At 44.2% G+C, this 70,150-nt stretch overlaps 4 protein-coding genes across 6 annotated transcripts in view; 1 reads left to right on the forward strand and 3 right to left on the reverse strand.

Moving 5' to 3' along the window:
• Positions 1-7,598: 7,598 nt before the first annotated feature.
• On the reverse strand, positions 7,599-30,769 carry Ears2 (glutamyl-tRNA synthetase 2, mitochondrial). Of its 2 annotated transcripts, XM_036191145.1 has the most exons (9): positions 30,580-30,769; positions 26,977-27,132; positions 22,052-22,241; positions 16,392-16,864; positions 15,558-15,666; positions 13,032-13,185; positions 12,824-12,954; positions 8,461-8,596; positions 7,599-7,910 (listed from the first exon to the last, which is right to left on the reverse strand). In XM_036191145.1, exons 1-9 carry the CDS (start codon positions 30,716-30,718, stop codon positions 7,827-7,829), a joined length of 1,572 nt encoding a protein of 523 aa, XP_036047038.1. In that variant the 5' UTR covers positions 30,719-30,769; the 3' UTR covers positions 7,599-7,826. The 2 variants fall into 2 exon arrangements, with proteins under 2 accessions (XP_036047038.1, XP_036047046.1); XM_036191153.1 differs by lacking the exon at positions 8,461-8,596 and having other exon boundaries at positions 7,819-7,910.
• Positions 30,770-30,865: 96 nt separating this feature from the next.
• Ubfd1 (ubiquitin family domain containing 1) lies at positions 30,866-42,601 on the forward strand. Of its 2 annotated transcripts, none has more exons than XM_036191174.1 (7): positions 30,866-31,155; positions 31,340-31,654; positions 32,471-32,679; positions 35,549-35,614; positions 35,755-35,860; positions 39,762-39,844; positions 40,132-41,420. In XM_036191174.1, exons 1-7 carry the CDS (start codon positions 30,954-30,956, stop codon positions 40,159-40,161), a joined length of 1,011 nt encoding a protein of 336 aa, XP_036047067.1. In that variant the 5' UTR covers positions 30,866-30,953; the 3' UTR covers positions 40,162-41,420. The 2 variants fall into 2 exon arrangements, with proteins under 2 accessions (XP_036047067.1, XP_036047059.1); XM_036191166.1 differs by lacking the exon at positions 40,132-41,420 and adding an exon at positions 42,214-42,601 and having other exon boundaries at positions 30,869-31,155.
• An 11,204-nt stretch (positions 42,602-53,805) lies between these two features.
• Ndufab1 (NADH:ubiquinone oxidoreductase subunit AB1) lies at positions 53,806-64,949 on the reverse strand. Its single transcript, XM_036176757.1, has 5 exons — positions 64,733-64,949; positions 59,172-59,294; positions 56,287-56,374; positions 54,560-54,659; positions 53,806-53,939 (listed from the first exon to the last, which is right to left on the reverse strand). The coding sequence occupies exons 1-4, from the start codon at positions 64,898-64,900 to the stop codon at positions 54,568-54,570; spliced, it is 471 nt and encodes a 156-aa protein (XP_036032650.1). The 5' UTR covers positions 64,901-64,949; the 3' UTR covers positions 53,806-53,939; positions 54,560-54,567.
• Positions 64,950-67,701: 2,752 nt separating this feature from the next.
• The window catches only part of Palb2 (partner and localizer of BRCA2), a 30,110-nt gene continuing 27,661 nt past the window's right edge, over positions 67,702-70,150 (reverse strand). Inside the window, exon 13 of the mRNA XM_036196505.1 lies at positions 67,702-68,112. Coding sequence (XP_036052398.1) covers positions 67,902-68,112 — 211 coding nt within the window. The 3' untranslated portion in view covers positions 67,702-67,901. The remainder of the gene's footprint in view (positions 68,113-70,150) is intronic.

The raw sequence follows: 70,150 nt of genomic DNA on the forward strand, positions 1-70,150 counted from the left end.
GTGCCCCTGGGCCCTTGCTGATGTCACTAGGTCCACAGTCCCCACAGCCTAGTTTACCACTGGACTTACAGCTGTGTGGGAAAAAGAAATCGTGTTTAAGCAGGTTAGAAACTGGATTGGGCTATCTGAAAGCTAGTACCCAGATATAATTTCCCTGATATACTGGGTCCTAAAGTTAGAGGTTATCACTTAGCTCTCCCTACAGACTGAACCATCCCACCGGACCAAACTTCACTTTGGTCTTCCACAAAGCCATTCCCTTCCAGATATCAGGACTCAATACAATCATGGACAATGGACCAGACAGCTAACTACAACAGCAGATCTTGCAGGGGAGGATTGTTTCCTGGAGCGGAGGAAGTTATGTTGGGAGACTACTGGGATCTAGCAGAGTTAAGCCAGCTGATAATGGCTTCTGAAGAAAACAAACAAACAAAAAAACTGGTCTAATAGATGAAAGTTTCAAACATTTTTTTTTTATTATGAGATTTTAACTTGATTCTCTACTGTGTACCAAGTACTGTGTTTATAACCAAGAATAAAAGACTTCCTGTCTGCCTCAATCTCAAATTTTAAAATAGTAAATGTAAGTTTCACACAAGAATAAGTACTATGAAGAAAACTTTTTTTTTTTTTTTTTTGCCTTTTTGTTTTTGCTTTTGTCTTTTTGGTGCTGGGAATTGAACCCACAGCTTTGTGCACTCTAGGCAACAACCACTGTGCTCCCCAGACACATCTCTAGCTCTAAGACAAGAGTTAAGTTACATGAAGGCAGTGTCTTAGCTATGGTTTTCGTTGCTGTGAAGAGACGCCACAGCCACGGCAACTCTTACAGTTTCAGAGGTTCAGTCCATTATCACCATGGGGAACATGGCAGACGTGGTGCTGGAGCCGAGTGCTACATCTTCCAGGCAACAGCAAGTCAACCGAAACACTGGGCAGTATCCTGGGCACAGGAAACCTCAAAGCCCCAGTCCCAGTGACACACTTCCCTCCAACGAGGCCAAACCTACTCCAATAAAGCCACACCTCCTAATAGTGCCACTCCCTGTGAGATTATGGGGGCCGATTACATTCAAACTACCACAGGAAATATGAGATTGCAAATTTGGTTACCAAAACGTTCTTTTCTGAAACAGACAGTCTCTAAATCCACTGAAGAGAGAATCCCTAAAATGGGAAGCATTCCTCTCTCACTACAGTGGGTACCCTGCAGATGGTGCCATTAGCCGTCTGTCCCACTGACCACAGCTGACAGGACCAGGACAGACAGCTGACTAGGCCGACAAGATGCTCTCCTGGAAGTCTGAACACAGAAGCTCTGGTATTTAATAGGCAGTGTAGAGGAGAGATGATTTAGCATGGCACCAAAGTTTGAGTGCAGAGATGCAGAGAAAGCCAGCCCACAGAGGGAATATGAGCACAGAGACCAATCCAAGAAACTGGCAGTTTCAGAGGAACAAAAAGCAGCTGCCTCAAGTCCCAGTGGGTTTCAGGTAGATTCTCATCACTCCAGAGGTCCAGTTGGAATTCCTGACCTTTGTTTGGGTCTGCGAGTCCTAGAGTTTTCAATGCATTCCCTGGTAGACTGTTACCTAGTCTGCTTTATTCCTTGCAATGAAAATTACTGCTTCTAAGGATAACAATGCTGATGATCAGAATGACTGAGACTTGTAGCTAATATTTATTGTTTTACATTTATTTATTTATTTGTTTATTTATTTATTTGTCTGTTTGTTTGTTTATTTGGTTTTTTCGAGACAGGGTTTCTCCATTTAGTTTTGGTGCCTGTCCTGGATCTCACTCTGTAGACTAGGTTGGCCTCGAACTCACAGAGATCCGCCTGCCTCTGCTTCCTGAGTGCTGGGATTAAAGGTGTGTGCCAACACCGCCCAGGCGCTAATATTTATTTTTTTAAAAAAGAAAAGAAACAATGTAACCATTGGGCGACAGTTCCCTGCTTTCCCTCCCTCAGCCTGACCCCACTGTTGTGCTTTGTCTCCTAGTCATCCTTTCCTGACTTTTGCACAAGGTTCATCAGTGTCATAGCATTTGTCAGAATCAACTTAGCATTTTTTGTTTGTTTTGAGATAGGGTCTTACACAGCTCAAGCTGGTCTCAAACTCGTTATGGAAGCAGGCAAGATAGCTCTGAGGGATTTTTTTGGGGGGAGAGGCAAGGATACAAGGACTCACTATGTTGCCTTGGCTGGCCCTGAATTTGGCTCAGTGAGGAAAAGTACTTGTATTAAAAGTCTGATGACCTGGCCAGGCAGTGGTGGTACATACCTTTAATCCCAGCACTCCAGAGGCAGAGGCAGGCAGATCTCTGTGAGTTCAAGGCCATCCTAGGCTATAGAGAGAGCTCCAGAACATCCTGGGCTACACAGTGAAACCCTGTCTCGAAACAAAGTCTGGTGACCTGAATTCAATCCCTGGAACCTCAGTTGAAGGTGAGAACTGACCCCTGAAAGTTGACCTCTGACCTCACACATACACCTGCATGCTATACAAATAGTCACAAAAATAAATAAAATAATTCTATATGGAGCCGAGGATGGATGACCTTTAATTGTGATCCTCTGGTTTCCACCTCTAAATGCTGGGATTACAGGCCCAACATATCATCAGATCCACTTTGTAGGTGGAGTTTTCCTGTCTCGATCGTCTGCTCCCAAATAACCAACACAGAGACTTAATACTACTTATAAATGCCCAGCTGATAGCTCAGGATTGTTACTAGTGAACTCTTACACTTGAAATAATCCACATTTCTTATCTACGCTTCCCCATGTGGCTCATGGCTTGTTACTTCGTTTTCTACATGCCCTGCTTCCTCGGCACATCTCCCTCTCTCTGTCCCTCTTCATCCAGTATCCCCAGTTTGACTGTCCTGCCTAACTATATCCTGCCTTGCTGTAGGCCAATCAGCTCCTTTATTAACCAGTGAGAGTAATACATATTCACAATGTACAGGATTATTTCACAACACTACTTAGCACTACTATCACTTTGGGAAAACATTCGCATTCCCTGAACACAAGCCTATGTTCTCTCTATCCCCTCACCCTTTCCCCCTCCTTTTGGCTTTTGTGGCCCAGGATGACGTTGAGCTCATCTTCCTTTTGCCTCAGTCCCCATCCCCAAGACAGTTTCCTCTGTATAGCTATGGATGTTCTGGGACTCTCTCTGTAGAACAGGATGGCCTGAACTCAGGAGATCCACCTGTCTCTGCTTCCAAGAGCACTGGAACCAAAGGCAAGCATCACTATGCCCAGCTTACCTCAGCCTTTTGAAGGCTAGGATCACTGGCATGTGCTATCACATCTGAAACAACCACTTTTAATGTTTCAAGAGCAGTAGTTCTGATGTCACTTAAGAGTTGGGAGGGGTGTGGGAGACCAGCCCCCACACTTACTTACCCCAGGAACTCTTGAGGAATGAATGAGGGATAAGAGACTTAGAAATAGAGGGGGAGAGAGAAAGAGATAGACTCGGATGGGGCTGGATCCTTATCCAATGGCCCAGAAACTTTATTCCAAAGGTCTATTTATAACAATGCCAAGGGGTGGAGCAAAAGACTTGCCCCTTGCTAGTTACAGTAACCTGTTACCCAGACCCGTGTGGTCCAATCAACCCCGTATGCAGTCCTGCTGGGTAAAGCTACTAGGAAACCTCGTGGCTCCAACAGAGGGTGGGGCAGCAGTTAAGAGCACTGGCTGTTCTTGTAGTGAACCCAGGTTCTTTTTTTTTTTTTTTTTTTTTTTTTTAATTTGTTTGTTTTTTCAAGACAGGGTTTCCCTGTGTAGTTTTGGTGCCTGTCCTGGATCTCGCTTTATAGATCATGCTGGCCTCGAACTCACAGAGATCTGCCTGCCTCTGCCTTCCGAGTTCTGGGATTAAAGGCGTGTGCCACCAACACCCAGCTGAACCCAGGTTCTATTCATAGCACCCACATGGCTGCTTATAGCTGCCTATAACTCCAGCTCCAGGGGATCAGATGTCCTCTTCTGACCTCAATGGGGGCCAGACATACACATGGCAAACAGACATACATGCAGGCCAACATTCATACAAGAATTTTTTTTTTTTTTTTAATTAAGAGTTGGTCTAGGCATGATGGAATTACCTTTAATTACAGTACTTGGGAGAAAAAGATAGATCTCTCTGAGTTCAAGGCCAGGCTAGTCTACAAAGCTAGTTCCAGGCCAGTCAGGGCTATATATCGAGAACCTGGATCCCAAAAAAAGAGTTGGATTGGACTCTTGAAACTGTCATAGGTCTGAGTTTAAATAAAACTTTTTCTCATGTCATATCCCAAAAGTGTTACTTAACTTTTCATAGCCTCAGTTTCTCCATCTGTAACATAGGAAAATACAACAAAACCAACCCCCTCCCCCCCCAACAGTAATAATACCACCTATCTCCTGGGGTAAGAGTTAATGAGCTACGAGCTGGAGAGCTAGGTCAGCAGTTAAGAGAACTGGCTGCTCTTCCAGAAGACCCAGGTTCAATTCCCAGCACTCATACAGCAGCTCACAACTGTCTGTAACGCCAGTTCCAGGGGATCCAACATGCTCACACAGACATACATGTAGGCAAACCCCAATGCACAGAAAATAAATAAAAATAAATCATTAAAAAAAAAAAAGTTAATGAGACAGGCAGTGGTGTCGCATGCCTTTAATCCCAGCACTTGGGAGGCAGAAGCAGGAGGATCTCTGTGAGTTCAAGGCCAGCCTGGTCTACAGAATGAGTTCTAGGTCAGACTCCAAAGCTACACAGAAACTGTTTCAAAAACTCAAAAAGAGGTTAATGAGCTGGGCTAATGTGCTAATCAGTATCATCTGAAGCCTGTGAGCAGCTGAAGTAGAGCAGCACACACAGTAAACCACTGGTGGTATTATTCTGCCCCACTCAGTAGTCAGCCTCTGGAATTCCTTCCATTTAAGTCCCTTGGGAGGGTTTCTTACATTGAGTATGTCTCTATGGGACTATCTACTCCTAGTGAGGGTTGGCAGCAGCACCTCAGGTAGTCCATCAGGTTCAGAATCTTAATCTTAAGCTCAAAGTCACCCAACACCTAAGGGGAAATATCGAAAAAAACTAAACACTCACTATCACCGGAGTTTACCTGTCCCCACTGCAGACCTCAGCCTAACAGGCCATCAGCTACCATTGCCTGGTTTCCATCTGTCTCAGGGATTCTATTGCTGTGATAAAACACCATGACTAAAAACAACTTGGGGTAAAATGGGTTTATTTCATCTTAGAACTCTCATATTCTAACATGGAGGGAAGTCAAGGGAAGAACTACAGGCAGAAACTGAAAGCAGAGGCCATGGAGGAACACTGCTTACTGACTTGCTCCCTATGGCTTATGTGACCTGCTTTCTTATATCATTCATAACCAACTGCCCAGAGATGGCATGCCCAGTGGGTGGGGCCCTTCCACATCAATCATTACTCAAGAAAATGTCCACAGACCAATTTTATAAAAGCATTTTCTCAATTAAGACCCCCCTCTTCCCAAGCTGGACATGGTGGTGCACCCATGAAAGGAAGAGTCCCCAAAGCAGGCAAGAAAGAGAGACAGGCCCAGCTCCCACTGTTAGGGGTTTCACTAGAACACCAAGCTACACAACTGTCACATTCCATTGGCTCCCAGGAGCCTGTCACACACATATCTGCAGAGGGCCTAGGTCAGACCCATGCAGGGTCCCTGGTTGTCAGTTCAGTCTCTGTGAGTCCCTATGGGCCCAGGTCAGTGGATTCTGTGTTTTCTTGTGGTGTCCCTTACCCTTCTGGCTCCAACAGTCCTTCCACCCCACCCCCTTTCGCAGGATTTCCTGAGCTCTGCCTAATGTTTGGCTGTGGGTCTCTGCATGTTTCCATCGGTTGCTGGATGAAGCCTCTGATGACACTTGGGCTAGGCACCAATCTATGAGTATAGCCGAATACCATTAGAAAGTCATTTTATTGACTTTTTTTTTCTTTTCCTGGTTCCTGGCTTTCCAGGCAGTGTGTCAGGGTTGGAATCTCTCTTGTGGCATGGGTCTCAAGCTGGAGTGGACATTGGTTGGCCACTCTCCCAATTTCTGTGTCACCTTTACTTTGTCTTGTAGGCAGGACAAATTATAGGTCAAAGGTTTTGAAGCTGGGTTGGTGTCCCAAACCCTCCACTGGGAGTCTTCCTGGTTATAGGAGATGGCAAGGTTCTTTATGATCAAGCCTCTATCACTTCTTCAACAGTCAACTGGTTATACGTCTGCCCTCCTCAGGAGAGAGAGTGTGCTGGTGCAGAGGCTGCCCCTAAGGAAATCTAGAAGCCCTGCTGGGGTCTTGTACCTGGTCACCATGCTCCTTAAGCTACTGAGTTAGTTAGGACCTCAAGAATAGAAACTTGATTTCAGGGATCTGAATACAGTGATTTACAAGCAATGGTAGATATGATGAAAGGCACCAAATATAAGGAGACTGAGAGTCTCTAGTTCAAGCATCATGTCTCAGGAACTGGAAGAGAGCAGATGACCTTCAAGGAAAGAAGACACAAGCTACTTTAAATCCAAGGACAAAGAGCAACACCAAACACAAATGCTTACTTTGCTGGAAGAGCAACTTCTCTATTTACAATCAAAAGAAAAGTCTGATGTTTAGTTCAGCCCTGCCGATGTACATTATGGCTCTTAACTCCAAATGGGGTCTCAGAATTGGGATCCATGAATCCAGACCAGCACTGAACTATTGTGGGCTAAACTAGGCCCTGCCTACTATTCTGAACATAGAACCCTAAGCCCTAGTATCATATAATGTTAGGCTGCACTCAGAGGGTGTTATGTTAAAATGAGGCTGTTAGAGTGGGTAGCATTTAGTCTAACTGGTGCCCATGAGAAAGACCAGGATTCACTGAAAGGAACCAGAGACAAATGTGCACAAAGGAAAGATCCTGGGAGGGCACTGTCTGCAATTCAGGAGAGGCTTCCCCAAGAAACCAACCCTATGACACTTACCTTGGACTTCCAGTCTCTAGGACACTAAGCAAATCAATCATTTTGGTTTAAGTCACCATATTCTGTGGTATTTTGTTATGCAGCCTAGTGAACCAAGACCTCAGCCTTCTAGACTGTTTTGGAATGTTGATGTTTTCTATAAACCAGCTCCTAATATCTGTTGTAGAATGTGGCATGAAAGTCAACACAAGGGGCTGGAGAGATGGCTCATCGATTAAACACTGCTATTCTAGAAGACTTGGGCTTAATTCCAAGCACCCAAATGGTAGCTCACAACCCTCTGAAACTTTATTTCGAGGGAATCCAGTGCTCTCTTCTTGCTTTTGCAAGAATCACTGCACATATGCATGTGAATCACATGCATACATGAAGGCAAACACCCATACACATTAAAAAAAGAAGTCTTTAAAAAATTAAGAACCAGGCAGTTGGTGGTACACACCTTTAATCCCAGCACTCAGAAACAGGTGGATCTCTGAGTTTGAGGCCAGCCTGGTCTACAGAGTGAGTTCCAGGACAGTCAGAACGGTTACAGAGAAACCCTGTCTCAAAAAACCAAAAAAAAAAAAAAAGAAAGAAAGAAAAGAAAAAAGAAAATCAAGACATGAGTTCAAGTTCATCCTTCCCAGAGTCAGCGAGGTAAAACAGGCTGGGCTTCCCCAAAGGCCAGCTGATGAGGGTTGTCAGAGAGTCTGTTTCTACTACTGTTCATCCTGAAAGGGTTCAAATGGGCCCCAGGCCTCCTGATCTTCTCAGAATGCAGTTTCCATGGGTAGAGGCCCTTGGAGCCACCTTCACGGTCCTATGCATCTTCTCCTTAGCTAGAAAGCACCTTCTGGATTCGCTCCTGTACCTCCTTTGGGCCCAAGGACACCATCATCTCAGCCACAGGAGGTCCTTGCTAAAAAAAAAGAGAAAAAACAAAAACACTGTCTTTGCCTTGAACTGCAGAAGGAATTCATTCCTAGTTTCAATCTCTCAATTTATAAAGACAACCCCAGTCCAGCTCCAACCCACAGCCTGCAACCCCAGGAGTGGGGCCTGTATTTCTTTTCTTTTCTTTTCTCTAGGTTGTTGTTTTTGTTTTATTTTTGCAGAGCTAAAAGAGCTTCATGAATGCTGGCAAATACTTCAGCACTAAGATATAACCTAGCCCTACTCTGTCCTACTTGTCTGAAATTTTTCCCCCTTCAATTGGCTCCCAGGAGCCCGTTTCTGCCTTTGGCAAATTGGTAATCTGTCTATTATTCCCTTGATCTCCACCGAGGCAGGGATCACATATGTTCTGTTCAAGCTATCTCTGCTGTAACTGTCACAGTGCCTGCACACAGATGATGTTCAGTGGATAAATGAGGGAAGTGATCGTGTTTCATCAGTTTATTATCCCCCAGACTGGCTGGAAGGGTCAATGAGGGGCTGTAGACATCAGTTCAGTTCATGTCCCATCTCACCAGCTGTCCACTGAGGGTCATTCGGAGGAGCTTCATCACGCTGCTATACTTGGTGCCTTCTAGGCCTTCTGACAGCTTCTTTAATTCTCTGTTCACCATATCCTGAGTTAGGCTCAAACCAGATCTTTCTAAAAGCCTAAAAGAGAGCCAGTTTGAGCCAGGTATGACAGTTATGATTGTAATCCCAGAGCTGAGGAGGCAGAGGCAGGCTGGCCTGGTCTACAGAGCAAGTTCCAGGATAGCCAGGGCTATACAGAGAAACCCTGACTTGGAAGAGAGGAGAGAGAGACTAAGACTGTAATGAGCATCCAGGGTGGGAGAGGAAGGGTCAGGAGACTGTTATTCACCTACAGCATACCGTTTTATGAAGGTCAGGAAACTTACTATACAACCTACTATAGGCAATGACGGAACTACATATATAGGTGGCCCATGAAAGCAGTAAGACACAGGTAACGAAAAGGACATCATAAAGCCAGTGAAATGGCTCAGTGGGTAAGAAAGCCTATCACCAAGCATGATGAATTGAGCTCAATCCCCAGATAGTGGAAGGAGAACCAACTCTCCAAAAGTGGTCCCTTGATTTTCATGCACAGAAGGCACAGTGGGGGTGGTGTAAAAAAATTAAGAAGTCACTATAAGAGAAATTATTAACTGCCATATAGTCGCTATGCCTCTATTTTTAACCCATAAAGCAGGGACAACAGCGCCTGTACTGCACAGGGAGGTAACAGAGAGCTAAGATGTGACCAGCAGTAAGTAAAGCCCTGAACTCATGGCAAACACTCAAAAATACTGGATACTATGTTTAAGTAAAAGCTTAGAACTTGCCCAGCAATAGTAGCCCAGGCCTTAAATCCCAGCACTTGGGAGGCAGAGGCAGGCAGATCTCTATGAGTTTGAGGCCAGCCTGGTCTACAGAGTGAGTTCCAGTGTAGCCAAGGCTACATAGAGAAACCCTGACACAAAAACCAGTAACAAATTAAAAAACTTAGCTAGTATTTTCTACACCCCACAAATCAGAGACATTGTAGAACCTCAAAAGAAAACTTAGGAATGGGTTGGACACAGGATGCAAGAATGGGTAATTTCTGAGGAATTACTTGAAATAGCTTTAAGATTTGTCAATAGGAGTATAGCACAGAGGGAGAGAAAGAAAACATTAGGAAACACCAGCTCCAGGAACAGCACTGCTGCCAATATGCTAGGTAGAGCCTCTTTTCCCACAACAGAAACATGAAGAATCTAAACTCCACCGGGAAGCAACCACTCTCACATCCAGGCAGCCATGCCAAGAGCCTTTCCCAAGTTTGAGTTTCGAGTAGTCCCCAACTAGTGAGAGCTGAATTTGTAAACCACCCATTCCAGCTCTGGTTGAGGCAGTAGGTGGGTACATTCCACCACAGTTTCCTGGATCCCTTAGGATTGTATCCCAGGGCTGGAGAGATGGGTTAGCAGTTAGGAGCGCTTACTGCTTCTACAGAACCCAAGTTTGGTTCCCAATACCATGTCAGGTGGCTTACAACCACCCTTCACTTCAGTCCCAAGGAATCAGTGCCTACAAGAGGGCACTGATTCCTTGTAGGGCACTCCATGGACTGACTGACTGACTCTCTCTCTCTCTCTCTCTCTCACACACACACACACACACACACCACCACCACCACCACCACCACCACCACCATCAACAACAACAACAACAACAACAACAACAACAAACCAACTTCTGAAATGATAGGACAGAGGTGCTGTACCAATGCCGCGTGAGCAGAAAACCCCTGCTCCTGGTGAGATCCACACCACAGTGCTCTGAGTGGCAGCTCAGTGTGGAGCAGTACTGACTCAGGAAGTGGTCTTCTAAGTGATCTGGAGAAATAGCCTCTCTGTACACAGCTTTCCTCAACAACTGCCAGACTTCAGCAGTGGAACACATGAAAAAACAAGGAGGACAAGGCCACTGCCTGCCTGAGTCAGCTGGCACCCATCTGGAACTTCCAGCTTCTAGCACTGAGAGAAAAGAGTCTGTTGTTTATAGAAGTCTATAGTCTTTTTTATCATAGCAGTCTTCCTGGACAAAAGGCAATCATTAAATGGGACAGGATCAATGCTATTTATAAAATCAAGGAGATGAAATACTAAAAATATAAAATGCAATATAGGGAGAAAACGGACACTCCCCAATGTCACTGCATTCAAGGAAGGAGGCTGCCAAGGAACAGAAGGACAGGCCCCAGGAAGTTGCTAATGATAACCTAGAACACGTTAGGCCTGGCTGAGAGCTTGGCACTATCACAAAAGTGGTCTGGTGGCTCCTGGGTACTTGGGTGTCAGCTTTCCTGATTTGAGTCGGAGTCCCAGTGTCTCTAAAAGATGACCTATGACAAGGATAAGTTGAGACACCATCTTGGTGAACTGGAATTAACAGCTGGAGAGATGGTTCAGCAGTTAAAAGCATACTGCTCTTTCAGAGGACCTGGGCTTGGTTCACATGGGGTGGCTCAATTTATCGCTAGCCTCCACAGGTACTGCATTCACATGTACATATCCACACAAATTAAAAGAAAAAAAAATGCTGGATTCAGTACTTTAATACCAGAACTTGGATGATGGCAGAAACAGGTGGATCTCTACAAATTTGAGGCCAGCCTGGTCTACACATGAGTTCCAGACCAACCAAGGCTATATAATGAGACCCTGTCTCAAACAACAACAACAAAAATAAACAAGAAATAGAGCTCAGAGGTTAAGAGCACTGACTGTTCTTCCAGAGGTCCTGAGTTCAATTCCCAGCAACCACATGGTGGCTCACAACCATCTATAATGAGATCTGGTGCCCTCTTCTGGCCTGCAGTCATACATGATGTATACATAATAAATAAATAAAATCTTTAAAAAAAAAAAACCAAACCAAAACAAAACAAAAAAAGGATCCCTGACTACTCTGATAGTCCATATCCAGTCCTACTCTACTTGCTCATGATGTATACATAATAAAATAAATAAAATCTTTAAAAAAAAAAACAACAACAAATGAACAAAAGAAAAAAAAGAATTAAAGCCCCTACTATGGAATGTACCAAATTACTGACAATATTAGCTCTTGGGTACAGATTGGGCGTGGATCTGCAAATACCTTGCTTAGTAATATTCATGCAAGGTTAGTCATTGTACAGCTATTTCTTTTCTTTTTTTCTTTCTTTCTTTCTTTCTTTTTTTTTTTTTTTTTTGGTTTTTGGAGACAGGGTTTCTCTGTGTAGCTTTTGGAGCCTATTCCAGAACTCCCTCTGTAGACCAGGCTGGCCTTAAACTCAGAAACCCACCTGCCTCTGTCCCCCGAGTGCTGGGATTAAAGGCATACACCACCGCTCAGCTTTGTATAGTTATTTCTAAAAGTCAAATTTGGAAGCAACCCTAAACATACATAAATAGATGAATTAAGTTCTTGTTGAAGTTGTGTTACAAGTAAAGTTAGCCGTAGAAAGGAATGAGGAGACTTTCAAGGACTGGACAAATCTAGACATATTACTGCTATGTACAGTACTCCATGCCTACAGTCTCAACAATTAGAAAGACAAAGGGCGGGTGGCAGGGGTGCACACCTTTAATCCCAGCACTCGGGAGGCAGAGGCAGGTGGATCTCTGTGAGTTTGAGGCCAGCCTGGACTACAGAGTGAGTTCCAGGAAAGGTGCAAAGATACACAAAGAAACAATGTCTCGAAAAACCAAAAAAAAAAAAAAAAAGACAGAGGGAACTCATTTTTGATCTGTTTGGGACTAGCCTGGGCAACATACAGTACCTATCTCTTAAAAAAAAAAAAAAAAAGTATAAAATACATCTATAAACACCCAAACATCACTGTACTGTACCTTTTGGGCAAAAATGGAAAATAAGAATTACAACTATGAGAAGAACTAGGCAGATAGAAGAATGCACCAAGGCAATCGACACCACCATGTCTGGCTTCCAATACCAGGTTTAAAGTCTAGGTTTAAAAAGTTTCAGTGTATTAATAATGTACTAGACATGAAAATGGTGCACAGGCATATTTTATATGCAGGCAAAACACTCAGATACATAAAATAAAACTATATAAGTATTTAAAAATTGTATCAGACAAAAATCTTGTTATCACTACAGTAAGACAGGTCCTCTCTCACCTACACACAGCTAAGGAAAAGGAGGCTCTAAGAGGGAGCCACCTGACCTTCAGGGTTGCTGTCCTTACCTGAGAAACCAATGAGAAGGCATTTTTTTAGTTTGTCACAGTTTTGTGATGGTTCAAGAGCCAAAGGTCTGGTGTAGAGAAGCTAAGGCAAAGAGTGGGAAGGGTGTGTCTAACAAGCCAGGTGTGTGAACACTTACCCCAGCAAGCGTTTGACAATCACGTCCACCTTTTCCGAATCAACGCCCAGCTGTGCTCGATGGACAGCAGGGCGAGTCCATAAGTAGGAGTACACCGGGGAGACCAGATCCTGCAGACGGCTGATGTGGCCCTGGGGAGAGAGGCAGTCACCACATGCACTGGGAGAGCTTGGGAAACACTGGAGGGAAAGAAGCCCTAAAACCACACCTGTCGCAGCAGGATGATCCTCTCCATGTATTTGGGGTCCAGAACATCCTGGTCGTGCAGTTGGTTCCCAAATGCCTCCTTTACCAGGGCCTGCAGCTTTTCCACCAACTGGGGCCTCTGAGTCTCACTGCTCACCAGCCGTTGGAGGTGCAGCCTGAGAGTAAAAAAAGGGATGCCCTGGTACTGGAACCCCAGGACTATGGCAAACTTCTCCCCTTGTGGCAGCAGTAGGGACTGAAGACTGTCACATCTTCAAAACCCGTAAGTAAAACGTATTTTTTTTTTTTTTTTTGTATATATAAAAGGAGCAGCATTTGATGGAGGTCACAGCCAGCCTAAGTTTATCTAGACAGACATGATTTGTTTTCAGTGTTTTCATCTCTCTCTCTCTCTCTCTCTCTCTCTCTCTCTCTCTCTCTCTCTCTCTCTCTCGACAAGGTTTCCCTATATATCCCTAGCTAACCTGAAACTCACTCCATAGACCCAGATGGCCTCAAAATTACAGAGATCCACCTGCCTCTGCTCCCCAAGTGCAGATTAAAGGTGCATAACATCACACCATGCATTTTCTGTGTCTTAAAAATTAGTAGCTGACTTTTTCCTGTTACTTTTGAGGTTGTAGGAAACAAACTTGGGGCCTTGTGCATGCTAAAGAAGCATTCTAAAACTGAGCCACAACCAGCAAAGAAACCATTTTAAGCTTGATCACAGTAAAGAACATTCTGGCTCTCCCTGTGGAATGAGCAGCTCTGCGTGCACAATGCCCTGGCCATAGCCTTAACTGGCTGGAGTAGGCTGGATCCATGTTGTGGGCTCAGACTCCAGTCTTCCAGCTGCCCTGGCCCTTTCCTCCTTGGTGTCTTGCCAGCCCCTCCCTCCTTACACTGTCACCTGACCACTACAGGCACCTGAATTTACACAGATGGATCCAGGAATGTGCTGATATAAACGGAGAGGTAAGAAAATGTATTCCTAGGTTTTGGAATAGGGGGTTGTTTAAATGAAGCACTCAGCCTCAAAGCTGGGGCTTCCTTGTCAGTTCAAAGTTATCTCTTTTCTGGAATCCTAACTCTCTGACTGTCCCCCTGTGAACAAAGAGTAGAGCCTCCAAGAGTCCAACCCTAATACCAAGCCCTGTCACCTTCAGTCCCCAGTTGTCCTGTCTCTTTCTGACAGGACTGGGAGGGCCAAGAAGACTCAGAGCAGTGCAGAACTGGGGACCATTCGAAGTCCTGTGGCCCCTTGTCTGTGTTACAGAGGACAGCTAGGTAGTAAAGTGGGAAACAGCTGGTGGGGTTGGCACTGGGACAGTCCTGATTCTAAAGCCTGCCTGCCAAGTGTTTGTAGTAACTCACACAGCCGTTGGAAAGCTGGAAAGCCTTGGCACAGACAGGGTAGTAGTGAGGATTAAACAGGAGTCTACATTCAAAGTACGGATGCCAGGGCCTGGAAGCCACCCATTTGCGAGCTGCAGACCTGCAGGAGTTGAGGCTCCTCACAGGATGAAAGACAAGGCATTATGGGAAGCCATCTGGAATGTAGACTGGCAAAAACCTTTTTGCTTTGTTTTTGGTGTTTGAGACAGGTTCTATGTAGGCAGGCTGGCCTAGAACTCTCCATCTTCCCACCTCAACCCCGAGTGCTGGGATTATAGGCATGTGTAATTTAGTTGAAAAAATATTTTTAAATGAGTATTACAGTAAACATCTGACTCTAGTACAGAAACTATAGAATCTCCTTAGCATCAAGGCCAGACAGAAAGAAGGAAAAAAACAACCCAGAAGACCCTCCTGGCCATGCTGAATTGATAGACCACAAGTCCAAGCCTGGAACACAGTCAAGCTAAATGAATCTTAATTACTATTCCCATTTTTCAGATACCACCAGTATTTACTGCTACTGCTGCTGGGACACTAATATGCCTTCATTAGAAGTATTTATTGTGTCTCTGAAGTAAGCATGGCAGCAGCATGATGACAGAAACATCTGAGGATAATTCAGCTTGACTAGATTCAGTCTGTGGGAGTCAGTCCTAATGTACTCCCCCACCCTCTTCTTTTTGCTGACCTCTGGATTTCAAGGAACCTTGGGAGGTATCACAGAGTATCTCTGACTGGACTCTATTCCCCCCTGAAACAGCACTTCTTTGGAAAAAAAAAGTTAGTTGTACTACATCTGACATGCTAGATTACATTCACTCCTGCAGGCCCTATGCAAGAGATGCCTCAATGTCTACTGTGTAAATGTGCTAGTCATTTAAATTCTGTCTTGGACCCCATATAGCTAACACAAAGAAAAATTATAGAACTGACAAAGTCATGTACTTAAACAACTGCAGTTGAATCAGTGTGCTGGCACACTCCTGTAATTTGAGCACTTGGGAGGTGGAGGCAAGATTCAAGGTCATTAATTGGCTACATAGTTTGAGGCCACTTTGTAACCTAATCTGGCCTAGAATTTATAATTCTCCTGTCTCAAGTGCTGGGATTACAGGTATGCACTATAGTGCTTGGCTCTCCCACTTACCTATTGAATTCTGGGAGTTTCTCCAGGTCCAGCAGGGCTGAGTGACAGGTAATCCGAGTCAGGTCAAACTGTGTTATCAGCTCCGGCAGGGTCCTGCCCATTTGGTTTTCTGCAAGTCAGGCCCACTCAGCTGCTCAGCCCCTCCCTCATCTTATTTCTGTCCTTGTGTCTTTCTTTCTGCATTGCTCAGGCTGGCCTACAGATTTTGACCCTCCCGCCTCAGTTTCCCACATAGCTGGAATTCACGTGGTGGTTATACCACCCTGCTTTTCTCCCAGTTTCCCACACAAAGAAGAGCAACTGAGCAAGCTGTACGCTCCCCACATATGATCAAAGCCACAAGAAGTCATCCCATTTGGTACTCGCTTCTTCAAAGTTTGTTCTAAACCTTGAATAAGCTATTCACAGTAATACCAGTAACACTGTTAGGCTCATACTCGTATAATTACAATAATCATAAGGTCTGTGACTTTTATGCTTATGGTGTGGGCAGACAGTGAGCTGGACCCTTATATTTATAAGCTCACTGGCTCCTTCCTAATTAACCCCACTGGGCATATCCTTCGTCTTATCATATGGACAAAGTGAATGAGACTCTAGGTCTCTGCGGGCAAGGAAAGTGCCTACTGTGAGTCCCACTCCAACAACAATAAAGCTGTGTGGGAAAACCAAGGGAGGGAACACATCAGTGTGTGTGACTCAGTAAAAACTCTGCTGACTAGAATACTGAACTTGTCCAAGATCACGTGACCGACAGGTGGCAATGCTGGGACTGACATCTGCCTGTGTTAAAGCTCAAGCTTAGCCACCATGACCACACTGGTGCATATGTACCTGCAAACCCCGAACCACAGTTGGTGATGATGTCAAGCAAGGCTTCAGGCAGAAAACCAGCAGCAGCAAAGTGTTCCAGGAAAATGTCCCCTTGCCTTTTAGACAGCTTGCTACCATCCCTGTTGAGGAGCAGGGGCAGATGAGCAAACTGAGGTGGCTGCCAGCCCAGGGCCTGGTAGAGGAGCAGGTGCTTGGAGGTGGAGACGAGCCACTCAGAGCCTCGCAGCACATGGCTGATGCTCATGTGGTGGTCATCTACCACACAGGCTAGGTGGTAGGTGGGGAAGCCATCACTCTTCAGGATAACTGGATCCCCCTCCACACTGGCCACTTCATGCTGAGTCCAGCCATATACAAGGTCCTGGAAGGCTGGGGCTGCCTCCTCCATGCGGAAGCGGATAGCAGGCTTGGGGTCCATGGCCAGCTTCTGGGCCACCTGTGCCTGACTCAAGTTCCGGCACCGATTGTCATACCTATTGGGAGACAGAGCGACAGAGTAGTTAAGTATCAATGGGCAGATATCCCACTTGTCTCCCAAGTTCTGGTTTTAACTTGCAATGCTGGGGATTTTACTCAAGGCCCCAGGCATGCTAGTAAGTACTCTATCAACTGAACTATAACCCCAACCCTCACCTTTGGTTTCTGGTAGCTTATGACCTTGAGCAACTCATTAACCTCTTGAAGGGGTTCCTTTGATCTAGAATGGATTTTAAAAAAGTTGCGTGGGGTAACACAGTATGGCAGACACTAACGTTTGCTGACCTATTAGTCACTGTCCCTTTTCCTTGGCTAAGGAGGACATGGAAAAATGCTGAGATCAAAAGTAGGCTTACAGTAAGTATAGACCATGTTGCAATCTCATGACCTGGTGCCAGTGATCAGTCCAGGTAGGACTGTAAACCCATTCTATTCACCGAGAGTCAAAGAAAACAACACTTGGTGGGTAAGGAAGGGCTACGGTCCTGGGAAAGATATCTCTCTCCAACGAGGTTCAGACATACCTGTAACAGGGGAAAACCTCCTTTTATACCTCCCAGGAGTACTCTGTGGCTGCCACCCTCTGAGAAGCCATGTTGGAACTGTTAACCCTACATACAATTAAGGGAGAAATGGTGAGGCTGTCAGCAGGCAGGGTAATAGGTCACCACAGAGCTCTGTTATCTCAAGGCTACTTCTCTTAGCGTGGAGTCATCCACCACCAGATTTCCACAAAATATATACATAAGGTCGGGGTGCTCATATCCTCCTTACTCAAAGTAGGTGTGTAGACTACCAGCATCAACTTCACTTGAGAACTCCTGAGAAATTCAGACCTCAACTTTAGACCTGCTAAGCAAAAATCTACAGGGTAACCATAAGCCCAGGTGATTCTTCTACTAGAAAAAGTACAGGGAGCTGTTGTTGCTGTCATTTTAAAAATTTATTTTATCTTTTAACTTTCTTCCTTTTTTTTTTGGTTGATTACTTCTTCAAAAATTATGTGTATGTATGTGCACATGAGCACAGTGCCTGTGGAAGCCAGAACCTGTATGTGCACATGAGCACAGTGCCTGTGGAAGCCAGAACCATTGAATGCCACTGGAGCTGGAGCAACAGGTACTTGTGAGCTGCCTAATATGGGTGGTTGAGAACTAAACTCTGGTCCTGTGCAAAGTAGTATGAGTTCCTAACTACTAAGCCAACTCCCCAGTCCCCTAGTTTGCCACCTAAACAAAAAGAGTTTTAGCTGAACGTCGTGGAACACACCTTTAATGCCAGCACTAAAGAGGCAGAAGCAGGTGGGTCTCTGAGTTCAAGGATAGCCTGGTCTACAGAGCTTGTTCCAGGACAGCCAGAGCTACATAGGGAAACCCTGTCTTGAAAACAAAAACAAAAAGGTTTTAAAAATGTATTATTATTATTATGTGTGTTCATAAAGTGCACATGCCATGGTGCATGGGTGGAAGTCAGAGGACAGCATTATGGAGTCAGTTCTCTCCTTTCACCTTCCACATGAAGTTCTAAGGCTAGAACTCAGGTCTCAAGGCATATGCAGTAAACAACTTCACCCACTGACACAATTCACTGGCCTCTGTCTGTCACTTTTAACTTTTTAAGTTATATCCAATAGCGTCCTAACTAACACAAATGTGAAGATTACTAACTCAGTTTTTTTTTAAAAGATTTATTTATTTATTATATATACAGTGTAATGTATCCTTGCAGGCCAGAAGAGGGCACAAGATCTCATTACAGATGGTTGTGAGCCACCATATGGTTGCTGGGAATTGAACTCAGGACGTCTGGAAGAACAGCCAGTGTTCTTAACCGCTGAGCCATCTCTCCAGCCCGCAAACTCAGTTCTTGATACATCTAATTCTTCAACTGATGTCTCATAGATCCCATGATACCATGTGACCATAACTAAAAACAATTCTTTGTACTAATGGACTATAGTTTGTTTACAGTTAAAAACAAACAGCTGAGGAATTGGGGATTTAGCTCAGTGTTAGAGTGCTTGCCTGGCAAGTACAAGGCCCTGGGTTCGATCCTCAGCTCCACAAAAAAACAAAAACAAAACCAAAAAACCCAACCCCCCCCCCCCCCCCCCCAAAAAAAACCCCAAAAAACCAAACAGCTGGTCATGATGGTGCATGTCTTTAATCTCATCACTCTGTGGGCAAAGACAGAGGATCTCTGAGAGTTTGAGGCCAGCCTGGTGTACAGAGTGAGTTCCAAGACATCCAGGGCTACATAGAGAAACCCTGTCTCAAAAAACAACCAAAACAAAACAAAAAACCAACCCCCTCCCCAAATTAAAAAAAAAAAAAAAAAATGAAGAAAAGGAGCTGAACATCAGCATTAATCATTTTCTTCATGCAGACTATGGACATAATGTGAGCAGATGCTTCAAGTCCCTGCTGCCTTGACTTCCTTACCATGATGGACTGTTCCTTCAACTGAGTCAGAAGAAACCTTTCTTTCTTTCTTTTGTTTTTGTTTTTTCAAGACAGGGTTTCTTTGTGTAGCTTTGCGCCTTTCCTGGAACTCGCTTTGTAGACCAGGCTGGCCTCGAACTCACAGAGATCCACCTGCCTCTGCCTCCCAAGTGCTGGGATTAAAGGCGTGCGCCACCACTGCCCAGCAAAACCTTCCTTTCTTACGTTTCTTTTATCTGAGTATTCTATGACAGCAGATAAACTCTACCTATATGCACATCACAGGTGCAAAGGATGTGTTTCAATGTCCCTCACTGTGTTGGTTGCTTTTCTATTGCTATGACAAGACACCATGACCAAGGCGACTTATAAAAGACAGCATTAAATTAGAGTCATGGTTTCAGAGGGTTAGACTCCATCATGGAGGAGCACAGGCATGGCAGCAGGAACAGCTGAGAGTTCACATCTTAGCAAGCAGGAAGCAGAGCGAGCATACTGAGAATGACTAGAGTCTTTTGAAACCTCAAGGCCCACCCCTAGTGACACAACTCCTCCAGCAAGGTCACACTTCCTAATCCTTCTTTAATAGTTCTACCAACTGGGGACCATATATTCAAACACATGAACCTACGAGCACCATTCACTTTTATTTAAACCACCATACTCATCCTAACTCCCCTTTTAAAGCAAAGTATAAAAGATATAAAGATGCATTAATAGGAAACAGAGTAATACATAGCATTTCCACATAGAATTTTTGTTGTTGTTGTTTTTAAAGGGTCCCACAAAGCCCAGAAAGGCTTCAAAGTTCCAAGGTAGCTAAAGATGACTCTGAACTCCTGATGCTCTTGCCTCTGCCTTCTGAATGATGGGATTACAGGCAAATGTCATCATGCCATGTCGTAAATGGAATATTATAGGAGAAGAAAAAAATTATAGGCTGATACAGAAGCTTCCTCAAGACAGGAGGTGTGTTGTATACTGCAAACTACTATTGCCTAGAAAAGGTACCAGTAATTTCCACCTGTCAGCATAGGCACTGAACAACTGCCTCTTGAGAAGAGAAGTGAGTGGCCAAAGGGAGGGTTGAAAGAGATGTTTAAGTATCATACATGAAGATGGTGAGATAGTTCAGTGGGTAAGGGTGCCTCCTGCCAAGACTAATGACCTGAGTTCAATCTCCATATGGTAGGAGAGCTCCAACTCATGAAAGCTGCCCTTTGACCTCTATATACACACTGTGGGATGTGCTGCCCCTTCATAAAATCACTTTTAAAATGTAAAAAAAAGTTTAAGTATTAAACATGAAAAGATTTTTTAGATTTTTATGTTTTCTTGTTTTTGTTTCCGGTTTTATTTATTTATTTGTTTGTTTATTTCCCGAGACAGGGTTTCTCTGAATAGTTTTGGTGCCTATCCTGGATCTCACTCTGTAGACCAGGCTGGCCTCGAACTCACAGAGATCCTCCTGGCTCTACCTCCCAAGTGCTGAGATTTAAAGGCATGAGCCACCGCCTGGCTTTGTTTACGTTTTAAAATAGGGTCACACTGTGAAGTCCTTACTGTCCTGGAACTTGCTTTGTAGACCAGACTGGGCCTTGAACTCAGAGATATGCGTTGTCTTGTCTCCTGAGTGCTGGGATTAAAGGTATGTGCCACCATACCCAGATACTTTGAGTGTGTGTATGGGGGGGGGGGGGTTGTGCATGTGAATACAGGTATTTATAGAGACCAGAAGAATCAGATTCCTCTGAAATTGGTTACGAATTGTTTCACGTGGGTGTTAAGAACTGAACTTGGGTCCTCTACAAGATCAGTAAGCTTTTGTTTTGTCTTGTTTTGTTTTCTGAGACAGGTTCTCATAAAGCCTAGCTGCCCTGGAACTCACTATGTAGAACTGGCTAGCTTCAAACTCACAGAGATCTACCTGCCTGTGCCTCCCAAGTACTAGGATTAGACATGTGTCACCATACACAGTCAAGTAAGTATTCTTAACTACTGAGCACTGTCTCCAGCCCAGAACAATTTTTATGCATTCTAAGTTATTATTATTACAAATAATATTGCCTGAGGTGTAGTGTAGCCAGCAGCTTCTCCAACAGCCATGACTATATGATCCTGCCCCTTGGCATTCCTGCTCTACAATGTCCTCTCTCTAAGTATGGGCTGAACTCACACTGACATCTTTTTAAGGAACAGAACACAAATGTTAAGATGTCCCTTCCACAGTTAGGTGTATTTAATTGTCAGGTTGTGAGCTGCCCTATGCAGACCTGTGTGGTTTAGAGATAGAGTAGAGTTGGAAGAATGTTTGCCTAGCATGTACCAGGCTATTCATTCAACTTCAAGTACTACCAAAAAGATAAAAAGAAAGGGAAGTTGGGAATTTAGCTCATTTGTAGAGCACTTGCCTAGCAAGCACAAGGCCCTAGGTTCGGTCCTTAGCTCTGGAAAAAAAGAAAAGAAAAAAACAGACCTCGTGTGTATTTTGGCAATTTAGTTGGTTAGAAGAAACCCACCAGACAAGCAACAGACAACCAGTAAGACCCTTGGCCTATCAACAGCCGCTGGGAGAAGCTGAACGTGAATCCTCCTCAGACAAAACTCCACAGAACTGCAGGCTTGACTTCAGCCCAACTGTAGCTTTGAAAGACACCCAGAATCCAAGAACCTAGCTAAGCCCCACCCAGATGCTTGACCTGTAGAAACAGGAAGGCATCCAAAGTGGCCTGTGGCTCTCACCGGGGTGTCTGACGGCTCCTCAGGGCTTCCTTCTTCAGGAGCTCTAGCCGCTGTGGTGAACAGAAACAGGGATAGGCAGCTCCAGATTTCAGCAATGCTTCTGTGGCCTGGGTATACAGTGCCAGCCGCTGTGACTGATTGTAGGGCCCTGCAGGACCACCCCGACGAGGACTTTCATCAGGTGGGATGCCTGGAGCACAGGTGGAGAACTGTTATCATGCAGTAACACCAGAAGTGCACACTGCTCTTTTTTCCCCTAAGTATTCATCTGGGTGCTTTTTCATACACACTGAACTTTTCGTTTCGTTTTGTTTTGTTTTGTTTTGTTTTCCGAGGACGGGTTTCTCTGTGTGTAGCCCTGGCTGTCCTGGAACTTGCTTTGTAGACCAGGCTGGCCTCAAACTCACAGATTTCCACCTGCCTCTGCTTATGGAGTGCTGGGATTAAAAGCATGTGCCCCCATGCCTGGACACACATTGAATTTTTAAGCCTTATGATAATCCATGAGGGCAGTGCTACCACAATTTCTGAGACTAGGGGCTAAAGGTCATGTAGTCTAGTGAAGGGGGAGGCACAGGGATATGTGTGGTCTGCCTTCTGTGTATCCTTTTCATCCATCTTTTCCCAGGTAAGAGAGAAACTAGCCGAAGCCTGCAGCCATAGACTCAAGAGAAGGCAGTATGGGTAGGCTCCAACCTGTCCTGGTTAGATTGCTGGCTGTTGCTACTCACTGGTCAGGACAGAGATCACAAAGAAGGACAATGGGTAAATACTAGGGTGCTATTCACTCTGCAGTCTGCTTTGACGTTTGTTCTGCAACCTCCCCCAAACCTTTAAGTCTTCCTTCCAAATAAGTGTTGATACAATTACAATCTGGATGGAAAAACCAAGGCATACGGGTACTTCCAGCTCTAAACCCAGGTCAGAGGTCCAAACCCCACATTCTTAACTTTGCATAACTCATCCTTTCTAAGCCTTAGTTTTCTCCTGGAAAATAAAGCTAACAGCCTTTTGTGCAGATTGACTGTGAGAACAAACGCATTGGTGCTTATATGCTTACAGAATATTAGCCTGAAGGCTTGTATGTAAGACAGTCTGAATAAAGATGCATATTATACCCAAACACTTACAGGCTAGACTCCAAACCTAATATCCAGCTTCCTGACTCAGGTGGGAGAGACCAATATCAACACTTCCAGTAGAGAGCAGGGGAGATGCAAGGCCTGCAGAAGGGGGCTTCTGTCCTCTAGGAGCTTCTAGTAAAGTAAGATAAGAAAGACCATAGATCACCTTGTGACCTTTAATGCTAGCACACACCCTCCAGGCAGATGGAACTGGGTTCAAACCCAGTGGCCAGCTCTGAGATTTTGGGGAAATCTACTTTGAATGCTTCCAACTCTTCATTTGTAAAACAAGATGTAAATATTAACTGTCTCATAAGGGTCATAAGAGGCCAAAATAAGATTAAGAGCCAGATATCACCTGGCACTTGCTAAATGCACAATACATCCTGGCTATAATTATTACTAGCATAATTTAGCTACCTCTCTCACAACACCTTCATTTCTTCATTTGATAAAAAAGAAGATAGGGTGGTAGGCATGGTATCTCATACTGGTAATTCTTTAACTTGGGAGGCTGAAATAAGAAGACTGCCGAAGTTCAAATCTAGCCTGTGCTATATAGCAAAATCCTGTCTCAAAACAAAAATGAAAACCACATACATACGGGGCTTGGAGAGATGGCTCAGTAGTTAGAAGTGTTTACTGCTTTTACAGAGGACATAGGTTTGGTTCCCAGCTCCCACATGGAGGCTCACAAGTACCTGTAACTCCAGTTTCAGGGGATCTGATACCTTTTGGCCTCCACAGGCTCCTGTACACATGTGGTACACCTAAACTCATGCAGGTTAATTTAGGGATCATTTCCATATCAAAATTTTTTAGTTTTTAAAGAAGAGATCTCTATCTTCTTTATTAATTTCATTCTCAAGACATTTTCACACATGTATATCGTCTATTTTCATTATACTTCCCTTCACTCTTATTTCCCTCCCATTCCTATTAACATCTCAACACTGCTGGGTTTTAAACCTGGGACAAAGGCTGAGGTGCCTACTTAACTATCAAATTAGACCTGGCAGCCAGGTTCTCCCTACACCCTTCAGTCCCTGCCTGTTACAGGGCCCTCCTGGCTGGCATATCCCGCCCCCTAGCCTGAACTTCTCCAGCACAGGGGCTGGGCTGCCCTTCCCTATATAATCCAGACATTTTGGTTTCCTGGTCTTTGGGGCCTCCTGGCTGCTGCATCTGGTCATCCCCCATGTTGTCGTGTCCCCCCACCCCCATGGCTCAGGGTCACATCCATTCTGGACTCTCCCAGATGTCCTTGCCTCTGACTATGTCTCCCTTTTATCTACATTAAGCTTTTTCCTCCACCATACCTAGGAGCAGTCATCTCCTTTCCTTCTTATTTTTTTTTTTTTTTTCATTCAGTCCTCACCAGACCCTTTCCCAGATTTAGGACTTGGTTTATTTTGTGACCCACTTTGCTAACCAGGGTCATCTGGGTGAGCAATAGATGTTGTCTTAGTGCCTGTTCTATTGCTGTGGTAAGACACCACGACTGACCTAGCACAGCAGGCCCTGTTTACACAACAGTGTGGTAGTGATGCTCAATGAGGGCAGGAGCAGCAGCTTTGCTCAGCTCAGCTTGAGCCTCACACAGTACCTGGTGCAGCGGAGCCCCACCCACCTGGGCCTGCACTTCACTGAGTGAGGAGCGGCCCTCCTACTCCAGTCACTTGGCTTTCTTGTAGTCTTTGGGCCACACTGGCCTCCTTGTCGTTCCTCACCCAACACTACTTCTCTTCTGCAGAACTTCTGCATCTGATTCCATCTACTCTACACAGCCAAGATCAGCCCTTTACTTCATTCAACTCTGTGCCCAGAGAACGACCACATTAAGAAGGACGCACCACATCAGTTTTCCAACCTGTTACTCTCTCTCTGTTACTTTGCAGGTGCACATGTCCATGTAGAGGCCAAAGAGGTCAATGTTGGGTGTCTTCCTCAAGGGCTTTCTACTTCATTTTGTAAGATTTTAAAATAATCTATTCCTGTGTATATGGGTGTTTTGTCTGCATGCATGTATGTGTACCATGTTCATATAGTACCTACAGAGTGTTGGAACCTAGACCAGTAAGTGTTCTTAACCACTGAGACATCTCTTCCTGCCCCTCTCACTGAACCTAGAGTTCACTGGTGTGAACCCCAGGGGATCTGGTCTCAAGTCCTCACACCTGCACACTGCAGGAACTTTACCCAACGAATCATCTCTCCAGTCCTTTCTCTATAATTCCTTTTTTTAAAAAAGATTTATTTATTTATTATGTATCTAGTGTTCTTCCTCCATGGATGCCTGCCATCCAGAAGAGGGCACCAGATCTCATTACAGATGGTTTGGAAGTCACCATGTGGTTGCTGGGAATTGAACTCAGGTCCTCTAGAAGAACAACCAGTTCTCTTAACCTCTGAGCCATCTCTCCAGCCCCTCTTTATAATTCTTATCTCAATATCAGGTTAATGATGAATTACAGGGCCAGAACACGGCTCAGTGGTAGAGCACTTGCTTAATATGCACAGGCTCTGGGTTGGAACCCCAAAACTGTTTTAAAAAATATTCTGGGTGGGTGTACAATCCTAGCATTTTTAAGGCTGAGGCAAGCAGCTGGAACAAAGTGATCATAATTACATTCCTTTATTCAATGAACCTCAACTAAACACATATATACTAAAATTTCACTAATAAAAGCTAGAAATAAATGGGTTTCTGCTACTTAGGAACTTAGAGCCTAGTGAATAATTATCCAAGGTGAGAGTGTATGTCTTCAAGTAGTCTTGGTATTTTTCCTTAAAGTGTTAACTTTCTCTAGTGCCTGCCTTTAGTAGGAGCCCACAGGAGTTCAGGGTGATCCAGGAAACTCAAACACACTCTTTCTTTTCAACAAGCCTAGTTATACTCAGAATTAAATTACCCACAAGAAGATCAACTTCTAAGACTGCACTCATTTTGTCTGGCTCACAATGATGTGGTTTAAAAATAAAATAAAATAAATTCAAGCCTAGGTTTAACAATAGACAGTGTTCACTTAAAAAAAAAAAAAAAAAAGATCAGTCATTGAAGTGGTTCAGGGGTCAAGAATCTTGTGATAAAGCTTGATAATTGGAGTTCAAGCCCTAGAACCCACATTGTAGGGAACCAACTCCTGCATGTTGTCCTCTGATGGACACACAAGTGCACACACACAAATAAATGAAGACAAAAATTAAGATAAAAAAAGACACCTAAAAAAAAAAAAAGAAAAAGAAAAAGAAAAAAAAATCGAGTGTTCAGCTGGGCATGGTGGCACAAGTCAACTTCAATCCTAGCACTCAGGAGGCAGAGGCCAGCCTGGTCTACATAGTGAGTTCCAGGACATCTAAGACTACCTAGAGGGACCCTATATCAATACGTACATACTACGTATTTTGGCTGGCTGGTTTTTCTTGGAACTACAAAGCTGGACAATTTGAGGTCACATTCTCAGGGGAGCAGGAGCTGGTGCTCATAGGCACTGCCTCCTTTGCAGGATTCTTCACGTTCACCACAGGCATAGTCATTTATTTCCCATGAGCCTGTTTCCTGCCCTGGCCTCTCAGAAAATGGACTTAAGCTACTGAGATAAGAGCAGGTATTCCACAACAGTCTTAGAGTTTGGCTTTAGGAAGCCTTGTCATTTATACAGGCAGTACCTGCCACCCCAGACTGTGCAGATTTATCTATTTCCCTGGGAATTCTTGTTCTCCACCTTGAACCCAGAGAAGATTCACAGCCTCCTTCTGTTTCCTGTTCCTCCTCAGAGACTCTTTCTTTGCCAGCCTCACCTGCCCACTCCAGCATGTCCTCAATGTTCTCTGCTGCCCTTGGTACCAGTCGGCTCTGATCAGTGTCCTCCAGCCTCAGAATGAAGCTCCCTTGGTGCTTCTTGGCAAAGATGTAGTTGTAGAGGGCTGTACGGAGGCCACCCAGGTGCAAGAAGCCTGGTAGAAGAGAACAGGTTGAACAGGACAGGGAAAAAGCTGCCAGCTGAAGTGCAAATAAGAATGTTCCAACAAAGTTTTAAGACCAAAAAATGGCGTGACTGTTCTATTTCTTTGGTGACACCCAGACAAGACTGTCACTGAAAAGGACACAGTGGGGATGGGGAGATGGCCCAGCGGTTACAAACACTGGATGCTCTTCCCGAGGACCCAGGTTTAGTACCCAGCATCCACATGGTGGCTTATAACTATCTGTAACTCCTATTCCAGGAGCCCCATCACCATTTTCTGAACTCAGCAGGTACCACACATAGATGTGGTGCACATACACACATGCAGACAAATGACTCATAACAAAATAAATCTCAAAAACAACAAAAAAAGAAAAGGTAAGGACAGGGTGGCTGACTCCATTCAGTCCTTCATCTTGGGAATAGAAGGACACCCAGGTGTCAGGTCTAGGAGTTTGTCATCACAGAAAAATGCTCCAACTCTTTCCAAGTCCCCTTAGCACTCAATTTTGACATTTGTCTCAAGGCCAAGTTTCACCAGAAGGAGAAATAGCATTTATTCTCTGTTTGAAAATTTCTGTCTAAAAATTATTCATAAAGGCCAGATCATACAAGCATTTACATTATATAAAGCTACTGATATATTCCAGGGAGGAAGGTGGCTAATTACATGTTAATAACACATCTAAATCCTATTAAAAATCACATTTTTCATATATATTCTACATATGATACTTAGCCACATCATGCAATTTGGAGTTTTTCCCACTTGAGACTTTCACCATAAGTGCTAGTTTTAAGTAATTATAATTAAAACTAACATTTGATGTCACTATATTTCCCTTCTCTGGGGTTTAAACTCCAAAACCATTACTACTGACTGAAAACCTAAAAATTTCCCAGGTCTGTCATTTCCCTTTCCTCTACTTTTTAGTCCAGCCCAAGGCCCTGGATCTCCAGTCAGGCCATTTACATTTATAATGGCCTCATCTGTATTTCCAGGTACCTAAGGCAGCATGGGACAAGAAATATTTTTCTGGATACGGGGCAGACGTGGCTCAACACTGATTCTATGTGAGACCTTCAGCAAATTATTTCAAAACCACAAAACAAGTAGTTCTCAGTGGAACTGAGCTTCAGGAATTTCAAGACATGAAAACAACACCCTTCACATCATATATACTTGGATTCTACATTCAGGGGCTGGATAAATGGTTCAATCCAATAAAGTACCCGCTGCACAAGCATGATAACAGGAGTTTGGGTCCCCAGCACCCACATAAAAGCCAAACATCCAGCTGTTAAGTCCAGTGCTGGCAGAGGGAAAGCAAGTAGATCCTCATAGTTCACTGGCCAGCCAGTGAGGGGAATCAATGAGCGCCAGGTTCAGCAACTCTTTTTCATACCTACATGAAAACATACATGCACCACACATGAAATTTAAAAAAGAATTCTCCATCCAGCATTAAGAATTTGCTAACTGTTGGGAATTCATTTAGCTTTCACAAGTTTTAATTTAATGATGTTAGTAGGCTTAAACAAAAAATCATGCTTGGATCTGGTGGCATGAGCCTTTAATTGCCACTCTGAAGGCAGAAGCAGATGATCTGTGTGAGTCTGAGCTAATAGCCTGTTCTATGCAGCAAGTTCCAGGCCAGCCAAGGATACAGTAAGGTCCTGTCTCAACAAAACAAAACACCTGGATCCTTCTTTATCATGAGGTTGCTGTGATACCTAAATGTTGACCAAAGCAGAACTTTAAGACAGATCTTGTGACTCATGTCAGTAACTCCAGTATCTGGAAGGCAGAGACTGGAAGATCATACAAGTTCAATGACATTATGGTCTTTATAGTTACTTCCAGGCCAATCAGGGTGATACAGTAAACTGTTGCCAAATGAAAACAAACCAAACCAAACCAAAACAAAAAAATAAAATTTAAACCTTCAATTAATTTTAGCTGTCACAGTGAGCTACACTGATTGAGAGCTTCTTCCCGTTTGGGTTTCCTGCCAGTCGGCAACGAACTGAAAATGATAATCGCAGTAGCGGCTACTGCACACAGCAGATCTTGCTGAGTGGCTCAGCCGCACTGGCTCAAAACCGTCAGTCAGGTACTATTATTAGCCCTGCTTAACAAATGGCAAAAGTAGGACATAAACAGAGCAGGTAACGTTGCCAAAACGACACATCTAGGAATGGACAAGAGCAGAAAATGCCAGGCCCTGGTGCCCTACACAAGTGCTTCTTCAAACAAGGTGAGCCTCCCAGTGCATGTTCACAACAGGGAAGCATAGCAATGGAGAGCTGAGGTTTGGAAACTTAGAGCCATCTGATGTCCCCTGAGATTAACAAAAAGAAAGGAGCTTTTGTATGTTTTCCAGATACTTATTTTTCCCCCTAGTAATTTCATTTATATTAGTCTTAAATACAGAATCACAACTGGTAATTAAGAACCAGGGTTTCCACCACATAGAGTTTAAAAAGTTCCACCATTTGTATTGCCTGCCAGGAGTAATGTGTCATTCCTGGGCAGCTGGACTGTCACAAAGATCTTTTTCTGCTGACCTTGGACCTGGAATGAAGGGTTGCTCAGTGTCCAGAGGGCAGAAGGTGACTTGAGCTCAAGGAAGGCTGGGAACTTGTGGTGAGGAGGGTAGATGATGACAGTCTTTCTTTCTTTCTTTTTTTTTTTTTGAGCTTAGTGCTAGGCAAGCGCTCTACCACTGAGCTAAATCCCCAGCCCCTCTTTTTGTTTTTTTGAGACACTTTCTCTGTGTAGCCGTGGCTGTCCTGGAACTCTCTCGGTAGACCAACCGAGCTGGCCTGGAGATCCGCCTGTCTCCGCCTCCCTAGTGCTGGGATTAAAGGCGTGCGCCCCACCACCCAGCAAGATGGCAGTATTTCCAACAGAGGAAATACTGGGCCTCTTTTCCTTTGACTTGCTAAACTTTCAGCAATAATAAATCCGGGCCATTGTGCCATTTCCTCTTAGCTGTCAAGCAGGTCTCCTTTACCACTTGGTTCTCAACTCAAATGTTAACTCTTCATGCCTTCTAGGGTACCCTATCCCGCTTCATTTCTAAAATGGCAAATATAACTCTAAATTACTCTTGTAAGTGTTTGACGTGGCCAGTGGAACGCCGATGTCTACAAAGCAGGAACCCTAACTTTTCAATGACCACGGCACTCTAGTGCATAGGACTTGACACAATTTATACGCACTACACGCTGAGTATGTACTAATGAAAGAAGAACAGAGACAATACAACAAAGAAACTTCCAAGAACCTGAATCACTTCAGGTCTTAAGTCCTCCACTTCCGTCTCTGTAAAATGGGGTCGCGCTGACACCGGAAGGGACGGTTTCTGGACCGTTCGGGGGGCGGGGACGCGACGGTGGGATGCGGCGCGCGCGTCACGTCCACCAGGATTACCTGTGGGGCTGGGAGCGAAGCGCACTCGCACCGTGGCCCCGGGATCTGGGCCCAGACTGGCCTCCCGCCGTCCCACTCGGTGGCCCAGGGCCACCGCGCGAGGCCCGGCCCGCAGAAGCCTCTCGAGGACCGCCGCCATGTGAACTAGAAACACACACGTGGGCTTCTTCGCGCGTCACTTCCGCGCGGCGGGGGAGACTCATTCCGACCAATCAACTTCCGCCACCGCGAGAGCGGCCCCGCCTCTTAAAGGCGCAGGCTGCCTATCTGTGCCGCTCACTCCACCTCTGGACCGCTGGGACAGTGCACTACCGCTAGGGGACAGCGTGCAGGGAGCAGGCCATTTCCCAGACCCGCCCCCCTCGGCTGCGGGAATGCTAAAGCGTGGCAGGGGCCGGCCCGGGAAGCGGAGGAGGCGGGTCTCCATAGAAACCTCCACCTGTTTCCGGCCAGGCTGTGTGAAATTAGGGGCTGTTGCGGGGGCCAATCTCAGCCAGCTCGCTTCTTCCCGGCGGCCCCTGCGGGCGCGGTGGGTGTTGTACACAATCATCATGGCGGCGGCCGGAGCCCCGGATGGTGAGTGCGGAGGGAAAGGCGGTCGGTAGGTGGCTGAAGAGCTGCGGGCGCTGCGGGGGTCGGGGGACTGGGACTAGCCCTAGAGGGAGGAGGTGGCGCAGCAGCGGCCGTGCGGTGGCGCCCGGGCCTATTCTCGACGCAGGCCGGGCCCGCGGCGAGCGCCCACCCCCTAACCCCTTTGCAGGCATGGACACGGAGGCCGAGGCTGTGGCCACCGAGGCGCCCGCACGGCCCCTCAACTGCGTAGAGGACGAAGCAGCGGCGGGGGCGGCGGCCGAGGACTCCTGCGACGCGCGAGGCAGCCTGCAGCCGGCCCCGGCCCAGCCCCCTGGGGACCCTGTGGCTCAGGCCTCGGTCAGCAATGGTGAGGACGCGGGCGGCGGTGCGAGCAGGGAGCTGGTGGATCTGAAGATAATTTGGAACAAGACTAAGCATGACGTGAAGGTCCCTTTGGACAGCACGGGTTCCGAGCTAAAGCAGAAGATTCACTCCATAACAGGTATTCTAGGAGCTGACAGCCAACTGCCTCCACCCCCACCCCCCACCCCTTCTAGTTGATGTTGCTTACGTCGTGCTACAACTGCTTGTGTTTTCCTTGCATGGACTCCCCCTATCCACTGCAGTTTTCCGAATTCAGTATTTGCATGTGCATTATTAATCTGAGAGGGAAAATTGGACCCATGATGAGCTACCAAGTGGTGGAGCTAAGATGCAAGCCTGAAACTGAATTATTAGGCGCAGCCTTCTAATGTTGAACTACCAAAGCTAGTGAAAATCTCCCATAGCATTCACTAAATGTACAGTTCCTGGGCATTAACTGTGGAGATTCTCTGTTGAGTCCAGGATGTAGCCAGGATTTATTTTTAGTAGGTACGTAAGTTTCGTAAGGGAAGTTTGTGAAACATGACTATTGATAGTCATGGTGGCCCTTCACAATTATTTATATTTGGTGTCTTTATTTGTACTGGTTTGCTACTTAAAATGATTTCTTTCTGTAGCCTGTAAGTGACATAGAAAGTAACTTATTGGCTTCTGTATCACCGGCTCTTGGGCATTCTCAGTATTTAAATGAGAACAAGGTTGAAGAACAACTTGGGAAGAATGATAGCTAAGACACATTGAACAATTCTAAATACTCTAAGTCTATTAGAAGGACAAAATCTTGTGAATCAAATAGGTCTGATGGTCCCAATTCCCCCAAGTTCACAAAGCTGATAGCCAATGGAGCCAGTATTCATGTCCTGTTTTGTAGAGAAGCATGATGGTCCATACATTTCCTGCTTATTTCTTTCACTGCCTTCTACTTTTTGTCAAGGTCTCCCACCTGCCATGCAGAAGGTCATGTATAAGGGACTTGTTCCTGAAGATAAAACGTTGAGAGAAATAAAGGTGACCAGTGGAGCCAAGATCATGGTGGTCGGCTCCACTATAAATGATGTTTTAGCAGTAAACACCCCCAAAGATGCTGCCCAGCAGGATGCAAAGGCTGGAGAAAACAAGAAGGAGCCCCTCTGTAGGCAGAAGGTGAGTCCATGTGTACTTGCTTGTTGGTCCTGGGAAACTGGAGGCTGGTTACATTCTCCCTAGAATAAGCTCCTTTTTGGACAGGGCCCATGATGGAAATTTATGGAGCAGTTGGGTGCAGCAGAGTGGAGTTGACAGCTACCTGAAATTTGCAACTTTGTCATCTGGCGGGTCAGTGTGCCTCAGTCTTCCTGCTTTAGGATAAGGCCTTTGTAAAGGGAGACTTCAGCTAGTTAGCAAATGGAACCAGACATGGGTTTCTTTTATTTAGTGCCAGAGAAGATGACCAGTGTTAGAATTAAGCCCTGATTCCTTACAACTGTCACATTTGTGTGTGTGTGTGTGTGTCTTCTCAAGTTCAAAGAGCCCAATTCTGGATAGGTATGGAAGTCAACAGTTTTCAGAGGTTCCCCTAAAAGTGACCATTTCAGGAACCCAAACCAAACTGGATAAGAAGATATTGGCACTTTTTTGTTTTGTGTTTATGGGACCTTTTCCCATGATATAACCTGAGTTTTTATATTATCTCTCTTGCTTGTTTGTGGGGTCTTTTTTTTTTTTTGTTGTTTGTTTGTTTTTTTGAGACAGTGTTTCACACTTTAGCCCTGACTGGCCTGAAGCTTGATCTGGATACTAGGCTGGCCTGGACTTTGTATAATCCTCTTGTCTCTGTCTCCCTAGTTCTGAGTTTGTGGCCATGTGCCATCATGTCTGTTTATAGGTGTGTGTTTGTGTGTCCATGATGCAAAGGACTGAACCTAGAGTCTTATGCATGGTAGTAAGCAAGAACTCTATACTGAGCTATCCTTCAGTCTCTTAACATGTAATTTTAATTTAATTTGTGTCCTAACCAGAGTAGATCTGACTTGAACCAACATTAGATATAAGGCATAGTTCCAGTCGTGGGAGAAAGATGGTTTTATGTTAGACATCCATAATCCATGTTTACTTCGTAACCAAAAAGAAGTATTTTTAAAAATTTGGCAGCAGCCGGGTGGTGGTGGCTCACGCCTTTAATCCCAGCACTCGGGAGGCAGAGCCAGGCAGATCTCAGTGAGTTCCAGGCCAGCCTGGGCTACCAAGTGAGTTCCAGGAAAGGTGCAAAGCTACACAGAGAAACCCTGTCTCGAAAAACCAAAAAAAAAAAAAAAAAAATTGGCAGCAAAATTGAACAGAATTGTGAGGACGGTTACACTTTTTTTAAAAAAATATTTTTTAAAAGATGTATGTATGTATATGAGTACTCTGTCTGTATGTTCTTCTGCTCGCCAGAGGAGGGCATTGGATCCATTATAGATGGTTGTGAGCCACCATGTGGTTGCTAGGAGTTGAACTCAGGACCTCTGCTCTTAACCACTGAGCCATCTCTAGCTCCTCTTAACATTTTTTTTGATGGAAATACTAATGTGTTTGAAAGAAATATTGTTTGGTGACAAGTTACTCCAGATACCATAGAGAATATTATGTTCTCTGAAGTTCAATACATCTTTCCATAGAGTATTTGTTTGGCGTTGTATTTGGTGTTGGGGATTGAACTTGGGACCTTGTCAATAGATAACACATGCTCTACTGTAGAGCATCACCTCTATAGAGTTTTAGATAAGAATTGTAAAGTTGAATTATCATCTAAAAGTAAATATTTGTATGAGCCATTTTCATTCGTAAATATGGGGTCCTAATTTCCTGTAATCTGTTGAGGTCATTGGTATTTTCTGTCTTCCCCTGCCACATTTATGAAGGAAATGTGAGTATTTTCTCCTGTCACATCCTTAGTGAGTAACCTGCCTTGTAAATACAGGTTTTGGGTTACTAATGGTAGCTTAACATGCTTAGAACTGTTTACCACTGTGCAGGGACAATTCTCCCAAAGGTACTTATAAGGCATGACTCAAATATACTGCCATTCTTAGGTGCTTTGCTTTGGTGATGCCACTGGTTATGAGCCATAGCACAACCTAATGAGGCTCCACTCCCTCATTAGGCTTTTGATCAGTGTGTTTTAGAATCTGAGGCTGATGTCAGCAGCAGCCCTTTGCTAGCAATCCCTACCATGGTGTTCTGCTATGCCAGTGAAGGTTTGAGTTGGTTCATTGCCTGTTAGCGCTTGCATTTGACTTAAGTTTTACCCTTGGCCCATTTATTGGCCTGTAGTCCAGCTTTACCAAGCAGCTACTGTACCTGTAAAGCCGCAGATGTAAAGGAGATGAGATGAAGGCAGTTAGGGACTGTGAGCTTTGGAACTCTTGAGTCCTGAGGTAGAAGGCAGGAGGAGTGGGCTTGGAGGCTTCTTAGTGGTAAGGCATAGGGGGAGTCAGCATTTCTGTTTTTAAAAGGTGGCTCCTCGGGTATTCTTTGTGGCTGGGTTGAGGGTGGGGCAGAGGAAGACTTCTGCCATAGTCTGGCTCTCCATAATAATGGAGAAATGACCCTGCTTGGCATTATGTACCTATATAGGCAATTTGTAGTTTCTTTGGAGTTGAAAAACACAGATGTTGCTCTCTTTTCCTGTCTGTTAACTTAATGGTTAGTTTTTTCACTGGAGAGATGGGAGTAAAACATTTGACTTAAGAACCTTTGAACTCCTACTTAGTGTGTGGAACTTCTGTATCTAATATGGTGGCTGTGCATGGATAGTTAAGCCTAAATAAAATGGAGAATTCACTGGCTAGCACAGGTAAAGGAACATTTCATTATCAACATAAACTCCCTTGAACACGTTTGCTCTGCAGTGTCATGGGATCTGTAGTTTGTTGTTACTAAAAACTTTCAAACATTATGACTGCTTCATCCTGTCTATCCAAACAATAGAAACCTGGCTCAAATGTAGTAGGCTGTCTCATTTTCTTCTTTGTTCTGGGTTATATTGTAGCAACACAGGAAAGTGCTGGACAAAGGAAAACCTGAAGATGTGATGCCATCTGTTAAGGGTGCCCAGGTAAGCCTGCCTGCTTTTTGAGCCTTAAAAGAAGCTGGTTCCACAGTCTAAGATTCCTGTAATCATGGCCTCAAGTTCTGTCTCATCTCCCTCTCTGCCCTGCTGTCCCTTCCCTTCTCACTGTACTCTTGTGCCTCCAGGAGCGCCTGCCAACGGTACCCTTGTCTGGCATGTATAATAAGTCTGGAGGGAAAGTGAGACTCACCTTTAAGCTAGAGCAAGACCAGCTGTGGATCGGCACTAAAGGTACTCCAGGTCTCTCAGCCTCCTTGGCTTCCCGGAACCCTGCCTGCCTCTAGCGCCCAACAAACATTGGCTCCTGACTGCAATTCTGCCTTTCATTTGGAGCCTCTTTCTTCACCATGCTTTGTGTCTTCCTAGCTTTCGACTGTGTCTTTACATGCTTGCTTCTTGGTGGGCCCCATCCCCTCTTTCTTTTCAGTCTGATCTCAGAGACCCTCCTTCAAATTTTGGCCTTTAGGTTAACATACAAACCAAGAGATCCCAAGCATATGACCAAAATCTGGTCCTTAGGTAAGGGTTTTATGGGTATATACGTAGTTGTACAAATGAGATTTCCCTGAAACGAATGGGGAGCTTCTCTTAGAAACTGTCAGAAGATCTGGCCACTGGAGCCTGCACTCTTCATAAGACATTGAGGAGCTGTGACTAAGCAGTGATATTCAACACAGTCCCCATGGCCCCATCTAATGTTTAGTTAGCTTTGCTTATGGTACCTGTGTGGCCCCTCTCTGTAGGTCAGTTTGACTCCAGAAGCGAAGGTTCCCTAATTGGCAACTAGAATTTCCTCTTTGCCTGATGTTTGCCTTTTGTATACATCCTCATCTCTTGTCAACAACACCCTGCCTGCGAACAGTTATCTGGTTCAGCCTTGCTGTTTCTAGGGAGTATCTCTGATCATCCCCACGCAACCTTCCCCTGATGGTTACTTAAATTTGTTTGCTTATTTATTTATCTATTTATTTATTTTTGACAAAGGGCTTCTCTTTGTAACCCTGGCTGTTCTGGAACTTGCTCTGTAGACCAGGTTAACCTCAAACTCAGATCCACCTGCTTCTGCCTCCTGAGTACTGGGATTAAGTGCATGCACTGTCACTCTTGACTAGTTATCAAATCTTGTTGGTAACACTCCAGAATTGCCCTGTGTCCCTGTCTCTGCCATTCCTCAGTACTGGTAAAGGCTACTAGCATTTTTTTAAAAGTTGCATTAGGAGCAAGTTTCTGTTTACCTGACCCCTTCTATTATTTTTGGTCTTCATTGCTGTACTGTTTTTTTTTTTTTTTGGTCTAGTTCATAGGCCTGTAAACCTTTAGTTCTTCAAGGCCAGGTTCGGATGTTTAATCATACTCCATCTTAAATCCCTGGCCTGCTCTGTCAGCCCTCATGTACTTGAGGCACATTTTTGAATTTCCTAGCTCATATTTTGCACAGCTCTTGTCTTTGCTGGGCCCTACCCTGGAATGTCTTCTCAGTCCTTGGGATTAATAAATAGTCTTTCTTCCAAGACCCCACCCCCAAGATGCGCTTTCCTAATGAAGCCTTCCTTATATCTCCCTAACCCTCCACTTGAACTTCTGTTTTGTTTGAGTTGCTTCTGCTCCTTGAGCACTCTGTTGATGTCTCCAGAGCACTCATTACTCTCCGACTTGTCTGTCCCTGTTAGATTCCTGGAGGGACCCGAACATGCCTAATTCACCTGTTTCTGGCCAGCACTGTAGGTGTTCAGTGTTCGAGGTAAATGCCAAAGAGGAGAATAGAGGTCCCATCTTCAGAGACTTACTTGTTGTTTTCAAAGGAAGGTTGCAAAAATGGAACCAAGGGCAGGTTGGTGGGGAGTGTAGTGTGATTTTTATTATCTAAAACAGGAATCTAGAATACAGATCACTGTTTCAACCCTAGGGCTTCTTACAAATGAATAGGTTGAAGTGTTGAAAGTGCTTGAGTTTTCTCATTTTGTGATGGCTATGTTGTTCATTTTATAATCAACTCTTAACTGCATGGTCAGACCAAATTTCCTATGTTTTAAAAGGTTTCTCTAGTGTTCCAATGGCTTTTGAAGGCTTTGCTTGAACATTCTGTTCTAGAGAGCCTGTCATATCATCTCCTTTGCCAGTGATTAGCTGCCCTGCCTGTGGGCTTTCTTGGTGATCTTGCTTCATCTTATTTATTGCATTTCCTTGCTAATGCACATGGCTCTCTTCTGTAGCTGGGTATCTCTGCTTGCTGGCAGCCCAGATTGAGAGCAGTTGCCTAGGCTAGTCTGGGAAGGACATCATGTCCAGGAGGGTAGGCGCAGGCAAGGGGTTTAGGTAGGGCTCAAGCCTAGTGCTTACTGGATCCTTGGAATAGTTTTTTTCCCATGAAGTTGTGTATGTTGTTCGGTGTTTTTGAGGAAACTAAAACCTAACCTTGCCTCAGACTTTTGTTGTCTCTCCTGCTCCAGCCTCTTGAGTACTGGATTTAGGCATGAACTATCATGCCTGGCTTAAAGATTTTATTTAAACTTCTGAAAGCAGCTAGCTTCCTGTTTTAGTGTGAGGGCAGAGCTCTAGAAGTGTCCTGATGCACTGAGATTTGAGCTGTTTGAGAACTCCGTTACTGCATGGCCATGAGCTTGTACCTTTCATGATTGATAAGGCTGAGCTCTTCATTCTGAGCTAAAGCCTTCCTTATCAATGTCTCTAGTAGCCCAAGGGGTGGGTAAGTGTTCTTCTTGTGTGCCCAGGAGGCCTGTCATCTAGCATCAAAAGGACTTGGAGAAGCACAGCTTGTTCTGGGAATTGGCTAAAAGCCATTGGCTTGTCTTCACTTCAGCAAGAAGCTGCTATGAAGTGTCTGTCCCAGCAGCTAATTGGCCTCTCCATGGGTACTTTGCTGAGTAAGGGACCCTCAAGACTGCCACACACACACATCCATTGCCTGTGTAGGAAGAAGCAGGGTGAGACTATGGAGCTGCCTAGGAGAGCATGCTAGGCTTGTAGTCAGCTGCCCCACCCTGCTTGTAGGACAGTCAAAACTTAAGTGATTGCCATTATCTGCTGTATGCTGTTTGGATTGTCCAGTCTTTGGAATTGGAGGAAAAGTCAGAAATCTCTGATTGTATGAAATCTCTAGACATTTCAAGGTGAAAAGTATTTTGAAAGTCTTAATTTTAAGGATGCTGCTAGTCTTGTCTGTGTGTGGCTGCTGTTTTAGAATCACAAAGTAGACATATTCAGGCCCCTTCTCCCCATTCCAAGTTTTCTGAAGTCAAGGCCTATGGAAGTACAATACTTGGATGTTACTGGGAAGATGAGAGCCCAGGACTCTTAAATTTCTAGTTCCATTTGGTAACTTAGTTGTTTACTTATCTGGCTTTCTAGATTTTTTCTTTCTGCAAACGTTATAAGGAGTCTTTTCCTCCTTGATTTAACAGTTTTATGACAATGCCTGCCTGTACCTCAGGTATCTGGTACTTCCTGGGTTATTTCCTGTGGCACAGATTCCTGTGCCTCCACACTATTAGACTTGTCTGCTGCAGGTGGCTCATCTCACTGAAGGCCTGTTTCATGGCTGCCTCCTCTTTTCTGCCATCCTTAAACTTGTAAAATGTTGTCTGCCCTGTGTTGATGTCTCCAGTGTTAATAGGTGATGGCGTAAATGTTTTGAGAGACCACCACAAGCAGTTCTGTTTACAGAGGGTTTGGTAAGTTGGGCACAGGCAGTAGCCCTAGAAGCTTGGCATTCCTCTCCCTCCTGTTGCTTCTTTGTTGTGGGCCTCTTGACTTTGCCTTTCTTAGGTCTTCAAAATGTTAGCTGATTCTGGGTTTGGGTTATGAAAACATAGAGGAGTTCTGAGGTATTTTTTAATCATCAGACTTTAAAACTAATAAATGGGTAAATGTGCCTGAGACTTTTACTCTACAATCACCAGACCCTGTTTTCTATTTGGTGCTCCAGATTTCCCAGCTCCCTACTAGGCTGTAGGTGCATTGGTCAGAAGATACCATTCCTCATTCCCAGAGGGTGTGGTACCTGCCACCTGAGTTACTACACATCCAACCAGCCCTGGTGTGGGAGGGATTACTGTGGTCGAGGAGTTGGGACGGTAGACCTTTGAGTAATGCTGTCAATCTTTCAACCTAGAGCGGACTGAGAAACTGCCCATGGGCTCCATTAAAAACGTGGTCAGTGAACCTATTGAAGGACATGAAGACTACCACATGATGGTGAGTAGCCTCAGCCTGCCTGGCCACCTGCTTCTGCTTCATCTTGAAGGGAGTGGATTTTTAACAGGGCATTGCTAATTGAAAAGAAAGCAGTTTTCAGAAGACTGGAGATCCTTGTTTTCTTGTCTACTTAGAGTTGTGTCCATGACCTTACTCCCAGTTGTGGTTGTTTTGTTTTGCTTTGTTTTTTTTTCAATCTCCCAGCAGTCCAAAGAAGGGTATGTTTTCTCTTGTCCTTTCTAGAAATCTGTTCTGTCTCCCTCTTATTTGTAATACTTTGTTTTTAGGCCAGGAAAATGAATTGGAATGGCTTGTGAACTTTCATTTTAAGTTTTGTCTTGCTTATAAAAGAGAACATCACCTTAGCCATGAGGCTGTGAAGATAACAAGAAGTCTCTCTCCGGTAGTGGTCTGCCACCCACATGGCCAGGAGCCCTTTGGGAAGATGGGGCCCAAGGCATGCTTGCTCTGCATGGAGCTCATCAGTTTGTGCAGAACAGAGCAGGCAGTTTAGTGAGCTGATAAAATAAGCACTTTACAAATGGAGTTTACCTGCCTAGACTCCAAAGTTGCTATAAGAGGCACTTACCCTGGGCTAGCTACAGTTCCAGGGTGGGTTTGCGTGCTGTTGTCTTCCTCGGGACGGTTTTTTTCAGGATCTAGCCTGTAGTGATGCTGCCATATTTCCTCCCACCTCCGTGAGCAGCTAGTTATTTGAACTGTAGATAGGCTTACCAAGTCCATGGCACAGAGATAATGTTGGACAGTCTCCTTGCTCTAGGGCAGTCAGTGAAAGGGCCTTAGCATACAGTGGGCCGCAGAGCTGGTGTGTCCTTTTCTGCCTGCTCAGGATCAGCTAGGTGGTGACAGAGCCAAGGCCATGGGACCACAATCGCTTTTGGACTTTGTTTCTGGCGGTGACAAGAACATACTGAGGCTTCCTTTGGGGCCACCTCTACACCCTTACTTGTCTGTAATCACCTCTATTCCCTTACTTGTCTGTAATGTATAAAACAAGATGGCAGACAGATTGGTTTGGCCTGCTCAGTTATTTTTCTGCTTTCACAGTTGATACTTTTAGCTTGGCCCTTTCACTCCTTTTGAAACATTTGTTTGAACAGTTTGACCCTATGGGGCTTGCAAATCCTGTTTTTCAGGCAGCCTGGTGATGGGGAAGCAGATAGGGTAAATGACATTAGACATTTCTTAAGGAATTTGTGTTCATGAATAATGGTTTAAAATTCAGTTTAAGTTTAGTTAAAATGTTCTGAAGTCATTTTAGACAAAAAGTGGATTCAGCAGTCCCCTTCTAACTTTTGAATGCCATTAAATAGCACTTTACCCTTGTCCTAGTGGAAGATTGACTTCCCTCTTCTTCCAGATGCCATTTGTCTACTAGAGGATTGTGTCCCAGTTCAAAGTGCTCTTTGGTTTTTAGGGTTATGTTTCAAAGATACAGAAAAGGACACACCTTACATTTTCTACCATAACCCATACATCCATCACCAAAATATGATAGTTGTAAATATTTTGTAACTTGTTTTAAATCTTTTAAATAAAATTTTTTTTACCAACAGTGATGTTGTCCCCATTGTCTTCCCCTCTCTCCTCCCCATTATTGTAATCTATCATGTATGTTCTTCATTGATCATTGCTTATGTTTATACATATGTCCATGAACAAGGTGGCATACTGTCTTGTGGTTTTTTTTCAGTTTTCATAAATAGCATCATGGTATCTACCCTTCTCCAACTTTTGGTTTGGGTTTGACATTGTGATCTGTCAGAACTCTAGATCCAAAGGATCTGTTTATATCTTAATAAAAGACTCCAGTGTTTGTATGAATAGGCCACACCACTGTGAATTATGGGTACCCTTCCTTACTGGTGGGTATGTAGGTTCTTGTCAGGATTTTAACATTTCACACAGTGTGCTTTAGACATTCATACCTGCTTCCTGTGTGTGAGTGACATGTGTTCTAGGGCAACAGTCCTCAAACTATGGCCTCTGGACCAGTAATGTTGAAATTACCCAGGAGCTTGCTGTAAGTTTCTTGAGCTTTGCCTCAGGCCTCCAAAACTCAAGTCTAGGAGCTGGAGCCTACACTGTATTTTTGCAAGTCTTTCTGATGTGCATTGAAGTTTGCAAACGACTGCCTTAGGGGTGGCTATGCTGAACTGAACTTTCCCTGCCCAACTTGCGCACGCCCCTCTCCCCCACCCCTTTAAGTGTAGGAGAAACATATACAGTTCGGTTTTGTTTTTCTTCCCTTTTTAATCAGTTTGCTCCCCTCCCTCCTGCGTCTGTTGTTCTGCCTGCTTGGTCACCCTCCTCTGAAGCATCGCTTGGTTTTTCCTTTTCCCTTGCAGGCGTTTCAGTTGGGCCCCACGGAAGCCTCTTACTACTGGGTGTACTGGGTTCCAACTCAATATGTGGATGCAATCAAAGACACTGTGCTGGGCAAGTGGCAGTATTTTTGAAAGCACTTTCACCTCTGGCCCAGGAGACTGACCCAAAGTGAAGGACATTGCCGGGAGAGGTCTGCAGCATCCCTGGATTGCAGAGTTCTGGGACTTTGTTCACACACACAAAAAATCTCTATTCAATCTGAGGTGATGTGGTGACTGAAGCCAGAGGTGATGTACTTTCACCATTAGCTTAATTTGAACTTAAAATCACCGGTTCCCTTTCTTGCAGTAAGCTTACCATTTTTAAAGTCAGTTTGGTGGAAATTAATAAATCCAAGTTTTGAACATGTGTGGAATACTCTTAAGTCTGTTTGAGAGTAGATCTGCCAGTAATGCTGAGAGGGAATAATCAAAAGCTTTCTGATTGTTTTCTTTTTTCTTGCTATTTTTCTTTTTCCTTCCTTTTCTTTTCTTTCTTTTTTTTTTTTTTTTTTTTTTTGGTTTTTAGAAGTGATTTCAACTGAAATGGTCAGATGTCTTTGGTTGCAAACATTTGGACTGCATTGTGATGAGTTTGGTTGTTGTTTTTTTTTTGTTTTCTTTTTTCTTTTTTCCTTGGTATTAAAATTGTATGCAAAATGGGGGTGGTTAGTAAGCCATATTTTTTTGTGTGTGTGCTCATTGATTCAGTTTTTTTTTTTTTTTTTTTTAATGTTTTCTCAATTCCCTATGATTTTGTTTTAAGCCCAAAGATGCCAGTTTCTCTTTTGGTACCTCATCTTCACCTCCTTGCCAGGCTCTCTCCCATGTGCTGCTGCTGCTGCTTGGGAATACACATGGGAAAGAACAGCTGGTGGTCTTGGTGTAGGGACCCCCACCTTTCTGGGGTATTCGTTGAGCAGCAGAGTATCTCTCACTTGACTCCTGTGTACATGTTTTACCCTTTGGATCCCTGTTCTGGGAGAGTTCCACTGCTGGTTTGGTTGTTGACAGCCTTCCTTGAGCTTGGCTTTGAAGCCCTGCCTATCACCACAGCCTGGGACTTGCTGCTCCAAGGCCCCCTGCTCTGAGGAGCCGGTTCGCCATATGGCCTCAGATCACATGCTTTCTTTCTTGGGAAACTTCCTAGAACTTCTTAAGCAGTCCAGTGGTTGTTTGAATTAATGCTTCTCCATTTGGTCCTGCTCATGCGTTTAGTTCAAGTGTCCTTTATCCCAGGTTCAGAGATGCTGCCTTTCTCATGGAAGACCTCAGTGGTATTCCAACAACCGAGATGGGATAAATTGCTTTTAGGACCAGCTTGCTCTTGTGGTTTTAGCCCTGATGTTCTTTGTACATGTGGACTGCTGTCTTCTCCGTAAGCCTTGATTGACTGAAACGAGGGACGGTCTCTTGGTGGATGAACCCTTGTGCTGTTGGCTGTTCTCTGCTGCTGCTGTCTTTGCAGCTCTCCTCTCTGGTTGCAGGCTCTCATAGTAAGGTTTGGTGAGAAACCTTCCCGGTGTCACACTTTGGAATCTAAGCTGTTACCCGCCCTCATCCTGTGAAATGTACTCGCATGTATTCGCCTAAGACGACTATTCCTCGTGAGCCAGTTAATGACGATATTTATGCCCTTCCCTTCTAAGCTGTAGTTTGGGAATCCAGCCCACATAGACAGACTCTTGCTTTTTGTGGTGTATTCAGTGCCAAGTTATGCATCTGGACAGGAAAACCTACTCTGCTTTTTGGGCGCATAAGTAATGTATGCAAAATTCAGCGTCCAAGAAACTGCTTGTGTTTCAGCACCTCAGTGGTAATTGTGGATTTTCTGTTCTTGTTGGCCTGCAGTTCCTGGAGAAAGTACATTTTGCTCCTTGTCCCAGCCTCCTCCTGCACTTGGCAGGTCTGTCAAGGAAGTGACCGAGTGGCAGGTAGAGCATCTTCTTGGCTTGAACACTGTCATTTGTTTGCCAATGTCCCTGTCCTTGAGACTTGTCTGACAGGGCCACATACCCAGTTTTGGTCTCTCTGAGCTGGCCTTTGTGTCCCCACCTTCTGTGAGGGTCCCAGTGCTCTCTGCCTTCCCTCCTCCTAGTACACGTGTCCTGCCATTATCCCCCTGCTGCCCAAGGGCCAAACTGCTTCTCACGCAGGCTGATGTCATTTTAAAAGGACCAAAGCCTCTGTGAGCCTTTTTATTTTCAGTAAAATGGTGCTTTTTCCTTACTTGGAGATACTCTCTATAACTAATGTAAATGACACCTTTTCGTGTGGAGCTGTTTTGAGTATTGCTTTCCAGAGCTTGCTGAATCTGCTTGAGCTCTGGCTCCTGACCCTGTCAGCACAGAAGGCCTTGCCAGAAGCTCTCAGAAGGGCAGGGGCAGGCAGTGCCAGAAGCCCTGGGAATAAGTGTTCAGATCTGTCTGGGTCACAGCAGTATTTGCTATTTTGTCACTCAGTCCCTTGAGCGGTCTTTATATATTTCTTACCATGTGGAGTATACTGACTAAATCTGTGTGAGCAAATTGAAATTCTCTTCCCTTTAGGTAACATCACAGTGTTTTTTTCCTCAGGATTATTTCTGTACAACTCCTTCACTGTCAGATGAGAGCATGCAGGTAGCTCTTCAGGAGAAGACTTCTGGTGGCATTACATGAAGCTAGATGGAGGCGCCGTACTCATGACGAGGCATCTCCTGGGCTTGTCATCATGTAGCCACTCAAAGTGCTGTTCTCGCATTTATAGGTGGTACTGGTAGCCCTTCTGCAGGCTGCCCTCACAGACATCATGCCTTCCTTTTCCTCCCTGAGGCGACTAGGCAGAAAAATGTGACCACATAATCGCCATTGAGCCTGGATCCCTCAGCTCAGAGCACTCAGACTCAAGAGTTGCAGGACTTTCGTGAGAAGTATTTTAATCCATGGTGGGCCTTGCAGATAGCTTTGACTCTTAAATTAAGTTTGACTGGGCAAGGATGTACTTTATAGCATCTTGTGGACATAGTAGGGGCCTGGTAAGGTCCTAAGTAGCTCCTTAATTGCTGCTTTCCCTTATGAGGGCCAAAGAGATTAACTTTGCTACATTGCCATGTCTCAGAAAAGTTGCCATATCTCACCCAGAAGGGAATTTTTCCTCTTTAATGTGCCTGGAGGAGCACTGTGAGCTCTTGCAGTTGGCCTGTCCTTTTCTTTGCCAGGAGCCAAGAAGGGAGGGGATAGATAGATAAATGCCAAGGTCAGGCTTTCTTTCCATCTGCCAAGGGAGCCAACTTTCTCTTGCTCCTTGTTACTGTTCAACTCTAGTCCCTTGGAAAAAGATGGTCCCTTTGTCTTCAGGCTTTGTAATAAAGACACGTCCAGTCAGAATCAGGCCCATTTCCTTCTTCATAGGCCTAGAAGCCTGTTTGAAGTCACAGTGGCCAGGAGCCCTCTGGTGTGCAGGACAGCTGGTGGATTTACCTACCAGGCTGGGTGGTTCTGTTTTCTTGGTGTCTGAGAATCTTCTTTACCTTTCCTACAGAGTTCTGCAGAGGTATTTGACAATGTGTAAGTACTATGTTTCCTTGTGGTGTACACTCTGTTCTTGTTTGTTTTTAAATCAAAATGCCTGTTTGGGAGGAGATGAACGTATTTAGTCTATTAGATTTGCGCTGCTGGGTTTTTTTTTTTTTTTTTTTTAAATGTGTAATCTTGACTAGCTGTCTTATTGTTTATCCTGTAAGAATAGTCTATCAATTAAAGTTTGATAATTAATTGTGTCTCTATTTCCTTCCAATTCTTCATGCGCCTAATCTATTCTTGGGACTTAACATTTAGAACAGGGCCCAGAGCCATCTTCTGTCAGCTCTGGTCTGACTTGTATGGCTTTGAGTAATATATAAAAGTTTATTTTCTGAAACTGACAAGGAGATGGAATTGAGTCTGAAATATCAGACTAATGAGCTTGCCAATCAGTTACCCTCTTGCTAGGGCAGCCCTCTGCCATGCATGACTCTAGTTAGGGGAGGCTGCCTCTCTGTTCTAACTGGAAATCCTGTACCCTTGTCAGCCATCTAGCCTTCAGAGACATGTTTTAAAAAACAATGGGAACGGCTACAGCTGGAGCCACATGCTATAAAGACCCAAGAAGGAAAGAAGGTGGAAGAAAATTATTACCAGAAATAGGACAAGACCAGAATCCTTGGCTTGAAGGGTTATGGCAGCAAGGGTATGGCATGGTCTACCCCGTCACTCACATTAGACATTTTCCCTTCCCTCAATTGTGCATGTATTCCTGAAGGTTCTGCAGAGTCCCGTTTTTCTATTTTCCTAATACCACATACTTCTGAAGCTGAAAGGTATTTTCTTTTCTTTCTTTTTTCAGGTAGGGTCTTGCTAGGTCTGGAGTCATGATCCTCCTACCTTACCCTCCTAAAGGACTCCAGGCTCTTGCTGTGATGTTCAGCTTCACAGTCTTGGAGTTTTATTAAAATTTTGTTACAGTTTTGTGTGTGTACACATATCACATGTGTGCACACTCACATCATGAGGGGTGTGGAAATCAGAGCAGTGCTTTTGGAAGTTGATTCTTTCCTCCTACTGTATAGGTTCCAGGATGGAAAGGCTTGGCAACAGGGTAAGCCACAGAGCCATCTTAGCCTCCTACCACTAGATTCTTAAAAATCTGGTCAACAACAGTTTCCACAGTAGAGACTCTACAAGCAGAGAGTCCTCACAGGTAGAGACAGGGGTCTCTTCCCTCTTTCTTGAGCTGGAGCCAGCTGAGAAGCAGGCTGAGGTGCTCTGCCACATGACAGCCAAGGCTGCCTCTCTACTCACACTACCCTAGCCATGTTTCCTTGACGTAGTTGACCAGAGCCGTTTTATTTTCAAACCGTTAGTTTTGCTTTTTCTCCAACTTTTCCTTGTTCACTTCATCTTCAACTAATTTTCAAATTTCTCATTTTTACGCCTTCTGCCCCTATCCAAATCCTTTGCTAATTTTCTGCCCTTCAAACTTTTTTTAATTGCATGTGTATGGGCACATCTACCGAGTCGCTCATGTGAGGAGGTCAGAGGACAAGTTAGTGGACTTGGTTTTCTCCTACATTGACTGGATTCTAGGAATCCAACTCAGGTTACGAGATATGTGCGTGGAAAAACCTTTACCTGCTGAGCCACCTTTCAGTGCCTCCCGTTTTTTTGTTTGGAAAGTTTACAGATTTAGAAAGTTGAAATACCCTAATCTGTTTAGCATCCTCATGCCTTCACTTGGTTAACCAGTAGCTGTGGTATTGTCCACAAGTACTTGCTGATCAGACCACTTGGTTGTGCTGATGGCAGACATACAAATCCAGACACTTGCCTGTGGTTACATAAACGTACTCCTAAGAAGAAGGAGTATGAATGCCACTGTCTCATCTACAAATATATCAATAATACTTAATTTATAGAATTTTTTCCTATTAATATTCATATACCCCCCCCCCCCCCACTTTAAGACAGGGCCTCACTTGAGCTCTGACTGGCCTGGAACTTGTTTTGTAGATCAGGCTGGCCTTGAACTCACTGTGAAGCTGAGGGTAGCCTTGCTCCTTAATTTTACCTCTTATCTCCCAAGTGCTTATAGTTACGTGCTACCATGCCCTGTCCTGCTTGGTTATGAGTCTTGTTCTACTTTTGAGTTATGGGTTTCCATGGCTAGGGATCCTCTGGTCCTGGGTAGGCTTAGCAGGGAACTGCCCTCCTACCCTCTCAGGGCCAATCCTCCTGTCTAATGATGACTATGGCAGTACTCTCACATCCAAGTCTAAGACAGACTCCCTGGTCCATTACTGAGGACTGATGAAGTGTTTACTTATATTGTTCTATTATTAACTAAAACTCTGAGTCAGATATTGGGGTAAAAACCTGATCGATCCAAAGAGCAACGAAGTAACAATCAGCTGGCTGTGCCTCTCCATGCTTCCCTTATCCAAAAAGACCCCAACTACTTCTGTTTCTATGTATCCTGGGTCCTCCAAAATCTCTATGGCTAACTTTGGTTGGCTAGTTGCTAACTCTGCCCCCTGATTCACGGTTAAACTTTATTGGAAGTCTCAATTGTCAGTACAAACAAGTATCCTGAAACAGACTGATGTAGTTCTTGGTGTCAAACTCTGTTCACATGAGTTAAGAAAAGGGCTTGGGCTCTTTTACTAATAATGGAAACCTAGAGTGTCATCAGACTCAGCCCAATGCAAATACTCCACTAAGGTTGTTAGGTGTGACCATGTGATCATGTAATGCCTGGTTCTGTTGTGTTCTCTGTGGAGCTGGAATCTGTTCTCTAGCAACCCCACAGGAGGGTGTTTTTGTTCCCAGAGTTCTGGCAAGAGTACCAGTAGTTGCATGATTTTGTGTTACTCTTGCCCTCTACAGACCAGACATTGTCACTTCAGTTTCTAAGATGCCCCATTCACTGTGAGACTCTGGCTGTTCAGCAGTTACTCTATACAGAGATAACACTTTGATGGCCATCTCACAGGACTTTGACCTCCTGCTATGTGACAAATGCTGCTTGGAAACCTTTTCTAGGGCTCTAGCCTTCCAGGGAAGAATGGCAGCCAGAGAGGGGGCCTCTGTGGGCTCTCTCATAGGATTTAGTCTAAACACTGCATTCAGGTTCTGCCATGTCAGCACTCAGATTGATCTATCACATCCCTCCTGGTACCCTCATTTCAGCCATTAAAGGACTTAGGCCCAGAGAACAATCACATGCCTGTCTGTAACCAGCTGATTCAGAACCCAGATTTGCCCAGTCCTGAAGTCTGCACCCTTCACCCTTCACCTGACTATTTAGGATTAAAGGAAAGTGGTTCTTGCCTATTTTGCTTCATTGTCCCCTCTCTGATTTCACTGATGCCTGTTGGGAATTGTTTGCTTAAACTTTGATCTTGGCATTTATTCATTGGACTTACTGTTAATAAAAGTCTGAAATTTGCTCATTTGGCTTTATTATTTTAAAAACTCAAAGTCGTATATGCTGCACTTGATAAAGAAATTTCAAGAGATAGGTGTGTCTGTTTCCCTGTCTACTCAATCCCAGCTGATCTATTGCTGAAGGAACAGAACTCATGTAGGCTTCAGCACATGAGGACCCATCCTAGGAACATAAAGATCAGCTTTAACTCACTTAGTAGAGTGAGGGGGCACCTCACAGGCCCTTGATTTTGAGTCCTGGCTCTAGCATGGCATTTTTCCTTCCCTTTCCTTCCTTCTTCCCTCCCTCCCTCCCTCCTTTCCTTCCTTCCTTCCCCTCCCTCCTTACATCCCTCCTCTCTGTCTCTGTCTCTCTGTTTCTTTCTTTTGATCCACCTGCCTCTGCCTCCCGAGTGCTGAGATTAAAGGTGTGCACCACCATTGCCCAGCAAGCATGGCATTTTTCTTACGCTTTTGCTCATCTTGTTTATCTGTTTCCAGCTTGGGTATCCCCACAAGCCCCTCAAATTCACCATGTTCCATTTGGAAATTCTGACACTCCTTAAACTCTGACCCTCATTTTATTTCTGGTTTCAGTAGCAGCTCGCCTGTGTGGACAGCTGAAATCAAGTTACTCAGAGCCTTCTCCATCCATTACTTTATCCCAATCTCCAAATCTTTTTTCCCTTTATGAGCTCTTGAAGTAATGATCAGGTTTATCCTCTTAAGTATACCCTGGGTGTCGGCCCTGCAGGAAGTCCCATAGTGGCCAACAAATTCCTTAGTCGGACCATAAGGTTCTTTGGTGGTCTAAGCTGGCCACTTCTTTAACCGCAGGTGACCATCTAGTTCATGCACTACAGGGTTCCTAAGCCAGAGGCTGATATCTCACCTATTTTTTTTTTTTTTAATTTCTTTTTTTGGAACTGAGAATTGAACCCAGGGCCTTCTGCTTGCTAGGCAAGCACTCTACCACTAAGCTACATCCCACCCCCAACCTCCTCACCTATTTTTTATTATTTTTAGTTTTCTCTCTCTCTTTCTTTTTTTTTTTTTTTTTTTTTTTTTTTTGGTTTTTCGAGACAGGGTTTCTCTGTGTAGCTTTGTGCCTTTGCTGGAACTCACTTGGTAGCCCAGGCTGGCCTCAAACTCCCAGAGATCTACCTAGCTCTGCCTCCCGAGTGCTGGGACTAAAGGCGTGCGCCACCACCGCCTGGCGATTTTTAGGTTTTTCAAGACAGAGTTTCTCTTTGTAACAGCCCTGGCTTTCCTGGAACTCACAGTCCCAGCACTGTATCTTATTTTGACAGTTTCATGTGGCCCTGGTTGGCTTTAGACTTCTTAGGTAGCGGAGGTGTGCCACCTGGGGCAACCACTTGGATTTGCATTCACTACTGCTCCTGCTGTGTCTTGTGTGCTGCTCTTCCTGTGTGGCTGCTACACAGCCTAAAAAGCCTTTCCCAAGCACTAGCTTCTCAGTCTTGGCTGGACTACTGTCAGTTTTCATACCATTTATGATAGTTTCATTCTTCATTCATTAACAACACATCTTTCTGATGTATCTCGGTAATGACTTATTTATTCACACTTTGGTACCTTTTATTTTTTTCATTATAGTATGAGTTATAGAAGTGGGATCATGCTGCTTATCTTCACTTCGTTGTTTTGAGATAGGGTGCTTTGTAGTCAGGGGTAATTTTGAACCACCAATCCTCTCACCTCCTCCCATGTGCTGGAACCAGGCATGTGTGTTTATTTTCACTTAAAAAACGTTTCCATATTCTACAGATTTGTTTTTATTCAATCAACCCCACCCAGAGTCTATTAACTTTTGGGACAGTTTGTTTTAGGCTAGCCTGGGATTCACAGTTCATGAGAGAGACCTTGCTGGACATCCAATTACAAGTCCTCAGTATATTCCTTTTCAAATTTATATTGACACATTCTCCTAACTTTTGATGAATTTGACAGTTGAAAGAATAATACCATGAACAAGGGCTCACCCTAGCTAGTCACCAGTTAGCATTTTGATTTTTTTTTCCCTGAATCATTTTAAAGTTAGCTGCTGACATGCTTCATTCCTAAATATTTTCTATTTCCAGGCAATATGGTTATTCTAACTGCTGTACCTGAGAAACCTAACATTGTCTTATCACATACATACAGTCCAGTTATCCCCAAATGTCTTCCTAGTGCTTTCCAGCTCCATGTTTTCCAAAGTTCCCATCTCTCTGGTCTTTGACTTAGAATAGTCATGCTGCCCTTTCCCGTAACAATCAGAAGCTCACATTGACAGGCAGTGCCACCTTGTAGACTCGCTCCTTCACCGTCAGTCTGCTTATAGGATTTTAACAAGAACACCTGGAGGGTGACGTCGTTGGTACGTCAGCACAGGTTAGCTCATGTTATTGATAGTGTCATAGAAACTTTAAAGGTCTCCTCGAACCTCCTGGTGGGCTCACTTTTGGGGGATACAGTGAGGAGACTTAAGTGGCTGAACTAGAGGTACTGGGAGACAGTGCTGGAGACAGAACCCAGGGTCTTGTGCATTCTGGGCAAGTGTTCTATCACTGAGCTTCATCCTCAGCCCCAAAGGCTATGAGTCACCCAGAACACAAAAGACAGGAAATTACCCAAACAAGCTGGCCAGCTAGATGAGCTGAAATAGCCAGCCTCATTAAGTAAGGCAGGAGGGAGACACCTATCATCAACCTTGGTCTTTGACACAACACATGTGAACGTGCACACCAAACTTACACATCAACTGCGTGGCTTCTGTTCTCTGACTTTTATGCAATTTGGAATGCTGTGTGTTCAGTTTGCTGCCTACCTATCAGAACATAGAATCTTTACTGAAACCATTCCAATGAGTTCTTAGAGCAGAAAGGGGCTTGATATGGAATAAAGACATCTGTAAAAACTAGGCTCCTTAATGCTCCACGATGGCAGTTTTACATGGTATTTTCTTCCTTTTTTTTTTTTTTCAGAGCTGAGGACCAAATTCAGGGCCTTGCACTTGCTAGGTACCACTGAGCTAAATCCCCAACCCCAGTATTTTCTTAAAATGTTTGCCCATCAACTCTTAGCAACATGACTGCCTAAACATGAGCTGAACAAAGATGATACCAATGGACATGAAAGTCCACAAAACCTCAGTCCTACTGAAGAACTATAGGCAACTGAAAGCTGGAAGCAGATGTAGTAGTCATCCCCAGAAAAGAGCACACCAGTTGGTTGTCCGGTGCCACTTGTCAGCCCTGAAAACATCCATCCATGCACTGAACAGGTTATATTTAGGAATGTGTGTGTGTATACACACACAGTAACAGAGACTGTGAATTTGAAGGAGAGTACAGAAGTTGGTTCCTCCCCTTTCACCTCATCCCACCCAGAAGCTTCTGTGCTGGCTGAGGACCTCTCACCTCAGTCCCTCTCCTTGCTGATACCACCTTCTATAAGCTCTTGCTTCTGTTCCCTTCTACACAAACAATAAACTGCAGTAAAGAGCAATTACGGTAGGACTCTCAAACTGAATCTCAGGATGTAAGCTATGTGTACCTATTGCCTACAAAAACCCTAAGAACCACAGTGGTGAGAATCAAAAGGTAGCTGTGGTAGAGGCATATATCTATCATCCCAGCACTCGAAGACTGAGGTAGGACTATGTATGGGTCTGAAGCCAGCCTGGGCTACATAGATAGCATGCATGTCTCAAAAGAGGTAAGGGCGAACAAACAAACATATAAATATATAAAAGCTGTGCCATGGTGGCACATGCCTTTAATCCCAGCACTTGGGAGGCAGAGCCAGGTGGGTCTCTTGAGTTTGAGGCCAGCCTGCTTTACAGAGCAAGATCCAGGACAGGTACCAAAACTACACAGAGAAACCCTGTCTCAAAAAAAAAAAAAAGAGGTGGGGGGCAGAACTGACAATGGATATGTGACTGAAGAACAGTGTTTAAAGCCAAGCTGACCCTCAGGAGAGCTGATCCCCAAAACTTCAACTTTGGTATTCTGGAAAGAGGATTTTAGGAAGAACTAGCCCCATGTGCTTTCAGCCAACAACATCCAGTTCATCAGTATGGAGGGAGCAACAAGTGAAGCAAGTGTTCTTGCACTGTGAATACATGTGCTGAGGTGGGTAGGAAAGGAAACCCGATTTACACACACTGCTGGGACCCCCCCCCCCCCCCAACACAGGTTATGTCTTGCTATGTTACCTAGGCTGGCTTTAACTCTTACATGCTAGGGTTATAGGAATGTACCACCATGCCTGGGTAGGTCGTACAGTTTTCAGTTTTGTTTCTGGTCAGCATACAAAATAATGGGTTTCATTGTGACATTTTTATACAACACGTTGTTGTTTTTTATTATTATTCATTCACCCCAGCTGCCCATCATGGTACCCTAGGCTGTATTTTTGATATGCACGGTTATTAATGAGAAATCTTTAATAAAAGTATTAAGCAACATTAATAAAAATTAAAAATTAGGTGGAGCAGGGTGGTTCAAACCTATAATCTTAGCACTTGGGAGGCTGAGGCAGGAGGATCACTGTGAGGTTAGCTTGTGCTAATGAGTTTGGCCCAGAATGAAATTGGCTCGAAAAAGAAAACCAAAGATTGAGAAAAATGTTAGTTTTATAATAGATTTATTTTCCAAGGGTAAAACACTCAAGACAATTTAAATACGAGTCCAACAGAACCGCTGTCATTCAGCCATGATGCCATCGGGTGTTCTCGGAGTCCTCCTGGTGAGGAAGAAGGCTCTGGCAATGACAAGATAAGTTGGGTTTCTTTTTGGTGTGCAGTCACTGACTCTAAGTGCTACCTTTAAGGGGCCAGTGCGTTCTAACCACTAGAACAGTGGAGGTGAAACAACGGCGACTGTCAACCAAGGCTTAACAGCGGCAGCAGTGCCCACCTATGACCCAATTTGACCTTCACAACGCTCTGATGGGGTCAGTCATGATTGCCACTTCACATGGAATCAAATTCATAGCTCGGCAGCTTGTCCAAGATCACCAGGCTCACTGCTTGGCCATCAATAAGGGGCATTACAGCCAATCTGGGTCTCTGTCTCTGAAGCCCATCCTTAGTTGGGAACAACTCTGGGCCATCTCTGCTTCTGAGAGCAGGTGAGGCTGTGCTAGGAGAGGGACTGAGGGACTGAGGGACGTTTGTTCGTAGCTTACGCCATGTAATATTTGTGTAAGACTGCTCTTAAGAAGAGGGCTCCAGGAACCCTGCAAGGGTAGGGCTTTGGACGAGAGATAACCAGAAATGGCCTGTGTTCTCTAATGACAGTCTCTGTCAAGCGCTGCCAACCTTTGTTCTCTGAGACAGATTAATCCTATGGGAGAATGTGATTTTATGTCAGGTTGTTTACCTGATACTTTATTCATATACGTCCTTCTTATCTGCAATGTAATCTACAATTTCTTGTGGACACATTAACTTCTCTGCATCTATGTCAGGAATTTCAAACCCTAAAATGAAAAGGAAAAATTGGTAACTGTGAATATGGAAAAAGTAAACCCTTTAGAACTGAAAGTATGAGACTCCCCTTTCCTCTTTTAATTTTATGTCATAGCCTCACTAAGCTACTCAGGCTGACCTTGAACTTTTAAGTAGCCATGATTACAAGTCTGTGCCACCAGGCTTGGCTTGCATTTGATCCTGTCATCATACCTACAACTGTGTTAAACATCTCCAGCAATCTTGAATCCCATTTTGCTTTTGAACTGGGTAGGTTTTAGTAAATATGTATACAATGTTGGGCTTAAGTTGTTTAGAAATAATAGAAAATTTCTCTTTTTAAGTACACGACTCAGTAGTTTGTAGTATGCTCACAAGGTTGTACAACCATTGCTATTGTTTAATTCCCCAAGAATTAATCCAGTTAATCGAAGTCCCCTAGAATAGAGGTTCTTAACCTGTGGGTCCCCTTTGGGGTCACATATCAGACATTCTGCTTATCAGTTATTTATACTATGATTCATAACAGTAGCAAAATTACAGTCATGAAGTAGCAACAAAATAATTTTATGGCTGGAGATCACCACACCATGAAGAACTGTGTTAAAGGGTCACAACTTTAGGAAGGTTGAGAACCACTGCCCTAGAACATTTTTATCACCCCTAAAAACAAAACTGAGTCATTAGTAGTTTACTCCCCACCATCCCAATACTTGGCAGCCTTAGATCTACTCTGTCCCATCTGGTTTCCTCCTGACATTTTATGCCAGTGAGGTACACGTGCAGCACGTGCTGGGGTGCTTTGTAATTTTGTCCTCCAGGGTCATTCATGTTGCAGTCTGTTCTCCTTTTTTGTTATGCAGTTGAGTTGTGACAGTTTCAATAGGGCTCAAATACCGTACTGAGCACCTTCTATGTGATCTCTCAGCAGTCCCAATCTTGAAGCTCCTATCTGGCACACTCATTTTACAGTGTAGGAAAAGACTTTGAGAGGTGCCAGTGCTTGTCAGGCTCACATGTCTGAACTCAGTCCAGCTCTGGTACTTGTAAGCCCTAGCCAGCATAGCATTTGTTAACATCATCTATAAGGAGCTTTAACTAGGGCCTGCTTTGTTGGGTGGCACATATCCAAAAAGGAGCCAAGGAATTTTAGAAAGTCTCATTTGCACAACAAACAGATCTTAATAAAAACTTGGAGCAGGCATGGCAAACATCACAGGAGATGCAGATTCATCTGTGTGTCTTCAGAGTGGCTTATTATTGCTGTCTGGTTGATGTCATCATAGCTCATCAAGGCCCCAAGTGTCAACAGCATCTCTCAAGTCAGACTGTTGCCCTTGATCCCAGGCTCTCCCAGGCCTTTTGGGGCCAGTCAGCCTTTAAGTCTAGTACACATTCTGCCAGGCCTGCACTGTCCATAATATTCACTTCATTTGGCAGTTAGAAGATTGGGAAGTATTGGCTGTTATTGTTTCTACTAATATCTGAATCTAGTCCAGATTCTAGCATTTCCTTCAGTTTAAACCACCTAAGAGTCACCTGGGATACAGCCTGGGCTTCAGAGAGAGATCTTTTCTTAAAAACAACAAAAAGAAGACTCATAACATGCAAATCCAAAGCTAAGATTATATATGTTACCAAATTCGTCTTCCATGGCCATAATAATCTCCACTTGGTCCAAACTGTCTAAGCCCAGGTCCTTCATAAAATGAGAATTTACTGAGAGCTGCAAAAAAGAAATACAAAACAAAATTTAATTCATGAAAGTGTTTGCTTCCCAAGACAACAGAGTGGTAGGTACTTCATCATCATATAGAAGATTTTCAAAGCAACATCAAGGCTTTAAATAACATGGTGTATTTAACATATGCTGGCGTGGACACAGTATATCTTGTTAGTTGGTTCAATTTCATTTTAAGGTGGTTAACTTTAGAAACAAATTTAAATAAAGGATTTCATGCTACATACATATATACACATATATAGTTTGTTTTTTCGAGACAGGGTTTCTCTGTGTAGCTTTGCGCCTTTCCTGGAACTCACTTGGTAGCCTAGGCTGGCCTCAAACTCACAGAAATCTGCCTGCTTCTGCCTCCCAAGTGCTGGGATTAAAGGCATATGCCATTGCTGCCCAGCCATGCCACATGTTTTATGAGGATCTTTGATCACTATTCTAAAGAACTTCTGAGAGAATTTGTTTTCTTGCTATTTTACTAGCATATAAAACCCCTTCTCCCCTAAGCCTAACTGTAGGCTATTATCCTAGCAACTCAGGAGGTAGGTACTGACAGACCTCTCTGAGTTTGAGGCCAGCCTCGTCTACATAGTAAGTTCCAAGACAGTCAGCCCTACACAGTGAGTATCTATCCTTAAAAAAGAAAAAAAGGGCAGGCTATTATAGGGCTGTAGCTCAGTACAGAGCATTTGCCATGTATGCATGAGGCCCGAGGTTCCATCTCCAGCAACACAGACACACTCAACAACTAAAAATCCTAAGTTATTATAAATTGTAGGTACCTGTCAGAAGATAAAATAGTGCATTCATTTGCTTATAACTTAGACTTCAAGATCACCAGGAAATATTCTTTAAAATCCATGTTAAGGTCCTGAGATGGCCCAGCAGTTAAAAACACTCCCTATACAATCCTGAGGACCAGAGTTTAGAGTCCACCACCCATGTAACAAGCTGTGTGTCTGGTACATGCCTGTACCGGCAGCTCCAAAGTGGGCAGAGACAGGAGGATCACTAGATTTGCTGGTTTCCAGCCTAGCTGAGAAAGTGGGAGCCCCAAGTTCAGAGACACCTTGCCTCAAAATAGATGGGACAATGAAAGATGACTTCTGTCTTCAGTACACACATATGCAATTGTACACACACACAAATATATATATATATTTTAAAAGCTAAGGACCGAACCCAAGGCCTTACACTTGCTAGGCAAGCGCTCTACCACTGAGCTAAATCCCCAACTCCCACAAATCTTTTTAAAAAAAATCTTTTTAAAATCTATGTTAAACTACACAGTTTAACAGATCAGTTACTACAGAAAAAAATGGTTTACAAACCACCATGAAAAAAATTCCAAGAGTTAAAAAAGAAGCAAGCCTACGTGGTAGTACCTCTATAATCCCAGTGCTCAGGAGAAGGCAAAGAGTGTGAGTTTTGGACCAGCCTGGGCTACATAGGGAGCCCTTGTCTTTTAAAACAAGAAGCAAGAGGCAGAATGCAGTTCTGGTATATGGACCACCTGTGTTTTTTGCAGGCCTTTCTGTACTGAGGATTGTGATTAGGCCCTTTCATGGGGGTAAATGTGTGTTTCCCCCTGAACGACACTCCATGACTACTTGTGTTTTCAGAAAAGTGGGAGATATACATAAATACTCTAGAGGTTTGAATGCAAAGTCCCCATAAGTCTTGGGCATTTGAATATTTGGTTCTTAGTTGGTGGCAATTTGGGAAGGATTAGGAGGTGCAGCCTTGTTGGAGGAAGTGTGTCCCAGGGGCAGGCTTCAAGGCAGTGAAAGGTTCCTCCATTCCCAGTGTACTCTCTGCTTCCTGTTTGTGGTTCAAGATGTAAGCTCTCAGCTACTTCTCCAGTGCCATGCTTGCCTGCCTACTGCCCTTCCTTCTGTAAGTTGCCCTGGTCATGTTTTATCACAGCAATAGAAAAATAACTCACAAATACATATGCTATACATATGTGTCTGTACTGCCTAACATCTGTTAGGTCTCTGAAAAGATACACAAGAATCTATGTCTATATGAGAACATTATTAATCTCCTAGTAGGGGAACTGGTTGGCTGGAGGCCGGGAGAGGTTTTTTTTTAATTTAATTTTTTTATTTATGTGCATTGGTGTATTTGCCTGCATGAATGTCTGTATGAAGGTGTTGGGTACCCTAGAAGTGGAGTTACTGCCATGTGGGTGTTGGGAACTGAACGCAGGTCCTCTGTTAGAGCAGCTAGAGCTCTTAACCACTGAGCCATCTCTCCAGCCCCAATGGAGAGACTTTTAATTGAATATTTGTTTGGCTCCTTTGAATTTTACACCATCTGATTAAATACACTAAAGGGAAAAAAAATATGGGCTGGTGAGACAGCTCAGCAGGTAAGGTGCTTGCCACCAATCCTAATGACCCCCTGAGTCCAACATCTGGGACAGGCATGGTGGAAGGAGAGAACTGACCATTGCAGGTTGTCCTGTGACTTCCTCATGGGGGCTGTGACATGCATATGCATACATAAGTACATATACAAACACATACACAAAAACAAAACAAACGGGAAACTAATAAATTCCATTTATTTATTTGTTTGTTTGTTTGTTTGTTTGTTTATTTATTTTTCCAGAGTCAGGCTTTTTAAGGCGGGAAATTAATAAATTCCATTTATTTATTTATTCATTCATTTATTTATTTTTCCAGAGTCAGGCTTTTTAAGGCAGGGATTGCGTGACCATACAGCAACAAATTCCTTTTAAATTAAAGGAAAAGATATAAAAAAAAAAATCTCAACCAGTTACCTTTTCTGGGTCAATCTTGTCGTAGAGTTTCAAGACATACAGCACTCGGTCCTTGATTCCCTCTAACGTCAAAGGAGGTGCGTCACTATACTGACGGCACAAGTGTGTGACCCTTCCAGGCACCTAGAACAAAGGCAGGAAGGAAACTGTCACTCAGTCCCAAATGTCTTTACATAGAAATGTTTTACTTGGGAGCGGGATCCACATGTGCCATGGCACATGAGTGGAGGTCAGAGGACAAGCTGTGGGAGTCAGTTCTCTTCTCTCTGGGTTCTAGGGATTGAACTGAGGTCATCAGGTTTGGTGGCAGGTGTCTTTACCTGCTGAGCCACCTCAGTGCCCACCAGAGAAACTTTCACAAAGGTTCCTGGGCTTTACAGAACCCACCTCATCTCATTCTCCAGTGTGGCCATTACTGTATACTAAGTCATAGAGCTAGGTAAAAATGAGTGCCACTTGACCTCATAATCAGGACTAGGGGGTTGGGGATTTAGCTCAGTGGTAGAGCGCTTGCTTAGCAAGCACAAGGCCCGGGGGGGTTCGATCCTCAGCTGAAAAAACAAAAACCAAAAAAAAAAAAAAAAAAAAACCAAACCAAAATCAGGACTGGTCCCTCTGGCTTTGGACATCATCTTGTTCAGTAAGCCTGTCACTAACATAAGAGGGTCATAGAAATGCCTAAGTTCCCTCATGGCAAATTTAGCATGCCATAGCCTCTTCAATGCATCGCCATACTCATCACACAGGTAAGAGTCAAAATAACCCACCCTAAACAACTGCCATGGTATATATACATCAGGGGTTAACCCACCCTAACAGCGGCCATAGTATATATACATCAGGGGTTAATTAGGCTTAGGCAGTAACTAGACTCTGGTTATAACAAATGATGCCAGCCACCATCCCTAAACCTCACAGCCCCATCTATTTCCCTGCCAGGTGGGCATGCCCTATAAATCACCAGACATGCTATGAGCCTTTCTGAACTTTGTTATAATATCTCAAGTATTTCTGCTGTCAACCTGCTTTATACTCAGTTGAGTACTGCAGCCTTGACCAGATTTCATTTACCAAGTATGGAGGAGCACTGACTGGCAGAGGGTTTAATGCTGATGAAGTCATAACTAGAATAAGAAAAAACAACCTGTTTAGCTGTTTGGCTCATCATGGAGCCAAACTCCATGTTATCTTCAAATGGTTTTGAATCCTTAATTTGTAGCTAAGGCTTTCCCACAGAAAATGCATTTGTTGCTGAGCTTTTAATCCTAGGTGCTTGGGAAACAAGGCAGGAGGGTCAAGATCAAGGCCAAGCTGGGCAATTTAGTGAGAACCGTGTTTTAAAATAGAGGGGCAGGGATGTAATACAGCTTAATGGTAGAGCAGTCTGCTTCGCATGTATGAAACCCTGGGTTCACTCTTTAACACCGAAGGGTGGTTTGGGGGGGGGGGAAGCAATGTGGATCAGAGGCTAAATAAAGGCATTTGCCACCAAGCCTGATAACCCAAGTTTAATCTTCAGAATCCACATAGTGGAAAGAGAAAACATGGACTACCTTAAGTTATCCCCTGACCTTCTCATACACGTTCACACACTAAATAAATAAATAAATGTGTAAGAAAGAACAAACTGGGTTTGCTTGCTGGCATTCAGGTCCCTGCGTATGTCTGAAAAATACCCATGAAAAATGACCTAAGAGCTGTGGTGGGGTCAAATGCTTGTAACTCTAACAGCTGAAAGGTTGATATCCAGGGTCCCAGGCAAGCCTGGACTATTTAGCAAGAACCTACTTCAAAATAAAATTGAACCTGTATACCTCTTTATCAAGATATACTTAATTTGCAGCAAACTAAAGAGATGAACTGAAGAGATGGGCTAGAGGATTTCTGAGTACTTTTTAAGAATGGCAGGGCACCTTTGTGTTGAAATCCATGATTTCCTTTATACTTTGTGTCAGAGGCCTTTGATAGGGACATACCACCAGACCTACGCATCACAATGACTTAAAGAGGTCACAAATAAAATGAAGCAGAAAGGAATAAAAAGAAAAGAGAAGAAATATGTTAATAATGAGAATGACAGAGAGTTGACCTCCTGAGGTAGGAGGACCTAAGAGGTCCTGTGTGTATATCAAGAAGGCATTCCTTGTATGAGTGAGGCCTTGGGTTCAATGTCCAACCTGGAAGGAAAAAAAGATCCAAGCAGATTTTAGTAAGACATGGTTCAGGCTTGCAATCCTAGTACTTGGGAGGCTGAGGAAGAGCAACACATTCTCTCACCAACCTGAGTTCCAAGGCCAGCCTGAGATAACATGAGACCCTATCTCAAAGACAACAAACAAAAAACATCAAGGACTGGTATGAAGTGGACTTAGCACAGAAGAGATGGAGAATAGTGCTGGGCTGGTCACCAGGCTATGGGAAAGAGTGGCTGGGAGAGTCTGCATGTATAGCTACTCATGTGGTCACCAGGTGTCAGAAGCTCACCAGGCATCACTGGCCAGTTCCTACAGAGTCAGGTAGGTGCCAAGTGATTAAGAGTTCTCTGTCTTGAGGCTACATGCCAATCTAAAGTAGATGGTTGTAGTGAGATCAGTACAAGGCAGTAAGATGTAGTGAGCCGAGAGGTGAGACTCAGAAACCAGATGTAGTAACCACTGCTTAAGGTAGTTACTAGCTGTTTGTCCTCATCAAGTTATAGAACCTGTATATGCCTCAGTTTCTTTGGCTGTTAAATATGGATAAGCAATAGTACTCATAAGATTGTGGCAAGGAAGGCATCAGTTAGATGACGTACAAGCACTGGACACTGCTCGGCATCTGCACAGTAGTGTAGGGCTATCTAGCAGTGCTGCAGTCCAGCAGTGTGGCCCTTCAGCTGTGGTATAGCCTAAAACACATACCCATTCATTCCTTTTCTCGGTCATTTTTTAAAATTGTGATTTACTTACTTATTTTGGTACTGGCATGGAACACTGTTTCATCCATGCTGGGCAGGGGCTCCACCATTATATTGCCAGCCTTGTTTCTGAAATGGGGCTTAATTACATTACTCTGGGTAGCTTTTGAACTTACTCTGCAGTCCAGACATGTCTTGAACATGTTCTTTCTGTTGCTGCCTACCAAGGAGCTGAGATTACAGGCCAGGGTTGATTTGTTTCACTAAATCAGACTATGGCACTACTAAGCACTTTACACACTTTTTACAAAGAAATTGAGACAGGATGGCTAGGTATCCTACCCCAGGTCCCCATGCATGACCTCTTGGAGGGTCTAAACTGCCTCCTCCTGGCAGATCTCTGTGGTGATATATTGTGTCCCCCAATATATTGTGCATCCTAATAAACTTATTTGGGGTCAGAGGACAGAACAGCCACTAGATAGACATAGGGGGCAGAAAATGGTGGCACACATGCCTTTAATCCTATCACTTGGGAGGCAGAGATCCGGGATGGATCTCTGAGTTCAAAGCCACAATAAAATAGCCAGGCATACGCCTTTAATCCCAGAAAGTGATGGCAGAAAGCAGAAAGGAACCAGGAACTAGAGCTGGTTAAGCTTTTAGGCTTTTAGCAGCAGTTCAGCTGAGATTCACTCTGGATGACGACTCAGAGACTTCCAGTCTGAGGAAACAGGATCAGCTGAGGAATTGGCAAGGTGAGAGGTGGCTGTGGCTTGTTATGATTCTCTGATCTTCCAGCGTTGACACCCCCCCCCCCCGCCAGGTTTGTTTCTATTAATAAGACCTTTTAAGATTCGTGCTACAGATCTCTGCTAGGAAAGCACCTCCCCTGTAGTCAACACAGTTGTCTCGGGGGTGTTCTTCCTCTAAACTCACACATGGGACATAAATGATCTCTAAGCATCAAGGGTGGTGTTGTCTGCAGTGACTCTGCGCTCGCCTGGTACTGAAGAGTTTCTATTAGGATCTATCTGGCTCCCCTCTGCCCTTCTTTGTTTATGGAAAGGCCATCTCCGTCACTTGTCCACTTCAAACCTCAGGGACTGAGACACCTTAAACGCAGCTGTTTGAAACAAACCCACACCTCCACAAATCTCTTCCTTATTCTACTCCCTCTCCATCTTCTGGGATCTAGCCAGAAACTTCCAAGCCAACTTTTCAGTCATGGAAGCTGGGTGATTTAGTGAAAAGGTTTCTTAATTCCTTCAACAACAAACCTTACTTACTTCTGTTTGTTTGTTTTTTGAGACAGGGTTTCTCTGTGTAGCTTTGGAGCCTTTCCTGGAACTCTCTCTGTAGCCTAGGCTGGCCTCGAACTCACAGAGATACACCTGCCTCTGCTGGGATTAAAGGCGTGTGCCACCAGCGCCTGGCCTTGCTTACTGTTTGTTTTCCTTGATTTGTGCAGAGAACGTCCATATTCCAAAAACAAGCCTAAAATACCTTGTAAACAGATGTCTTTCTGCATCTATGAATGAACTTACTCAAAACCATTCTGTAAGTATAAAGCAGTTCCTCTACTGTCAATATCAACCCAGCAGAGATAGCACTGCCTGTTCTAAGCATGGTCCCAGGACATCTGGAAAGCCCATGAAAACACACACTTTGCAGACCTACCAAATTAGTCTTCTATTATAACCCTGATGATGTGTGTGCACACCTATGTTTGAGAAGCAATGCTGTAAGAACAGGGAGATCACATTTTATCCTAATCTGAATTAGTCTCTAGACCCAAACCCACAGCAACTTTACTGCCCTTCTAACACCTTACAATGACAAGCTTTTAGTATAGCTTTTGGGGCAATGCCCTGTGTGTCCATTACACTGTCAGCGAATCTCAACACTGATGTAGATTCTTATTTCTTCTTGTAGCATGCAGGTGTGGCTGAAACCGCTAGCATAGGAAGTGCATGACTACGAAAAGGGTTTTTCAACTTGCCCAGAGTCTATCCTACAGTAGGCTCCTAATCTTGGATGCACACGGGGAACTTAAAACGCCATGCCAGGGCCTGATGCCAGAGGAATAAATCAAAGGGAAGTGGAAAGGTTAGAATCTTCTGTTGTTGGGCATCTAGGGTTGAAAGTGACGCCTGAGAGTTTCAGCCTCACACTGGTTTTATCAAATATGCAAGCTACACAGCACTTTCCTATCCTTACTTCCAGAAGGCTCACAGACAAAAGGTGCCACAAGGGGAAAGTTATCACAGAACTCTAGGAAGAGAATACTCTAGAGAGGGCAGGCAAGTGGTTTCTCCTTGTGCACTTTTTAACCTTCCCTAGGAAGTGACCACAGTATACCCTCATCCTAACTGACGGAGACCTTGATCTCTCTCAACTAAACCTCATTGCCACTCCGCAAAGATGAGAGCTGGTGCCCAATTTTGTTGTTCAGTCGAGACTCGGTCAAAGTTCTGTGCTCTAATCGTAAGACACTCGGCCTCGCGGCAAGGGTCAACCAAAACCCGTCGGGCAGCAGGGCTAGCTAGCCGCGTACCCCGAATCACCCCTGCAGCTGCAGAGCAGCCGGCTGGGGCCCCTCCCCCAAACCAGGCGGCCCGGGCCCTGACCCCTGAGCAGCCCCGGCAAAGTCACCGCGAGTCACCTGCGTGAGCGCCAAGGAAGGCTGCAGAGTCCCGGGCCTTCTCCGGGTTCCCTCAGGGCAGAGAGTGGTGCTGAGCGGCCGGGCCAAGGCCAGTGTGGGAAGCCGGAGCAGCGGCGCGAAGGCCGCGGGCAGGCGGCGGACACAGGCAGAAAGGACACGAGCCGCCATGGCTACGCCAACCCAGGATGCACTGCGCCGCGACCTCCCGCCCAAGCCGGTGTTAGCACTACGCTAAGCGACGTACAGAGCGGCGCTGGCGGGCTCCGCGGGCGCTGGCGGTCCCTGGCGGCTCCCGGCGGCGCTGCACCCACCTCCATTTGGGCAAGAGCTACTGTGGTGCCAACCGCACAAATGCCATCTGTCCCTAAACGCTCACTGACAAAAAAGGAACTGACATTTCTCCCCTCAAAATTCTGAAATAAATTGTTTTAAGAGTGTTGGCCGGTGAGCCTGGCGTGGTGGCAAACGTCTTCAATGCCAGCACTCTGGAGGCAGGGGGATCTCTGTGAATTTGAGGCCAGCCTGGTCTACACTGCAAGTTCCAAGCCAGCCAGGTCTACGTACTAAGGCCCTGTCTCAAAACATAAAATATGCCACGGTTCTCCCCTAGCATTAAGACTTGTTTTTGTTTGAATGAAAACTCAGTACAAAATATATGTGAAACAGAGTGGATTTAGGACTAGTAGCCAGGTGCAGTTGGCAAGTCTCAGCTCCAGAGTCTAAGACTCATGATGGTAGTCTAGACTACATAGCAAGGTCCTGTCTCTAAATAAATAAATAAATAATCCAAAGGACACATACACAAAACAAACCCCACAAAATCCCATGTGCTTGCATATGTAAACTGAAGACTAACCAAATGGGAAGTTAATAATACATTATTTTAAATTTTGGTAATGTACAACCCTGGGTTAATTCTGCAGTACAGCAAAAAGTAAGACTGGACAATACCCAGTTATATCCAACAAAATGGACAACTATGTATATCCAACAAAAATCCAACAACTAACATATCCAACAAAGTAGTAACTTTGGTGCCCACACACCAGTTAGCCACTAAGCAAGGCAAGCATCCGAGGGACAGACTTCTACATTAATGCACTTTATTTCATTATTTTCTTTATTTTTAGCTAAAGCCTTCTGGTGTAAGTTGAGCATGCCTAGAGGCATTCCTGTTCATCCCTTCAATCTCATAAACACATAGCCCCATGACCTAAAAATGTGCCTAGTATCTTAAATTAATTAAACTGAGCATGCTCAGAAGTGTATGTAGGGATAAGAGTATGTATGATTAAGAATGGAGCCAACCATACCCCAACATCTTCCCCATCTAGGAACTGCTAGAGCTCGTGAGCTGCAGGGTCCTGACTCAGGGCAACAGGATATCTGAGAGTCTCTATGAGGGCCCAGTATTGACATTGTAGTAGAAGCCAGAGGCCTTGAACGAGCCTAACAACTCATTGCAATGAACTTTTTTTTTCTTGAGACAGGGTTTCTCTGTTTAGCTTTGCACCTTTCCTGGATCTCGCTCTGTAGCCCAGGCTGGCCTCGAACTCACAAAGATCCGCCTGCCTCTGCCTCCCAAGTGCTGAGATTAAAGGCATGTGTCACCACTCGGCCTGTTTTGAATTATTATTATTAACTTTGGAAATGTAAAGTTGTGAAGCTTATTCTTTTTTTTTCTTTATTAAGAAATTTTCTACTCACTTCACATGCTATCCACAGACCCCCCCTCCTCCCACCCCCTCACTGAATTATTTTTAATATATAAAAATCAAGTAGTATAAACAGCGTTGAAACTATATTGTGAGGCTAGCCATGGTGCTACACATTAATTCATCATCTGGGAGGTAGATGCAGGCATATCTCTGTGATTTTGAGGGCTGCCTGATCTATATAGTGAATTCCAGGCCAGCAAGGAAGGGAGGCCCTGTTTTTTTTTTTTTTTTTTTTAATTATTTTTTGGTTTTCTGAAACAAAGTTTCTCTATATAACAGTCCTGGCTGTCCTGGAACTCACTATGTAGCCCAGGCCTGCCTCTGCCTCCTGAGTGGTGTGATCAAAGGTGTGCGCCAGCAGCAGCAGCAGCACCCCCCACCCTCGCCAAGGCTTTTTAGAAAAAAAAAAGCTACATTGTGGGCATGGTAGTACACACCTGTAACCCCTGCAGCTGGAGAGCCTGAGGCAAGAGGATCTTAAATCTGAAGTTAAGTAGTAAGCCTGGGTTAAGTAGTAAGCCTCTTTTAAATATAAACAGGGCCAGTGAGATGATTCAGCACATAAAAGGCATTTGTTAATGCCTTTAATTTTAATTTTAAAGTTTAATTTCTAGGTTCCACATGATGAAAGGAAAAACCAACTCCTGCAAACTGTCTTCTGACTTCTGCACGTATTAAGTAAAAATTGAATAAGTGAATAAACAAGGGGGTAGGGGGGCAGATATGATCAAACTATGTTGTGTACATGCGTAAATTGAAAATACTTAAGTTAAACACAAAGTATATATTATTCTATCTAATTGAAATATTTTTGTTATGCAAATATTGGCTAAATATCCTAGCTGTGTAAGTAACCTTTGTGTGTATGTGTGTATACTACAAGATCTTTTCACTCTCCTGTCTCTTGCCAGTTAGGTTAGCTTGGCTGACCAGTGAGCCTTAGGGATCTGTCTACCTTTACCTTCCCAGTGCTAGAATTACAACTCTGTCACTAGGCCACTCCCCCCACCCCGGCCAAGTGACGTCAGGTACTCGCAAGCATTTTACTGACTGTGTTATCTGGATTAAACTCAGGACCTCTGGAAGAACAGCCAGTGCTCTTAACCTCTGAGCCATCTCTCCAGCCCCTAAGTGATTCTTATTAATTCTAATTTTTGAAATGACCTGAACAGGCTGTTTAAAAAAAAAAAAAAGGAACATGCCAAGCAGAATGTATCAAAATAAATATTTATTAACATTTATATACACCTGTAGTAGCAAATGTGCAAATATGGACTTAAAACCATAATAACAAAGTAAGTATAAACAAAGTCAGTAGTGCCACCATTAGAATAAAATTAAATTTGTGGGAACACACTCAAGCAATCATGTTAAATTCCGTTTGGATACTGTATTCTTTTTCAAAAAACGATTAAGAGGCAAAATATCCAGGAAACTATTTGCCTCTTAACTTAAAAGTAGCGGTATATGAATACACTTCCATCTTTTTGTCCAGCTAGCAAGTGAGAGTCTGTGCCTGACCACTTAACCAGAGACCACCTCTGGCCAGAGGCAGGTGGGAGGAGAGCAGTGCAGTGGCCCAGAAGCAAGTCCCAAACGGCAACTGTCCCGGACGTCAGGACTGCTGCTGCAACGTGGCCTGTCACATCTCCTTCCAGGAACCTGAGACAGACAAGAGCAGACATCAGATCTCACCTCCAAGGCTTCAAAAAGGGCCCAGAGATGGCTATGCAGGAAAGGCCTTTCTTTCAACTGAACACCCATGTTTAATCCCTGGAACCCATATGATGCAGAGAGAAAAGTGACTATTGAAAGTTGATCTCTGGCTACCATGTGCCCACCATGACACATGCCCCCCAACAAAATAAATAAAATGCAAAACATTAAATTAAAAAAATACCATGCTCCCCCAAACCAGCCCAAACCAGTCCCAACATGGCAGCTCATAACCATCCTAACTCCAGTTCCAGGGAATCTGACATCTTCTGGCCTCTATGGGTATTGTATATACCTGGTACAGAGACACATGCAGGCCCACACACATACATTAAAAAAAAAAAAAAAAAAAAAAAAAAGGAGGCTGGAGAGATGGCTCAGAGATTAAGAGTGCTGACTGCTCTTCCAGAGGTCCTGAGTTCAATTCCCAGCAACCACATGGTGGCTCACAACCATCTGTAATGAGATCTGGCACCCTCTTCTGTATACATAATAAATAAATAAATCTTAGAAAGGCGCAAAGCTACACAGGGAAATCCTGTCTCGAAAAACAAAAACAAAAACAAAACAAAACAAAAAAACCAAAAACCCTCAAATCCCAAACTTAGGGAAGTAGGGAGATGACTTGTTACACCCAGTCCACTATGCGCCACAGGGAAGCAGAGAGACAACACTTATGGGTTCCAAAGTCTTTAATAAATCACCACATGGGTTGCTGATCAATCAGGGCTGCAGGACAAGGACTTGGAAGCCTTATTTTTCCTGGCTGCCTTGAGTAGGGGCAGAAGCTGGTTTATAAGCACAAAACCATAAATACATCTGTCCCAAGTTACAGTTACATTTTTCACCAATCAGGATTCAGGGATTGGGGCTTTCCCTATGTGTCCCATCACTGTCAACTGGCACAGAATGTTCAACCAATTAGATTCATTTGTTCTTTTTCTTGTTAGGAACAGCCATAATATCCCAGAAACTAAAGCATGTAACAGACTGTTTCTATTATTTAAGGAGGAGGTGGGTCAGCCATTGGATAGTTCTCAGCTCTCCTAGGGCCTGGGAACTTGAACTGTGTTTCACCCTGCAGGTGAAATGGAGCCTGAAGTCAAAATGGCAGTGCTCAGGCCAATAGGTTTTGCCTGCTCCCTTCAGGCTGAAGGGCTAAAAATATTAGCTGCGTTTCTAGAGATTCTGGGTCTGACTTCCAGCACCCACATGGTACCTCACAACCATCTTTTAAGTCCAGTTCTAGGGTATGTATCCAAGGCTTTCTGCTCTAAATGGGCACCTAACAATGTCAAAGCCCTATACAGTTAGAAAACACTTGTGCTCTTGTGCCATTTACATCAGTCAATAAACAAATACTTAACAACAGAAAAATAAATGCCGGAACAGTAAAGGCTAGGTCACATTTCATATTAAAAAGTTCATTTAAAAGGTCTTTAGTTTAGGACTTTTTTTTTTTTGAGACAGGGTTTCTCTGTGTAGTTTTGGTGCCTGTCCTGGATCTCACTCTGTAGACCAGGATGGCCTCAAACTCAGAGACCCGCCTGGCTCTCCCTTCCTAGTGCTGGGATTAAAGGCATGCACAACAATCACCCGGCAGTTTAGGTCCTCTTAAAAAATATATTTATTTTTAATTATGTGTATATACCTGTGTACGTGACTGCTGATGTCCACAGATGCCTGAAACATCTTTATGAGTTGCCTTACATGGTGCTGGAAACCGAACTTGGGTCCTCGGCAAAACACATTTATAACTATGGATCTATCTCTCCAGACCTAGTTTATGTTTTTTAGAAAGACTATAAATTGCAAAAGTTTACTTTTTTTTTTTTCATCTTTTCCAGTCAGGATCTTGTTATGTAACTAAGATTGCCTTGAGCCTAAATCCTTCTGCCTATGTATTATAGGTGAGAAATAACTTTGTGGTGCTGGGCTGTCAAACCCAGGCCCTTGTGCCTGCTAGACAAATAAGCTACCAGTT

Source organism: Onychomys torridus, chromosome 1 (genome assembly GCF_903995425.1).
Source record: "Onychomys torridus chromosome 1, mOncTor1.1, whole genome shotgun sequence".
NCBI lineage: Eukaryota > Metazoa > Chordata > Mammalia > Rodentia > Cricetidae > Onychomys > Onychomys torridus.

Coding starts and splice junctions, on each gene's coding strand:
- Ears2 (XM_036191145.1), bottom strand. CDS start 30,718: ATGGCGGCGGTCCTCGAGAGGCTTCTGCGGGCCGGGCCTCGCGCGGTG. Junction 13,186..15,557: donor AAACTCCCAGAATTCAATAG/GTAAGTGGGAGA, acceptor TTTTACTCTCAG/GCTGCACCTCCAACGGCTGG. Junction 7,911..8,460: donor TGACCCTCAGTGGACAGCTG/GTGAGATGGGAC, acceptor CTTTTTTTTTAG/CAAGGACCTCCTGTGGCTGA.
- Ubfd1 (XM_036191166.1), top strand. CDS start 30,954: ATGCTAAAGCGTGGCAGGGGCCGGCCCGGGAAGCGGAGGAGGCGGGTC. Junction 35,861..39,761: donor GCTGTGGATCGGCACTAAAG/GTACTCCAGGTC, acceptor CTTTCAACCTAG/AGCGGACTGAGAAACTGCCC. Junction 39,845..42,213: donor ATGAAGACTACCACATGATG/GTGAGTAGCCTC, acceptor TTTCCCTTGCAG/GCGTTTCAGTTGGGCCCCAC.
- Ndufab1 (XM_036176757.1), bottom strand. CDS start 64,900: ATGGCGGCTCGTGTCCTTTCTGCCTGTGTCCGCCGCCTGCCCGCGGCC. Junction 56,375..59,171: donor ACAAGATTGACCCAGAAAAG/GTAACTGGTTGA, acceptor TCTTTTTTGCAG/CTCTCAGTAAATTCTCATTT. Junction 54,660..56,286: donor GGCCATGGAAGACGAATTTG/GTAACATATATA, acceptor TTTTCATTTTAG/GGTTTGAAATTCCTGACATA.